Genomic DNA, 72,089 nt, shown 5'->3' with positions numbered 1-72,089 from the left:
GCCATTGACCTATGGACCTAAGATGTCCTCAATACATCTTAATGACAGGATGGACCTGAATAAAGTGAAGCATTGATGTAATTTATAAAAGGCAAAGTCAGTCATGGACATTGATTATGACCTAATGTGAAAATTAGTAATAGCAACCAAAAAAAGAAAATAGAAAAAAAAAAAAAAGGAAAAGAACATTGCAAATATTATTAAAAGGCTAGTAAATGAATGAAATGTTTGCATAACCAATATTTTAGAAGGTCTAATATGGGTCTCCTAATTCAAGATCCAAATGCTGGTCACCATATGCAAATTTTACATTTCACTCTTCCTGAATAAAAAAAGCTGTGTATGACTTAAGCGTCATAAATACTTTACAAGTTTTTCCAAGCAGCAGATTTCCTGGACTGGGAGTTAAAGGGCAAGTGTAAACTAGAGAACACATTTTACATCTGTCTGACAGATAGAAAAACACTCTGAACAAGCTTTACAAACCATCAGGCTGACCACCTTTATCCTGGAGACAAGAGACAAGACTGGATCTACATTATGATCAAGTCACTGCTTTAGGACCCGAGGCTCTGCACTTCCTATGGTGTCCTGTGTAGCAACACTGACAAGTTCTTCATGATTCCTGTGTTGCATCAACTAGGCAGCTTTCACTGTTTCTATCTTAACCCTGGCAGTTAGCTTATCCAGGTAGGACAACTTGCTTTCTAATTAGATTCTAATGGATTATATCCCTGTGGCTAATCCTGTAAATTTTGTATGCTCTTCAAATTGTAATTGCCAAAAGCATACAGGAAATTCTCTACCTTACAAGCATCTCTTGGAGGACTTGACCAAGTCCTGTCAGCTAACTACAACTGTAGGAAAAAGGGAAGAAATACATGAAAAGGAACATTTGGAGAACAAGTCCAGAGTAATAAACAGTGTTTTCTCCTTAGACTTGCAAATTCCTCTTTTCTTCTCCCGTTCCGTGTGCCACCCCAAAGAAACTCCTTACATGTTTAGCTCACCCACAATGTAAGAGACCGGTTCTCTATAAGCCATAAGCAAGACACGAAAGTTCAAACTAAAGGAAGAAATTTCATTTTCAAAATCAAATTGCAGCCTAAATGAATTCAGCGACAACATTTGCTTTATTCACTCAGAAAAATTAAAATTTATGGTGAATAAACTTTTGTAGCCTGTCATGGCATTTTTGATGTGATCTTGTGTGACTTTTTTTTTTTTTCTGCAACACTGCTTTGAGATTAGATTCAGAATGCAACAAAAACATACATAGCATAAAAACATGAACTGTGCACTCATAGAGAGGCCATTTGAAATATTGGGAAATCATATTTAATTTGAATACCTGATATTTCCAATGATCTTGTTGCCTTACACTAGCTCCAAAGGGCACAGGCAACATGCTAAAGAAATCCTAAAAGCTCTGTTCACTGGTTATGCATTCAGAAATCTATACCGTACAAGAATGTTTTCTTCTCTGCTTCAGACTGAATGCCTAAAGAATGCGACTCTTAAGCATGCCGGATCTTGAGAATTAAGTTGTTACATATCTGGATACTCAAGCTATTTATTTTTGTAAGAAACACTTTACAAGGCTCCTTTTTAATGCAAGCCAATAGTTCAGCTTTATGTACACTGAGAAGACATGGGCTTAAGAATCGCTCCAGCACACTAAATGAATTAAGATCATCAGACATGCCTTGAGACCACTGTGGAATCTAATACATAACATCGGGAGAGTTTATTTTTCCATGTATCTTCCAATTCCTGCCCAACCTAGCCCTGCCACTTCATGTAACAAGTTGTAAAGAATTCCCTTCTGCAGCCACACCAGTAAACTCTAGTGCTTCTGGTCCACTTTGCATGAGATAAACATGCACATGTGTTATTCATTTCAAGTGCATTTCATCTAGGGTTGCTGTCATTCCGTCTAGATACCCGACAGAACCACATAGACACTAATGGGGTGCAGGAAACATTATTAGAATCATTACTTTATCTGGGTGTTTTATCCAGCTTGCAAGATTGTCATGTCTGGATGAAAAGGGTGAGAAGGGCTGTCATCCCACCAATCTGTCAATCATAAACATTAAGGAAATGAAATTTCTCTGCTTTGATAAGTTATTGAGGGAATTTGGGAATCAACTTTGAAAATCAACTGTAAATCAAATGGAGAAAAATGTAAAAACAAAGGAATTTGTCATTGGATGGGGCAACATTTTTTGAGATTATTCATATAAGTTTTGAAATTATATTCCTCTAAATATGTAGATTAAATAGTAAGCTTACTATGTACTTACTACCATGTAGTAAGTACTGTGCATATAATGCCGAATACTATGTACTTTTAAAATCCTAATGGATTTTTTTTTGAGCTGAGGATCGAACCCAGGGCCTTGTGCTTGCCAGGCAAGTGCTCTACCACTGAACTAAATCCCCAACCCTAAAATCCTAATTTTTTTTCCACTTGGGACCAAATATTTATTTCATATTTTTTAATCTAGCCATAATTTTCTCTGTATTATTAGTGTGACATTCATGTGCATTTACTAGATTTGGCTATTGCTTGATTTTAAATATTTTATATTGATGTATTTAGTATCTGTTGCAGGTGGGCAGATGTGTGCTATGGCACACATGTTAAGGTTAGAAGACAATTGAGCAAGTTGGATCTATAATTTCCACCACGAAGGTACCAGAATCAAACGCATTTTTCTGGTTTGGCAGCAAGCAAACATACCATCTCATTGGCCCCTGCTCATGTGCGTTAACACTAGGCTTTGTTACACTTATCGGATCAGAACACCAAAAATGAGGTGCTACCTTAATACATTTTCCATAATGTCTAAGGTCATACTGGGTACAGAGAATCTCTAACACTACATATAATCTCTTGCTAATTTTCCACATTGGGATACACGTTTCTCTTTCCTTCTTGATTGCCAGCATTGACTGATATGTCATAGCCTCTAGGCTTAGGACATAGTACACACAGTCATATACACAGTCACTAAGTGTTCACTGAATTGAATTACTGCTCAGTTTGTACTTATTGAGTAGTACATCCCACAGTATAAGAAGATGAGAGGAGAGAATGCACTTTATTGTTTATCTAGTTGCTAAAATACTTAACCATCTATCACTGCTCTACAGTGAGTCACAATATTTGTTTCTCCATGTATTTGACAAATCACTATTCTAAGTGACAGTCTTTACTTTAAAAGAAAGAACTAAATAGTACTAATATCAAGTTATTTAAATCTAATGTTTGGGTAGTATCATTTTCAATGACACATATAATTTTTTAATGCTATGTTAATATGAATTAAATGTCCACAGAGATTATAGAGACATTGTTAGACATTAGATGGACTATTTTGCTCACACCGGCATCAATCACTGTATTCCCATTTCCTCTTTATTTTTCTAGAAATGGCATATTGATGCTAAGTAAACAACAAAACATGAAAATTGAGGTCAATTGTCAAATATGTTCTAATTTATAGAATATATATATATATATATATATATATATATATATATATATAGTGAACTAATAGTGTTAAATAAACTATATATTTAAATCCTTGTGTGATGAGATTTCAGGCTTCATCATAAAGAAAAAAGCATCTTTCTCTGGACAGACTAATATTCACAACAAGAGTTCTAGAAATAATTATCTAAACAGAAGGCAAAAGTATGATTTTCAGTGTATCTGTATAATGTGATCATAAAATAAACGCCATTGAATTTTTACGTCTTCAACTTCATATTGAATTGTGCTTCACTTAGGTCCTGGTTCCCCCTCACTCAGCATCTGGGAGCTGATTCTGAGACTGTGCCATGAAATGACACTTTATAAGTTTAACATAATGCATACAGTGAGCCTTAGGTGAACTGGGATTCAGCTAAGTTCATTATTTTTTCACTACTGCACTATAAAATGCATTTTAGTTCCTGTCCAGGTTATTTATGTCTCAAAATTGAATGTAATCATGTCAAAAAAGTAACGTGAGATATTGGGGAGAAAGAACCAGATGTAACATTTTCAGATTTCCATTTGTGAGTGGAGTTCTCAGAGCTCAGGGAACACAGGAACCCAATTAAGGAGGTATCGATCAGCTCCCATCATTTAACTGTAGACAGAAGGACGGGAGGCTGGCAGTTTACAAGTTTATGTGGTCTGTCTTGGTTTGGGGTTGTTTTTAAGTGAATTTCAACTTTCAAAATTCTATAAAGTTCACAGTTTGAGGTCCTTCAGGTTTTCATGAAATCACAACAAAGGCTGTGGATGGTGGAACTTCCACCCCACACAGACTTCTAAGACTGAAGGCAAGAATTTGGGAAAGCAAAGGAAAAGGCAGAGAAAGTGTGATGATGTGCCCCCCCCCCGCCACGCCCCCTGCCCTGAGACAGCAGCCCTCTGTCCATCTCCCTGCTGATGGAAATATCAGCTACTGTTTCTTTATTTCTTATGCTAAAGCCCATATGGCCATTCTTTGTTTGAACCCCTCCCTGTAAATCCAAAGACTGTGTAATATGATCTCATCTTGCAGATGAGAGATGGAGACGCAGACAAGTTAAATAACTTGTTTCCTATTATAAAGCTACCAGGGGACACAGCCAATACTCAAATCCAGCTTTGAGTCTGAAGCTATTGCTTTATCTACCATAGTCTTGTTTCACTAGTCCCCAGAGACAGCCTGCCTGTCTAGTATCTCAAGTTGTTTCATTCCTTTCTTAAATAAACCATTTTTCCCAACATAGTTTTTTTTTTTTTCTTCTTCTTCTGAGTTTGTTTGAGAGAAGCCATACTTTGGATGTGGTTAGACTCATGTGACAGAAGTGTGATCCCAGTACAACTCTATGAAGACAGGATAAAACCTTCAAGAGCTGAGTGCCTACAGGGAGGTCATTATGTGATGGATAACATCCCAAGAAAGCATTGTTACTCTCCTTGTGGAAATGTGTTCAATCTCCTGGGACAAGATTAGTTATTGCAATGTTAGATTCCTATAAAAGCAAGGTCATTCCACATGTCTTGCTTCTTCCGTACATAATGTTTAACAAACTTACACACATTTCTAGCTTAGAAACTTGTTTGTGTGCTATGCTGGATTTGACCACTAAAGTGTGGTCATTTTAGCTTCAAAATTGCAAGTGAAAATAAACCTATTATATTTTATCAATATCCTATTTCATATATTTTATTATAACAGCCCCAAGTGGACAAAAAAAAAAAAAAAGAGAGAGAGAATTCCTCTCAAAGGCTCAGCTCTTGCACTTTTAATTTTACTAAAGGCCGTTCCCCAATTAAAACAAATAAGCCAGTCCTTCTTGCACTGTAGACCACCGAATTTGACTTTCATCCTTTCAGAGTGTAAAAAAACAAAAGCCTTAATTTTGTGGTAGTTAAAATTTGTATATGATGTAAAGGATAGGTTGTGGGAGGATACTATAATACAAAGACATTTAGTGGGAAGTCCTTTACACATAGAGGTGCATGGGCACCTTACCACATGCCTTTTCTTAACCTTGCTGTCCTCATCTGTATACAGCCCCCTTTCCCTCTTCCCTTGTCTGTGTCTGGAAATAAAGGAGTTGCAGAGACTAGGCTATTCACTGCATTATCTGCCTCTAGGTTGATGTCAGCTACACGTTCAATCTAGACTACACACACAGATGCTCCTTGTATTTATGCAATCAACTTCATCTCTTTAAGCTTATGTTCCCTCATGTCTAACACAGGAATCATACTTAGACAGTCCTAGTCTTCCTTGACTCTCAGATTTTAGTTGCATCAGATATTAGGTCCTGACCCAGGAGACAGATGCTTCACTCTCAAACTACCAAAGACCCATCTACGTTGCTAATCATTGTTAAATAGGAAAAGGTGAGGAAGTCAGGATTCACTTAACAGAAAAGTTTCTGATTATTTCAAGTCTTGGTTGCTATTCCAATGTAGTAGAAAAAAAAAAGTGGATGCTAGATGTAGACATAGCTGAGAACTTAGAGGCTCCTTATAATATCAATATTCGCCATGTGAGCCACTTCTACTGGGGGCAACACAGACTAACAGTCATTACAGGTTGATTTTTTTTTTTACATGCCAATTGCCTTTATTAGATGATTTGAAACATTTGCTTTAAAGTCAGGTAACATTCACAAATGCATGAAGATTTTCTTCATTGATGTGAGGCAAATGATGTTTTCATATCTTTAAGCTGTTACAAATATAGACTTACAAACTGTGTTTATTAACCCCATATGGACATTTTGTATGGGATATGTGTTAAAACAAATTAAGTAGGAGCCTTCAGTAATTCCTTCTAAATGTATATGTAGAGGCAAAATTTATCCTTACAGTGAAAGGAATTCCAAATAAGAATGTTTTGAGATACTATATTCAATTCAGTTGAGCACCCTGGCAACCAGACACAGTATGGCTTTTAGATAACCTTGGTAACTAGCTCTCAGACATACCTATTACTAACAGCATTATATTTTCTCTTCACATTATTTTTACTGTCTACCACAAATCTTCATCTTTGAGGCTTTGCCTGTCTACGTCTTCCCACTCTGGAGTTTTGCCCAAACACTGGTCCTGGCCTTATCTCAGCTCCCATATCCTCACAATGAATGTTCAGACACAAATCCATATACTATCATAACCATTAATGAATAATCCAAGCATCATAAACAGATGCCCTAATGATAATTTTACCACCCAAAGTACTTTCCAACATAAAACCAATGATTAAATCAGAAGATTTTAGAAACCACCTTTAATTTGCATGTGCTATGCCAGAAGATATATGAGAAGACTGACCAATAAATATCCAGAGAAGAAAATACTTCTTAACTTCTTTTTCACTAAACACAATCTTTAAAATCTAGTTCCATTCATTTTGGTCTCCATTGTAATGAATTACTACACACTGGTTATCTGATACCAAATGGTCAGCACTGAAAGCATACCTACAAAAAATTATACAGAGTGAGAATATTATATTTACATATTTAGAAATATATACATATACATAGATGTATGCAACAACAATTAATAAAAACAGAGGCCTTCAATTTGAAAGATAGAAATGTACCCCTTATGGGAGGATTAGGTGGGGAGAAAGGAAAGGGAGAAGCAAAGCAATTATACTGTAATCTCAAAACAGAAATATGAAAGTGTTTATTTTTCTGGAGATCAGAAATTCTAGTCTCGCTGGGTGGTGGTGGTACATGCCTTTAATACCAGCACTTGGGAGGCAAGCCAGGGTGATCTCTGTAAGTTTGAGGCCAGTCTGGTTTACAGAGTGAGATCCAGGATAGGCACCAAAACTACACAGAGAAACCCTGTCTTGAAAAAAAAAAAAAAAACAAAGCAAACAAGAAAGCTGGTCTCTAGATGCTGGTAATATTTCTTCTATTTCTTCTAAGGGCTCAAGTTTCTTTCATTCTCCCATTTCTAGAGAATTCTGTGCTAGTATTTTGTTCTGGTATGCTAGATTGTTTTACATTAACTTGACACAAGCTAGAGTTATTGGAAAGGAAGGAACCTCAATTGAGAAAATGTCTCCATAAGATCCAGCTTTAAGGCATTTTGTTAATCAGTGATTGGTGGGGAAGGGCCCAACCCAAAGTGGGTGATGGCACCCCTGGACTGATGGTCCTCAGTTCTATAAGAAAGCAGGCTGAGCAAACCACGAGAGCAGCCAGTCAGCAGCACCACTCCATGGCATCCATATCCTGCTTCCATGTCTCTGCTGAGTTTGAGTTCCTGTCCTGACTTCCTTTGATGATGACCTATGCTGTAGAAGTGTAAGCCAAATCAATTCCTTCCTTCCTAACTTACTTTTGGTCATGGCATTTCATTGAAGCAAAGGTTACCCTAACAAGATAAAAGGAAACCAACATTTTAGAGTTAATCATTTTTAAAGCGAGGTGATGTTTATTTTTGGCTTACTGTCTCAGAGGCTTTGGTTCATGTTCCTTTAACTCTGTTGGTGTTAAGCTTGTGGTGAGGTAGAGCGTTATGGTGGAGAGCATGTGTACAAGAGGTTGGTTTATATCATGGTGGGCATTAAGCTACAAGAATGGAGAAAGAAGGATCCAAGCTTCCAGTATCACCTGCAAGGACACATCAGCAATGACTCAGTTCCTTTCAGGTTTCCCACTCATCCCTGTTCCATCATATATCTCCAAAATACCATTTACTGGAAAATGGGTCTTTGGCAATAGGGCCTTTAAGAAACGTTGAGGAGCCAAATGGCAGTTGTTTATATTGCTTGATTGCTGGTATGATTTTCATCTTCAAAACACCTCCTCAAACTTGTGCTGTCATCATATTCTTCTCTCTACCTCCAGCCTTGTTCTTGGGAGGTTTCATGGGATTGCATTGGTCTATTTGCTAACCAAATTCCATCTCAAGATCATTTACCTATTTATGCTTTTAGTTAATTTTGCCATGTAAGGTAACATTCACAATTTTTAAGAGCTAGTATTCAATGCCAGGCAGTGTTGGTACACGTCTTTAATTCCAGCACTGGGAGGCAGAGGCAAGTGGATCTCTGTGAGTTTCAGGCCAACCTGAGCTACAGAGTGAGTTCCAAGACAGGTGTGAAGCTACACAGAGAAACCCTGTCTCAACACTCCCCCCTCAAAAAAAAAAAAAAAAAAAAAGAGCTAGTATTCAGCCTCACACTTAATCAACTGATATCTAATTATTTACCAGTCTCTTACCCAATCCTTACTTAAATTTGATATTTGTTAGAATGTCTGGCTATCTATTTCTTTCTGCTATAGACTCAGAATAATCCTATGAGATAATTCTATCTCTCTTATTGCATTGCATGAATGAGGATTCGAAGTTACTGAGAAATTAAGTGATCTTTTTTTACCAGTTAGTAAGAGATATAATTAGGATCTGAGTAGCAACTTGTCCTGGAAACTGTCATCTAATCTTAGTATAGGAAACTCCCTTTGCAATTCAATAACTACTTCTTATCTGGCTATATCATTAAGATTTCAGCTAGCTTTAAGCATAGTTTCTGACGTGAGGTATGTAAAGTGTACATCCTAATAATGACAGTGTTGATGATAACAAAAGTTGTGGTAAGCCAGGCAGCAGTGGTGCACACCTTTGATCCCAGCACTTGGGAGGCAGAGCCAGGTGGATCTCTGTGAGTTCAAGGCCAGCCTGGTCTACAGAGTGAGATCCAGGACAGGCAAAAAAACTACACAGAGAAACCTTGTTTTGAAAAACAAACAACAACAACAAACCCAAAAGCTGTAGTAATGTCAATTTGCAAAACAAATATCTAGGGGATTATGGAAAGGCTGAAGTCTAAATTTACCCATTCTGCTGAGGTATTGCATTAGGACACAGAGTGATTGACTAAAGGGGTATTTGAGAAGTCTGGCTCCAATATGGAAGGAGAATAAGCCTCTCCTTGACTGCCATTTTTATCTCGTCTTTGCTGTCTGCTCTCAGAATGTGACAACATATTTATTCTGTGGCTCCCTAATTATCAACTACTTAAGAAAATGATGGATAACACTGTCTCTTCCCAGTAATATAACAAGATAGGTGGGCCAGTGCCCTAAGCAAATGGGTGTTGCAAATACACGAGCCTAACATTTGTGGTTAGCAATAACATCTCAGCTCCCAGCGCAGTAAACTAGCCAGTCTTTGTAACTATCCTGTGATTAGATTTTCTCTAAATTAGGTCTCTTCTCAGATTTCCAAATCCAGGAAAGTCTACATCATCTCACACTTGAGTGAAATACATGGAAAGTACACAAATTAACATCTGAGTTTATTAGCAGCCATAAAAGGAAGTGTCTACAGATTCAAACTCAATCATGGTAATTGAATTTCTATTAGCCATCCTGGGAAGTATAGGTTTTGCTCACAGGGAGGGAAAGTCATTTTTAGTGTCTGCCTTGATAAAGGGACTTCCTCAGAGGTTAATCTCCACAGTTTGCAGACTTCAGCCATTTAGTGGAGTTTCTCAGTCATATTCACCTGTACCTCTGTCCTTCCAGCTGTCCACAATTTGAATTTTGTCTTTTATTTAAATATCTACATACGTGATTCTCTTTACTGTACTCTTTGTCCTTATGTGTGAGTCAATTGTAACTCATAACATTTATATCTTCCCACAAAAGAGTTAAAGAAAGATGCTAACTACTAATCTGTACAGAGCAGAAGAAGCTGAAATATCACTTTTAATCAATTGAATCTTGCATGTCTTTTAAAGTCTCAAATGCTGAAACTTGAACATTGGCTGGTGATGCTATTGGGGAGTAGTGGAGAGTGATGAAGATGATGGAACCTTATTGGGGAAAGTAAGCCTCTGTGCATGTCACTCCCTCTTTCCCTCCATCTCCTTCTGTCCCTGATTCTCCATCTCCATCCTCCTCCCTCCCACTCTACCCACTTCCTCCACCTCCTAGTTCTTTCTCTTTTTCTATCCACTCTTTCTTCTGGTAGATGTGAGGTGCTACAACACATGCTACACACCACAAGGTTCTGTTTACTACTGCCCAGAAATAGTGCGACCAAATAGATTGAACGGAAAATTCAAAATCTAAAACAGACTTTTCCTATTTTTATGATATCAGGTATTTTGTCACATTAACAGAAAGACAGTTAACACAACCATCTTATAAGACTTCTAGCTTAGGTACAGGCTAGAGATATTCATGTATTATCATCATGATAGGGGTCACCAGGACCCATGAATCTGTGACACCAATAGATCTGGAAATCTTTCAAGCGGAGTCCACAAATAATCATTGAACACTTAATAGGTGATTATTTTAGAAATGCCTTTTGTTAAAACTAAAATCACATGACTATAGGTCTATATTCCTTCTTGGAAGCTTTCAGGCAGAGGACTTTCATGTGTGTTTTGACACTTCTACAGCACCCAGCTCTTTCCTTCATTGGAGGCCCAATTCCTTTTCCTTCCAAGTCAGCAATATCTAACTGAGGATTTCTCATTCTGCTATCTATCAGGTTCTCCTTTATCTCCATATTCTGTTGCTCATACTTCTCTGATTAATTACAATTAGTCCACCAAGATAATATAAAATAAACATTTTAAATGTAATATTTTTATTGATTATTTGGGAATTTCTCATCATGTACCTCGATTGCACTCACTTTCCAATCCTTGTAGGTGCCCCTCCACTTGTGACAACCTCCCCCAAAAGAAGGAGGAGGAGGAGAAGTCCAATTTGTGTTGCCCATATACTCACTGGAGCCTGGCCAGGCCGTTAATGAAAATTGAATCCTTCTCCACCCACACCCCAACTAGAAGCCATCAGTCGTGGAGAGCTACACTATAGTGGAATATTATGTACTCCAATAAAATTTGCCTGAAGATCAGAGAACAGAACAAGCCATTAGATTATACCTAGATGCCAGGAAGTGGTGGCCCAAACTTTAATCCTAGCAAGCAGGAGATAGAGATCCACTTGGATCTCTGTGAGTTCAAAGCCACCATGGATTCCATGAGATTGATTCAGTCTAGGAGAGAAACAGAGCCAGGCTTTAATCCCAGTACTTGGGACTCACACAACTTTAATCCCAACACTTGAGATTTCATGCCTCTGCTATCAGTATTTAGGAAGCACACATGTCTTTATTCTGTCGATTCAGAGAAATAAGGCAATAAACATTGAGCATTCCAATATTATAATACTGGCATAACATTATTAGGGAAAATCCATTTTTAAAAATCGTACTGAAAACATGAGACTTTTAGCTACTTATCAATGCAAAATGAGCCAAAATCTAATACATGCAGCATTTAGTTAGGAGTGACTGTGGTTATATTTCTGACAGTTTAACCACTCTGTGCTTCTAACATTCAGGTGATTATTTTTTCATAAATTATCATACTGAAAACTCACAAGGTGTGAGGGCTGGGGAGATGGCTCAGTAGTTAAGAGAATTTGCTGCTCTTGCAGGGGTATCATTTCAATTCTTAGCTCACAATTATCTGTAACCCCAGTTGCAAGGAACCTGATGACTCTTCCTAACTCTGTGGGCTCTAGATACACATTCTGAACATACACTTATCTGCACCACCACCACATACACATAAAATATAAGTAAACATTAAATAAAAAATCCATAAGACTGATACTTTCTATTTCATAGAAACAATAAAAATAATGTTAAACTAATATCAGTCAGGAGGAGGCCAAAGTAAAAAGCTATTTTTCTTTTTGGAAATTTGGAAAGTCAGAATTGCTACCAAGATGAACTTGACAAGATCACAGTGAATTTAATTTTTAAATGAAAATATATTTCTGTAAAATGTGCAGTTAACAAATATGACATAATTAGACATGCCAAACTGGACAGAAAAAGTCCTCAACCCTACTTAAAGAACTGTAGGCTACTAAGGAAAAGTGGGAACAGGATGGTATTGTCTTCCCCAGCAAAGAACACACCAGTAGATTGTGCAGTACCAAACTTTCAGCTCTGAAAACATACATATAAGTAACATTATATGGGGTGACATTATATAGTTATATTTGGGAACATATATGTATATACACATACATACATGCATGTAATAAAAATTGGCGAAAAAAGAGACTATGAATTTGAAGGAGATAGAAGAGGCATATTTGGAAGGCTTAGAGGGAGGGAAGGAAGGCAGTAATGTAATTAAATTATATTCTCAACAACTAAAAATAAACAGGTATAAAACCACTTTGGATGCATTAAGTTGATTTTCAACATGTTAGAATGCAGAATCATCTGGAGATAAGCTATGTAGATTAGGTACCCCTAGGGACATGTTTATTATTGATTAACCACATTAAGTAAATCATAATGGACAGAACTACATTAATGGTGGGCAGTACCTTCTCATGGTCTGGGGACCTGAACTAAATAATAAGCAGAATCTGAACTGAGCACCAGTATCCATCAATATTTGCTTCTGTAAAGTAAATATAGTGACTCAATCTCCTACTGGCATGTCTTTCCGACTCTGATGGATTACCCCCGGGAACGGGTAACCAAAATAAGCTCTCTACCCTTAAGTTTAATTCTTGTCTGCTGTTTTTTGTCATGTCTATAAGACAAAGTATCTAATACATGGCTTTCAGAAATATTACAATGAATTCATGTTTATTGAGGTATTTCTTCCGGCAAGCGATGGGTCATGTGGCAAGGACTGTTCTTTGTACTATTGCAGAAAAATTTCCCATTTAAGGGAGAATAAATTAATGGTTACATCCACCTGCCTTACATGTTTGTGTTACATTTCTTCTTACAATGGGGATGGACCTCTCTGGGACCTCTTCTTACACTTACGTGTTCCACTCTATTTGTAACTGCAAGCTCAAGAAAATTGTTATAACTATTTCCACAAGAAAATCTGAAGTACTAATTTTTCCTTCTTCATTCACTAGAATATTCCTATCAGCAATAATATGTGATAGATATTCTCCCTAACAAACATTGCCTCCTTTGATTCCATTATTTCTCAGCTATTTCTATCCTCACTGCAAGCATCCCAGAACCCCAACTAGATTTAGCCTCTACTATGCCACCCAAATGCTCTTTTGAGGTTCACCCATAAGTAGGGTGCTGCTCAAGCAGAGAGATGTATGGCAGTGGATAGATCCCTATTTTATCAGGATAATAAGCAGCAATAGAAGTTTAATGGCCAGCACTTTGCCTTAAAAAACAGATATTGAAACAAAGAATTCCATGCAGATTGATACAATTGGGGAGACTCTGGGAACATACCAGTCAGACCATGTAGAAAGAGTGACTGGGCAGAGGAGAAGCTAATTCTACCATGTGGGTCCTAGTGAGATTCAATCCCTCCTGTGGGAAATCTCCGTGGTTGATTTGCATTTTCATCATATTTCAGGTTCAGTCAAGAAGACTAGTCATCATGTTCTCATGGCAGTCACATTCCCTGCTGGAAAGCAGGGGCTTAAATTTGGTTGACATGTTCCATGGTTATAAGCATTTTCCAGACAGGGAAACAAGCAGAAGTAGATAACATTCACACTAGCTGATGGACACTGATGTCCATTCCAAAGAGAGGATCTATGTGGAGTGTGGCCATGTCATTTCTCAAATGCCATTGACCTCTTTCTTGAGATGATACCTCTCATTGACTTGGAACCTGCCAGTAGGCCAGGCTAGTTTGTCAGTGAGCCATAGGGATCCATCCATCTGTTTCTGTTTCTCCAGTACAGGATGACACATTGTGCTGATTTTTTTTTTTATTTTTTTTTTTTTTGCATGGATTCTGGGGATCAAACTTGGACCCTTCTGGTTGAAATACCGACATATTGTCATATACAATGTTTTCCCCATCCCCTACTTGATCTTTATTCAACACTGGTAACTTTCTTTTTTGTTAATCATCATATTGTCTCAGTTTCTGATTCTCTCATTGGCTCTCAAGTCTTATTATTTATCCAACATTTATTTGTTAGTGGCATTTTGTCTTTTGTATTGCTCTGTGTCTAAAGCAAGGGTCTACCAGTTACTATGGTTTGAATATTTCTAATCTAGAAACTCAAAAACCAAAATGTGTTGTAAGATATTTTGTTTGTGTTCTGAAAATAAAGCTTGCTTGGAATCAGAGGGCAGAGCTAGCCACTATTTGACCATAGAGGCCTGGAGGTCTGTACAGAGGGGAGACAGGAAGTGATTAGGTAGGACAGAAAGATGATCCATGCCCTTTTGGTTGGAGGAACAAGAGAGGTAGGAAGTGACTGTGGCTGTTCCCCTGTTTCTTTGATCTTTTAGGTTTTTACCCCAATATCTGATCCCTGGATTTTATTGATAAGATTAATTAGATTTACCTACCAAAAATGCTCTGAAATCTAAACCTTTTATCATTAATATTTTTTAACTTCTTTCAGGTGACAGACAACAGTCAAAGTACAAGCACACTAAAAATACCATGAGGGTGTGTGTATATAAAGTACACATGAAGCATGAATGAATCAGGACTTGAAAGACAATCAGCTTTACTTCACATCCAATAACTAATATATATTAATATCTTCCAAAATGATTCATAGAAACTTTGAAAATCGTGATTGATGATATCTTTACATAGTATCTCAGGTAAGTACTACTTAATCTAATGTTCAAATACATTATTGTCTCATTTTGGATGTAATTTAAGATAGAGCTTCATGGGATAGGGATTCTTGCATGTTTGGGTCACTGCCATATATTCAAAGTGCTTGGAATATTTATTCAGCATAGAGCTGGTGTTTAATGAATACATATAGAATGAATGACTTTTAACACCATATATGCAACTCTCAAGTTCATGTGTTTTTTTGGAGACTTTTCCTTGTACTCCAAATAAGTTTATAGAGCACTACCTTACACATATCTACATTCTCATCTTGGAATTGTAACACATCTTAATGCAGTGTGCCATTGGCAGCTCCTTGACATCACCCTACTTTAGAACTCCATCTCCTTTACTAAGCCCTTATGTGGTTGGTATGAAATGTCCTGTACCAGCTTATATTTTGAAGACTTGTTCTCCAGATTGTGACTTTACTTTTAGAGGTTCAGAGAAATTTAGAGGGTGGACCTAGCTGGAAGAAATAGGTCACTAGGTTAAGACCCTTGGCATATTTTGGCCTGGACCTTTTTTCTCTTTTCCTTTGCTTCCTGGAGACCAGAATATGAGGTGTTCTTCTTGGCCATGCCTTTCCTACCATGACAGGAACTCTGTAAGCCAGCAGAAATATTTCCTACCTTTAAGATGTTATATTAACAACTTAAACATAGCCCTTCAAGAGCTAGTACAATCTGTACTTGACTTAAATAACCCTTGACATTCTTTCTCTCTTTCCAGCTTTGTCTTATATACTGGGGCTGCATCTTATATACTATTTATTCATACTAACCTATTTATTATGGTGTTGAAATACCCTAACCTATTTATGTATGGCTAGCAAATCTCTTATGTATGTTACATTTCAGACTTTTTTCTTTTCCTTTTAGTTTTAAACTGTTTTACACTTTGTTGTTATATCTCAGTCACTAAATTAAATGCCTTGCACATTTTATGTAAATATGTAGCTTACATCTCAAAAGAAAAGAAAAGTGATAGTATATATTCCAATTAAAAAGAATCAATATGCTTGCAGACCATTCAATCACTCAGCTGCCCTAGAAGCATTCTTGCAAAACCCAGAAAGTTTTCAGACTTGCTAATCTGTAGACTTTTCTGATGTCCACCACTCATCAGATAAAATATTTTAAAATGTGCCACTTTCCCACACTAATCATACACTTTTACAGTAAGGTTTTTACTTTTATATTAATTGGCTAAGAGTAACTGTTAAACATTGATTTTTGCCTTCTAATTAATCTTTGTCCATTTTTATAAAAAATTTAAAAATGTGAATGTGTAACCTATAAACTTTTCAGGCATTATGATACAAAATACAATAGTTAATAAAGTTGAACAGTTTCTTGTAGAGTAAAAATTTAATGAAATACTGACTAATGTCAAGCCAGTGTTAAAATTTTTATATTTTTGAGCCAATAAATTCTTTATTAGTTACAGGCAAGAGTCCTTCCCAAGGACAATTTTTTAAACAATTTGGGCAGGGAGAGATTTGTGTGTTTAGACTAGTAAAAGTAAGTGTAAAACAGTATGTAGATGTATAGGTCCTTCACTGCCGCTGCCGTCATTCCCCTCCGAAAGAGACCTACTTCCTGTGTATCTGTCTATTTATTGACTTCCTGTTCTGCCTTTTCATTGGTTGTAAACCCAACCACATGACTCCCTCGTCACTGCCTGCCTATACAGACCTGCAGGTCTGTATGGTTGGTATTGAGATTAAAGGCGTGTGTCTCCAAGCTGTTGGTGTCCTTGAACACACAGAGATTTGTCTGTCATACGATCGGGACTAAGGGCGTGTGCTACCACTGCCAGAAATCACATTTCAGTACAAATAAAATATCACCATAACAGTATGCAAAGGCACTTTAATACTGCTCATGGTGACTAGACTTGCTTATAAAGGTGGATGGGGGCAGTAACAGCCCTGTGCACACGGGTTGCGTGGCTCCTTAATGCGATCTTCCCTGTATTTGTGACTAGGTGACAGCCGCTGGAGGGCATATACCTTCATAGTCTGTCTAGCACTAACGCTGAGGATATGCTCTACTGGGGCAGTTTTCAGACAGACTACTCATAGAGGAACTGCTGATTTAGATGGTTGTCAGGTGGGACTCTCAGAAGGGATACTGTGCCTAGCCCTTGTGAGAATGCCTGGGACCCTCAGAGGTGTGCTATAGTCAGAGGCTCATGATAATCATCTTTCTTTTTTTTCTTTCATCTGCCCCTCAATTCATTTCTTGTACTTTTCTGACTTGGCATCTGCTTCCTGCTAGAGTCAATTATGAGAGGAGCATGACCTTGGGCTCCTTGCTTGGCTTTTAAGTCATCATAAATTGGACCAACAGTGTCTGCTCAGACTACTTTTTCACTGGATTCTGCACAACATAGGCTGGCTTTGCAGGCATGATGACTCGTTCAGAGGATCTGCAACCTTTGATTCATTTATTTAAGGCTTGACTTATATGCTATTTTGGACCTCCACCATTCCCTGAATGCAAATCCTTGAACAACCACATCATCCAGTTTAATCCCAAAGCCTTTGAGCATCATTAAGAAAACAAAACAAAACAAAAAACAAACAAACAAAAAATCAAAGGTAATACAACAAAATCTTGAAATTTTATCACATTAGAAGAAAAACTGTTCCTTAAAAATTTTCAGTGGTTCTATCTATTTAATTTAAATATTCTCAGGCTAAACGAATGATTTTTTATTTCTCTTTCTTCACTTAGTAGATTTCTGGTTATGCATTGTGTTCTAAGAATTCTTTGTTATTAATTGATCTATGTGCCAAAGATCAAAATACTTAGGAAATAAATTGAAACTCACTAAGATCTAAGAGCAGCTTCTATCAGACATGAAAGTAAAGAGTTAGACCTCAGAACTCATAATAATGCAGTTGTGTTTCTAATTACGTTTCAGGCTTGTTAGAACATTGTACTGTGATTCAGTGATAATGTAAAGACTCTATGCCAGAAGGAAGTGTAATACAGAAGTGGCTTTATCATCCAAATCAAGTAAGATAAAAAACAAAAAAGTCACATACAACTTTGACTGCTATTAACTTTACTAATGGAAACCACTTTCTGGAGGAAGGGAGAAACAAAAATAATCTTTGTCTTATATTTTTTTTTCAAAGTCACAATTTATTTAATGAATTCAAAATGGGATCATTTTCAGGAAGTAATTTTGACCAACTTATGCTTATCTCCTTTTGACAGCAACAATAAACTGAGAGTCAAGACAGCAAAGGTCAGGAAGAAAAGACATTTTGTGAGTTAGGTGTGTGTGTATGTGTGTGGCATGTAAGTTGTGTCTCAGAGTCACCACCCATGAACTAGACCTAACTTAGCTGGGGAAGTTAGGATGTAACACCCTTAAAGAAAACGAAGGCTCTTTTGTGAAAGACAGCTTGCTTATGACTCAATAAGACAGCATTTGTTGGACTCGTGGGAAAGAAAACAGGCAATGTTTTAAAACCTGGCATCCACAACCACGAGAGTCAGTTATTTCCTGGAGGCTGGCTAGGCAAGGGTCAAGAAACTTCTAGTTCTGATCTCTCCCCTACCAAAACAGAGAGCTAGAACATAGAGAGAACACAAATAAATTCCAGGGCAGATGCTTTTTACTTCCTGATGTTTCTTTTGCCCTTTCCTTTTTGAATTAGAAACAACATATCAATGAAAACCTGTTAATGAAAGAGAAAGCTCTGCTCATTCTTATAATTATAATGGCCAGCTGATTCATAGAAGTTCAGGACATAATTTCTCTACTGTAATTTTTCTACATTACAAACCAATTCAGTGAATACAAGAATACATGGGATACCTGTATTTTCATATCATCTGTGGTCCTTCTTTTACTTATTTTTTCCCCAAACCTATTCAGGGCAGGATACATCTTTACATACATGATACATTATTTTAAGAGTAATTTTTTTTTATAAGTGGACAAGACCATTAGGATTAAATACCTTTCAGCATGACCTTATTAACAGACTTATGCATAAACATTTCATCATCCTAATGTCCTATTTTTGTCTTCCCCAAAGGTAATTTGCATTCTTGACTATAATCTCTTGGTGAACAAAATTCACAACAACAACCACAAAAGCTTGGTTTAAGCCTCCTTCCTTTGTACATGTAACATTCTTAATTCTGAGATTAAGTTTAGGATAGGACAGATGACAATTTATTGAGTAAGTTCAAACTCAGAATATCTCTTCATGAGCTATGACCTCTGCTCTGACAGATGCTGTTTATTTTGCAATCCTTGTTACTGCTTTTTATGAAATATGTTGGTGAGGATTAGAATCTTCTTAATTCTCTGCAAACTTCCAAAGTCAGCTTCAGCAAATACAGGTTCACAACCTCTTGTTTGTAGAAAAAGGCAAGAAAGGTGTTCACATTGTTTGTAAAGAATTTCTTTTAGTGATTCTTCTATCAAAGTTGTTAAACATTAGGTCAAACCTATTTGTTATACCTTCTAAATGAAGCTAGTGATGTCTGCTGTTTTGCCTTTCAGAATTTATGTGCGGTTAAATTTGTAAGTTTTTTGTCACTGATGTGGGTCACGAACAGTTGATGCTTTATGTATCTTCTTTAATTTATGGGGCCCCATTAGGTGTCGAAGAACCTAAAATATAAATTTGAACCAATATCTGCAACTCTACTTAGCTTGAATTAATCTTCTATGATAATCAACTCTGTATCAGATGATTCAGAGATAGAGAAAAATAATAGTGTTTAATTTTGCAAAAGCTTTTGTGTAAAATACCTTGTTTAGGGAATAATGATAATTCAAACACTTTGTAATGTTTAAGAAATGTATCCTAGGCTATAACAAGGAAACACTGCAGTTTTATTGTAGTAGTTGAAGAATAGATTGTGTCTCTTTTACAAGCTTTGACTATAATATAAAACAAATGCACAAGTCACTGAATAAATGACATTTTTCAAAACACGAGCCTTGTGGGAAATTTAACACACAAAGTTAAGATGTCTTCCTGAATAAATATTATGCCTGTGATAATAAAAAGGCAGCACAATTTTAAATTGAAGTCAGCATGAAAAGGAATTGAGGTTTTTAGAACCATCAGGTCCTAAAATTAAGGACAGCTCTTGGCATCTAGATACAAAAGAGAAAACTTAGCAGTAAGTGTGCAGTGTGCTCCATGGGAGTCTGGCATCCTTCTACTCTGGGTATGTCATGTAGCTCTCAAGTAGTGAGGCAGAATCTCAACCACACTACAACCTGATTGAAATAGCACTTCCCCAAATGTTTATATATTCCATTCATACATGAAATGATGAAGTTTACGAAAATGGCAGGAATGTTATAGCTCTGTCCTCTATATCCCCCAAATGGAATTTATCCATTCAAACTATCCGACAGTACTTTCTTGTAGGTGATATAGATCTTTCCTTTCTAAATGATGCATCAACCTCTGTTCATAATTTTAATTTAATAGGCATAGCTGACTTACCCACTATTTCTGTTACAGCTCTATAAAACATTGCCCTAAGTGTGGCCATTGGTGTTTCCACCTCCTTGTTCCAGCACCTAGTCAGGGCAGTGAAGTCCTAGGAGAGTGTAGGCAGGAAAAATGAGGTGAGACAAAGACTTAGTCTGGTGATTGTCACAGCTTCACAATAAACCACTGATTCAGAATTGGATACCATACTGAATCAGTCTTCCAGGGGTGATTCATAAGGTCAAGCATAGAGTTACATTTAGGAATCTGAGTGTCGAAAAAGGATTGCTTCTGATGCCAGGAGATCTCTGGCGTCTTTGGAAGAAGTCTATTTAAGTAAATGAAGCTTCTGATCTCTTCCCTAACTCCAAGTTCCTTTTAAAATAACCTTTGAGTTAGGGAAGCTGTAAAGCCATCACCATGTTCTTGAAGACAGTAGGTAGCTGACTCATCTTCTGTCCCATGGGCACTAATTGACATTTATCCTCAGCACCGTCACTTCCAAAGCCCACACATTTAATGATGGTGCAACCCTGTGGTTAGAAGCCTCATAAATGGAAATATACACAGCAGTGGTGGCCTTTTATTTATATACTCATTTCAAAGAGAAGTCAGGGCAGTTAGCTGTGTGTAGTCTGTTTACTAAACAGAGTTTAAGCAATGGGCATAGACAGGGATCCTTTCAGCTTAATGTCTACCAGATGATTAAACAAGTTTCCAGTCGGCTTCCTCTTCTCAACCTAGCCAGCAGAGCGGCAATACCTGTAAAATAATTAGGGTAGAGCATGTGCTTAATTTATTCCAAACATCGCAAGATTTTCACATTAGCATTAATGGCTTGCTTATAGTGGGACCCTAGAGGCCACATAAAATAATAGGAGGCTCAAAAGTTACAGCTAAAAAAGGAAGTTTTTTTTTTTTTTTTTTTTTTTTTTTTTTTTTTTTTTTTTTTTTTTTTAATTGCTCATACTGTTCTGGGGTGTGCGACACCAAAAAGATCCCTGGTTCAATGTTCACATTGTTCTCTCCAGACAGCACTAATTTGTTTCCAATTAAAAGAAAATGGATTGCAAATGACTTCACAGAGAAGCCTGGTCAAAGGCTTAGGCTTAGCTTATATAATGTTGCCTCAGGAGTAGCATTTTTGCTGCAGGGCACACATCTAGCCCTGCGTTGTACAGAATAATGGTGTCTGAGGAGAATAAAGTTGCTCTGCTGATGAATTATGCGTTTGCAGCCAGTTATTACCCTGTATTTGGGTAATTTTCAGAAGCTTGTGGATTCCATGGATGGAGATTAATAAATTTATAACGAAATTTATATTGCATAATTGTTCAGACTTACCCTTATTTTTAATAGTATAAAGCTTTCCACTCAACCCCTCATCACAGGAGAGTAATTGTTTCCTCATGATTCTCATCTCTTTGATATCTAGGCATTGAGCTAAGAGGCAGGCATCTGATGAAGTAAGAGAAGACAGGGAGAAGAGAAGTATTTTCACTGATAAGATTAAGACACTCAAGATATTTGACCTCTTCGAACTCCTGGAAGATTGGAAGAGCTTCTCATTCTTTTAGGATGTGTTAACATCCAGGAAGCATCAAAACTGGAAATTTCACCAGCTGGAAAGGGAAATTTCCTTGTCTTAAAATGAAATTTGAGAAACACAAAACTTTAGTTTACTGATATTCTCTGTCTCTTTTGCTCAGTTAGAGAAACTGGGATTTTAACAATTCTTGGCTAGAAACACACTAGCCCTATACTTGTTCTCTAGGAGGGCTGGATTGTAAGGAATGTGTGGGTCTATGTAGAATTAATTAATCCAATACATTAAAAAAATCCTTGCCAAAGTCTTGTCTTTAGGAACTGTTTCTCCTAAAATCTTGCTCAAATTCTGGAATGTCTTGAACTCAAGTGTCTGGTCCCCTGTGTTCTGATTTGTAGCAACTGAAGTGTAAGCTTATAGCAAAGCAGGGGAATTGCAATTCAAACCTCTTTAAGAGACACAAAAGGGATTATGGAACAAAAAGATTTCCGGGGGATGAGGGGTACTGCATTTCTGTTTTTTTAGCATGCAAATTTAACTTCACAGATGCTGAGAGATGGCAGACACAATACAGGCTAACCCACCACACATCTTTGACATGTGCTATTACTGTTTTAAAGACATTTCTCTGTAAGTTTAATTGTGTTAGGAAAACCTTTTACCTGACTTGGAAATCAGGCCCAAAGCAAGTGATCCATTAGTTCAATGTTATATAGAAGGATGGGGTCACCTTAATCCCTTTTTACTATTGATTAAAATTCTCCTTATATGTTAATGTGCATCTTGTAGGACATTTTTTTCCCCTGTATGCTTTGAATATAATCCCACATTTCCAGCTTTTTATTCTCTAGGACAATAACTAGCCTTATGTCCACCCCAGCAATCTTATCCTTATTCACTTTAATTAAATTAGCTATATTTCTGGATCAACAAGTATACTTTAAACTGATCTTAATATCTCACTGAGCCTTTTATTAACTAAAGAATTAGAGTCTCTGACAAGGACTCATTTTAGAGTTACTTAGATGTTGAGATATTTAATTTTTTGAAAAATTATACTTTAGCAATAACCAAAATGCATTTGTTCTAAGTCACTGATGAAATGAAACATAATCTTAGTCTGGAAATTCCTTTAAGAAATTAGTTTTGCTCTCCAATATTTCCCTAAGTAGATTATTTCTCTTTGCAGAAAAATGAGGTTGTGATTGTCTGATGCTCCCAGCTCCCTGTGCCTCTAAGGTCTTTGAGTTTCCTGTTTCTTGTGCCCCTCTCCAGTGCATGTAAGACTCAGGTCTTCATTTACTCTGGTGGACTGAAATATCAACTTCTTGGAGAAGCAATCCCAACTCTGTCTGAAGAAAGACCCTTTCTGTCACTTAAGATAATTTGTCTTCATAGATCTGTCACATTACATATACCTGTTTGTTTTTTAACTGTCTTCCTTCATCAGAATATAAACATTATAGATCTGCTGCAGATTTACCTTTCTGTGTGGGTCTGCATTGGTCTAGAGGTCAAGTTTATATTATCTGACACAGTGCTTATATGATTGCAGATAGAAGATAATATGAGCAATATGAGGCTACAGAGTGTATGGGTTTAAAATAAAATGAACAATAAGAACAAGTGGTATTTCTCATTCAGTACAGACCAGATCACATTTTAAATATCATAGCTTTATGTGAGTTATTCATATATAAAACACTCATTAATAATTTGTTACATCACCATTAATTATTAATTTAAAAAATGGATGGAGAGTGTTAAGAAAGAGAAAAATTCAAAATCTTGTTGACAAACAATGGGTGCTGATAATCCCCACTGGATTTTGTTATTATTATTATTATTATTATTATTATTAATTATTATTATTGTTGTTGTTTTGTGTGTGTCCTTGTGCAGAGGTCACAGGGCAACTTTACGGAGTTGGTTTCCTCTTTATTTTGCTTCTAGAGTTTGATATTAGGCTGTCAGGTTTGTGCTGAGTTATCTCTGACCTCAAAATAGACATGAATGTTTACCCTTTAACTCTTGGTAACTGGAATGCTTATATATCTTGTTTTTCTTTTTCTTTTTCTTTTTTTCTGTTACTCTTTACCAAGGCCTAGGAAAGTATTTGCTGCATATTAAGTATTTAATAGTATGAATTAAGGATACCTTTATGGTCTACTGTTCTTCAGAAACATTCCTGTTATTAAAGATGTGACTGAGGATGTCTCTGAAGACTGGACATATTGGCTCATACTTGCCATCTCAATTTTCAGGAGCCTAAGACTGGCAGGAGGGTATTCCGCTGGTTATTTGGAATATAGAGTGTGATGCTGTCTCCAGAAATGAAAATAAAGCAAACAGCCTCTGAAAGGGAGAGAGGGAGAGTTTTGGCCTTAGAGAATGACAAATTTTACCTGACTCTGGAAATCTATCTTCAGCCACGGCAAAACAGGGGGCGTGTGTAGCAGCACCAGGATCCCACTTCAGGACATAGGTATATATTCAGCTGCCCTCACCTGTATCCCCTCTGCAGGCTGAAGAAACTTGCCAGTCTTTGTGGGAAAGTAAGACTGCAATCTAAAATGAGTGTTACGACTTTGTGTATTTTCCTGGTTCTGAGTGGGTTTCTAAGGGAGTTGATTTATTTAGTAATTTTAGGCTGTGAAGGAGGTAGATATAAGAATTGTGCTTTTAAACTTAGGAATAGAATCACTTCCCCCAAGGCTGTCAGTTCTTCAGGAACAGCCAAATAGTTACAAGGAGACCTCACATTTTCGCTGTTTATAGGGAAGTTGTCGTGAAATTGTTTCAAACTCAGAAGACTGTCAACATGCTGGCAAATACTTCAACATTCTTGTAGATGTTAACTTAAAACATTGAGCAGGGAACACAAAGTTCTGGATCCTTTGAAAGTAGCACTTCTTGCAGCAGGTACTCTAAGAACAGATGCACAGACCCAAACTGAAAGAAAAGAGTTGAAGGCATATTCAAGCATGGTTTTAAAATATGGTGCTGTACCAGTGACATTTATAAGCCACTCTTTGCTCCCTCCTTGTCCTTAGGCAACCTGTAAGAATACGAGAAGGGTAAATGGCACTGGACCTAAGTTAAAGGAAGGGAAATAAAGACAGAAAGGAAGGAAGGAAGGAAGGAAGGAAGGAAGGAAGGGAGGGAGGGAGGGAGGGAGGGAGGGAGGGAGGGAGGGAGGGAGGGAGGGAGGGAGGGAGGGAGGAAGGAAGGGAGGGAGGGAGGAAGAACAGGAGGGAGGGAGGGAGGAAGAGAGGAAAAAAGGAAGGAAAGAAGGGAGGAAAGAAGGAAGGAAGGGAGAAAGGAAGGAAGAAAGAAAGAGAAAAACAGACAAAAACCTCACCCAAGTCATGTGATTGGTCATATGGCTTATTGCTCTTCTCATGGGGGCTTCTTCATCCCTATAGTGTACAACAGGGGATCATTATGAAGCTGATTGAAAACATCTCAGAGTCTCTATCTTTGAGGTTTTACAAGAGCTAACACAATTTAGGAACACTAGTCTCAACAGGGAAGTGCTTTCTTGTTAGTTTTTTTTTTTTTAAATATAAACTTCAGCACAATTTAATATTTTGAACTTTTATAAAAACATCTTTATTGAGGGAAGCATGCTCTCTGATCTTGAGAAACAATGTGCAAGCCATGGTTGATAAGGAATAAAAGCTTTCTATTTGAGAGGTAGACAATTTATTCTTTATTTAATAGAGCTGGGGATGGCTGTCCAGAAAGAAAGGCTCATAGTTGAACTCTTCCCCTTCCCTTCCTTTGGGATAGCGGGTTGCTAACCAAGCAAGGTCTAATCTTTTAACCATCTAAACAAAATGAGGGAGTAAGATAGGCACAGGAGGACAAAGGTACAGACATTCCGGTATATTGCTTCTTTATCCTGATGAACTATTTAAATTTATTCTTGATAAAATTTGTATTCTGAAACAGATCCAGGATTCAACCAAATTAGGATTTATTTCAAAACATTAAACTTTCTCAAACAGAAAATGAATATATGCCACTTTTCAGAGATAATATTATAAGCCAACATAGAGTCCCTGAAATCTGACATTTTTAACGTTATAAGTTACTTAATGAAATATTATTTTTCTAGGTTCTGTCTTCCCAGAGGATTATAGAATTTAATTGAGTACTTTTATATTGTCAGGGCAAAATCATTTTGGACTGAACAAATAAAAATTAATATATCATCACTGAGATATGTGGAAGGATTTATTAGCTTTGAAAAAATCAAATATGAAATCTCTACAGGCATTTGAACTCCTGAGCAAACACTGACGAAAGTGAAAGCCATGATGGACAAGGCCAGAAGGAAGACAAGCCTTTAACGCTGCTACCTGTCCCCAAACAGAGAGAACGGTGAACGCGAGCACAAATTAAGGTTCTAATCTCAGCAACCTGTGACTTTTACCTTATATGACCAAAGATATAAAGCTAAGGATTTTTACTAGAATGAGCTCATCCTGGATTATGTTTACTAGCTTTAAAAGTAGTCATCTGTAACCCTGTAAGATGTACAGATCTATTGCATGGCATCCTGACTAGTCATAACATATTTTGTGCTTGAGAATAACTCACAGTGTAAACTTTGTTCCTACTACATAAACACTATCACAGGAAGTGATGTATTGCTTCAATTTGCCTCAAATCATCCCTATTGTTGAACAGTGAACAGATCTTGGGAAACAAAAATATCTTTGCACAACTACAGGGAACCATTGTCATGGACATTGCTGACTGAGGGAGAGGATGGGGTGGTGAAAGGATTAAGGTAAAGAAAACATGGAGGGCTTCACTAAAAAGCTGTGTGTGGAATCAGAAATATAGCACGAGGAAAGGAAGTGGAAAGGGGAACTGGTCCACTGTATGTCTAGCCTCTTCTCAGACACAGGGCAGTTCAGATTGCAGTGAGGTACCAAGGCCACAAAGCCGAGAACAGAGGGTAGAGAAGAAGTAGATAAAATGGAGAATATTTAGTTCCCTATGTTGAATCTGCAATAAACCTCCCAGACATTGTCCTTGTAGTCCTTACAAGCAGTAAATGCCCAATTATGTGCCATCATATTTAACATACTTAGGTGAAAAATTAAGTTTGCAGATGACTTATCAATGGGATTTGATCTCATGGGCATTCCTTACTCCATCTCCTAAGGCACATCCTTCTCCTCACTGCTTCTCATAGAGAAGCCCCTATCCTCAGTACAACAGCACGTGCTGTCAGCTCTGCCTGGCACATCATTCCCTCAGAGCCCACTGTGTGGTTCCTTCCCAGAAACCTCCCACACTGCTCCCTTACTCTGCTTTGCTTTTGCTTAGGTGACATTATAACCTGAATGTCACGGAGCCAAGCTGCCACAGCCATGACTTTTCATAGCCTGACACATACCGGGTATTCCGTAACTGTGACTGAATATTTGATAGTAGGAAGGTCTCTCTGTCTGAACCTTTGCATATGTAATTACAAAGCTGCTTGGCTTTCCATAAACAATGGCAAAGGATTCCATGGAAGTTGAACATACATGTTATTTATGCTCAAAGCAAATTCTGAGTTGAAATAATCAGAACAACAACAAAAAAATCATAGTATGAAAGCCATAGGTAACCCTCACGTGGGTATTATAGCATGAAAGAGAAAGAATATTTAGCTACAACTGAAAATGTCAGAAATTTGGCTAGAATTTTGCTACATCAACACACACACACACACACACACACACACACACACACACACACAATCTTCATCATCTTTCATCACTAGTTGTTCTTCTTGTGAAAAAGAAAAAGATGACAAGAGTATTCCAAATTCACACTTTCACATCCAGAATGGGGGAACAAGCAGGAACAGAGAAGGGAACTGCATTGTCTAACCAGATGGGGATTTTGACACTGCTGTAAGCAGTTTATACAGCAATCTGAGCCAGTTATAAAGTGTCTGTGAACCTGTTCATGAAGCCCTGTCCCTACCAGCTTCACAGAAAAAGAAGCAGCCTGAGGGATATCCAAAAAAAATGTTGCTGTAAGGGACAAACAGGGACAGAGAGGGATGGTGTGACACCAGGATGGACATTTTTTCCCTTTCCTCTTTTTTGAATACTAGTCTTATAATGCAAGATGTCACATGAGAGTAACATCACAAAATTTGCAGGCAAATGGATGGAACTAGAAAAAGCCATCCTGAGTGAGGTAACCCAGGCCCCAAAAGACAAACAGGATATGTACTCACTCATAAGTGGATATTAGATATAAAGCAAAGGATAATCAGGCTACAATCCACAACCGCAGAGAAGCTAGATAATAAGGAGGACCCTAAGAGAGACAAGCATGGATCCCCTGGGAATGGGGAATAGATATGATTTCCTGATTAAATTGGGAGATTGGTGGGAAGGGGGAGAAGGTAAGGGGAGGTGGCAAGAGAACATGAGGGAACAGGATGGTAAGGTGGGGGAGGAACAGAGAGGGAGAGTAAGGAAAGAGATCTCTTGATAGAGGGAGCCATTATGGGGTTAGGGAGAAACCTCGTGCTAGGAAAATTCCCAGGAACCCACAAAAGCATGAACCCAGCTAAGACTCCAAGCAATAGTGGAGAGGGTCCCTGAACTGGCTTTCCCCTGTAATCAGATCAATAACTACCCTAATTGTCATCGTAGAATCTTCATCCAGTAACTGATGGAAGCAGAGGGTGGAGCTCGTGGAGTCCAGTCCAAGAGAAGGAGGAGGGATCATATGAGCAAAGGGGTCAAAGATCATGATGGGGAAACCCACAGAGACAGCTGACATAAGGTAGTTAGAGCTCACAGACTCTGGTCTGACAGCTGAAGCTGCATGGTACAGAACTAAGTCCTTGGAACGTGGGTGACAGTTGTTTGGCTTGGGCAGTTTGTGGGGCCACTGACAGTGGGGCCAGGATATATCCCTAGGCCCTCTGCATACAGTAGATAGTTGTGTATCTTGGTCTGTTTGAGAGGCCCCTGGCAGTGGGATCAGGACATATCCTTGGTACACGAACTGGCTTTTTGGAGCCCATTCCCTATAGAGAGCTACCTTGCTCAGCCTTGATATAGGTGGGGAGGGGCTTGGTCCTGCCTCAACTTGATATGCCAGACTTAGCTGACTCCCCATGGGAGGCCTTATCCTCCTTAAGGAGTGAATGGGGGGGCTGAGGTGGGGAGAAGGTAGGGTATGAGCAGGAGGAGTGGAGGCAGGGGGTACAGTGGTTGATATATAAAAGGGAAAAACACTTTTAAATTTAAAAAAGGGGGTAGAGTAATATCACATCACATAACAGAATCAAAACCACTTGTCAATGAAGCTATACTTTAAAGAGGAATGGAGTCACTTTTGCTTATTCTAAGTGGTGATCAGTCAGTCAGCATTTGAGATGCTAGGCAAGTCCTCTATGGACAACTGTGGCCAGCTGTCTTAGACATATGGGGCTACCAAAACAGAACGGCACACATAGGTGTTTTAAACAATAAATTGCTGCTCCTACCACTTTTGGAGCCTGGCTGACCCAAGGTTAAAGTGTTATCAGATCCTGCATCTGACAGGGGACTGGTTCCCAAGTTTGCAGATGATTGTCTTTTTTTATTTCCCCATTTGTTCCTACTAGAAAGAAAGTGGTCTCCTGTCTCTTTCTATAAAGGCACACATTTAACCTTACGGGCAATATCTTCCTGACCTATTTACTCCCCAACGGCTACGCCTACAAACAGTATCATAATACAGAGTTCACTGTATAAATGGTGATGGGGTGGGTGTCAAGCAAACAGTTCACAGTGACAGCTAACCATTCTAAATGTGTGGGGAAGTGTTTTACAAGTGGAATGTTAGTGCTTTCAAATTTCTATAATCATTTCTCAGTTATCCTGAGTGGTACAATAATTACCTTTTATACTTATTGAATTATAAAGCACACCACTGTATGAGCCTCAGTAGGAGGCTGAAGGCTATGCTTTTTTTCAGCCTCTGTTATGTGACATCATTTGCTGGCCCTGAGGGCATGTGCTCAGACAGTTTCCCTGCTGCAACTGCTTCCAGAAGAAATCCCCTTTCTTTGCATAGCTTAGTTTCCTACTGCAAGAATGAATACCTTTTCCTAGTATAGACAAGAATGTTACTTTGCTTCCCAGGCTTCAAAGTTGCTTGTGGCAAAGTGACACACCATGGTAGCATTGCTTAACAAACCAGATCACCTCACAGCCAGCATAACAATGGAGAAGAGAAGGGGCTTTGGGCCACACAGTCCTCTCCATGGTACAGTTCCAACAGCTAGAAGATTTTCCACTAGATATCACTCTTAAGGGATTTACCAGCTCCCAGTGGCTTTACTCTGGGAAGTAAGCCTTTAACACATAGAACACTGTAGAACTTTCTAAATTCTAACAATCTCATTTTGTCTGAAGATTCTTTGATTATTTTCTCTTCAAAAAATCTCTTCTGTAGACGAATTTCTAAATGGTCTTTTTAAATAAAAAGCATGGATCCAAATATGGGGTGAAAGCCTTAGATCAGGAAATAGGGAAAGTCACCAGCCAACCTTACCTCATCAACTCTGCAGCTTCCAAATGCAAGTTACTTCCTGTCTACCCACGCCTTTATTGCCTTGCTGTTCTTCTCATTGGCTAACTTAGCCCAGCTACCTCACTTTCTCTTCCCACACAGCTCTGTCACTTTCTGTCTGTCTGTACAGACCTCCAGGTCTCTATGTTTGATACTGGGATTGAAGGCATGTGTCACCATGCTTGGCTCTGTTCCCTAGTGTGTCCTTGAATGCACAGAGACCCTGCCTACTAAGTGATAGAATTAAGTGTGTGTGCTGCTTGACTTCTTGTTTATTTAAAATGGCTGGCCTTTTCCCGCTGATCTCCAGGCAAGTTTTATTAAAGCACAAATAAAATATCACCACATTTCAGCACAAATAAAATATCACCACACTCTTCCTTCCTAAAAGATAGCTTTGGTCCTACCCATGGCTTAGAGCAGTGCAGGGTGGCGGGGGGAGGACTCACCTCAACTGATACCAAGTTTGCACTTGATGAAGACCTTGAAACTCATTATCCTCATTTCAAAAAATAGTAAACCTTCTCAGTCCATTGACTCTCTACCTACTAATCCAATCAGCAGTAGAATAAAATAATTTGAAAAATATTCTTTTAGTGCTGAACATACATAGCTTTGATTATTATTCCCTAAACAATACATACTACAGCTATGTACAGAGTGTTTTCTATTATATGACGTATTGTAAGTAGTTTGGAGGTAACTTGAATATATGAAAGAATGCAGATAGGTGACATATACTACACTATTTCATGGGATTTGAGTAATCGTCAATTATGGCACCTGTGACATTATCCTGGAACTCCTCAGATACTCAGGACTGAATGAACAGAACATAGAACTCAGACAGAGGTAACCATGTCCAGTTCCAAACATGAAATAGTCTGTCTCCTTGAACATTACTGTGGGTGTGGCAGGGCCTGTCTCAGTGTTGGTGAGTGGGCATGCTAGCTCATTCTTCTGCACTTTGCAGCCAAGTTTCCTCTTGCCCTCTCTTGTGCAATGTGCCTTACTACATACTTTTTGTTCTGTGTATGTTCTGGGCTTGGCTTGTCGTGTTGGCTTGAGATGTAGAATCTACAATTCTGACATGATATTTTTAGGTCTGTATGAATGATGTTAAGTAGCAAGTGTTGTTCTGTTACCATTCCTTGCTGACTCTATCCTTCCCATGACCCTCATTTCTTCCAATTGTAACGCTCAGCTTTGTTCCTTTATGTTTATACATTCAGGAGTTAAACATTTGCTTTAATTTATATGGCTATAAAGTAAAAATAAAGATGTCCTTATAGGAAAAAGCACAAGGACTCAGAAAAAGGTAATGTAAAAATATGTGGGTTTTTGTTTAGGGAAAAGAAGTGCTATTCAAATAGAATAATTTTGTTTATATTGTAGAGACCAAGTAACTCTGGAATCTTAATTAAATTTTTCAATTGAGAGGGTATTGGTGTTCACAGGAGTCTCTACAAGTGTGTACTCTATACTCACATTGCTATGTGCCCAGGGTTGCCATTTAATATTTGATTTTTGAATTTAGGTCTCTAAGATTTTAAATCTCCTTGAGAAAGCTTAGTACCAGTGTGAGTACCATTTGTAGGCTTTGTAGCATAACATTATAGGCAGGAAATGCCCAAACCTTTACCTCATTCATGCAGAGACTTGCACACATTAAACATTCAAATTCTGTCAACAACAATAATTAATAACTTCTAGTTAACATCACAATCCCTTCAAAGTAAAAACTTACAGTCATTTCTCCAAGTTTAGAAATGCTGATGTTGAGAACAAGTCCCATTACTTTACTTTGAATATGAAAGTCATATTTTATGTTCAAAATTCTACCCCTCGCTTTGTGAGTTCTTTACGTCTAAAACACAAACCTGTTGAGAGTATGCACATCATTTCAAGATGTGCATCATACTCAGCATCTGATACAAGCTTTGCTCACACTCCTGTAGTTGGAAGTTTCCCTATGTTCCATCCAGTCCACAGCTTCTCAGACTCAAGTAAACACACAGAGGCTTATATTAATTAAAATTGCTTGGCCACTAACTCAGGATTACTACTGACTAGCTCTTACATTTATACTCAACCCATTTCTGTTAATCTGTGTGTCAACATGTGTTCCATGGCTTTACCTGCATGCCATTACATGCTGCTCCCTGGAAGGTAGGCTTGCATCTCCTAACTCAGTCTTCCTCTTCCCAGAATTCTCCTTGTTTGCTTATACTGCCTATACTTCCTGCCTGGCTACAGCCAATCAGCATTTTATTTATCGACCAATCAGAGCAACACACATTCACAGCCCACAGAATGATATTCCACAGCATACTGCTCAATGACTCCATGCCCACACTGAGGCTGTGGTTCATGGAACTGTATTTAAACAGATTCTTTTAGCACAAATAGAAATAAGGTACAATTTTCCAAATCCTATATTTATCCTAAAAGCATCAAAGAGAATTGTATGTTATATGAAGAATGTAAATGTGGATGATAGTTTCAGTATATTATCCTATACTCTATGTCCCCTTGTGATATTTCATTCTTTTAAAATATTTCTGTAAGCACAGGGCAGTTGTTTCATCTTTGTTCAATAAAAGGAGGCTTGAATACCTGAAGCTGTGTTATGTGTCACTCAGCCTCTGCTCATCACTCTATCTGCCCTGTCAGTCATAAGAAGATGGCAGTGAAGCAATACCAGTTTTCAAATATCTCCTATATTGCATTTTAGCTTTGTCTCATCTCTATCAAATTGTTCCTTCATATCATATGTGCACACACAACCATTTGCACATGCATGCCCACACATATGCACACAAAGACACATGATTTTTAATGTCACAGAGTTCTCAGAGAGTGGGAACAATGTAACCCTGCACATGGAAAGCATCACAAGCTATGGTCTTGAAAGACAAGTCTGAATTGGTAATGCTGACTCTGCCCTGAATCTACAGTATTAGCTTCAGTATGAATCATGGGGCTGAAATACTAAGCATAATATTGATTTTTATTTTTTTTACCCCTCTGGGCTGTGTCACAGTTCCTGGCTTTGTTTTCAAAAGTAAGATAGATGTTGGGTTTTATTATCTAGCAGAAGGAGTGAAAACATCTATTTTCTTTCCTGGCACTTCATTCCCATTTCCTAACATATCTAGGTAGCATCACTATGAGAATGTACACCAAAACTTACTTATTAAAAGATGTCAGGTTGGTCTGGGGATCCACTAGACTTTATTTTAACTGATATCTATTTTAGATAATAAATGTAGAGTAAGCATATGAACTTGTGTTTACCATATCAATAAACCATCTCTATCAGGCATATTTTAAAATATTACTTTGAAACAATTTTTGCTCTTTAGAAGAGTTGCAGGATTAAGCAAAAAGTCTCATATGCATCACATCAGCATTCCTTGGACTATGAAGAGGGCACAGAACTACTGTATATTTCTTAGAATCAAAGAGTTAACTTCAACACTGTAACACCCAATATGCAGGCTTTATTCAGAGTGCTGCAGTATTTTAATTGATAACATTTTGCTATTGTAAAGTAGTTTTCTTGCAAGCACAAAAACCTTAGTTCAGTCTGCAGAATCCACATAAAATATGGCAGGCATGGAAGCATGGAGCTTACATTCCCAGTGCTGGGAAGTGGAGATGGATGGATCCCTGGAGAATCACCTGTTAACCGGCATAGCCCACTTGGTGAGTTCCAGGCCAAAAAGAGGCCTGGTCTCAAAAAAATAGGCAGACAGTATGTGACAACATGGCAAATGACACCTGGGATTGCTCTGTCATACACATAAATGCATGTGTACCTCTCACCACATGCACATCCCTCTACTGCACACACAAGAATAAACACACATATAGTATATAAATGTATAGGAAACTTAGTCATGAAAATCCATGTGATTACCTAACTTCTAGAGGCTTGTCAATAAGGTGACACTGCTATGTGAAACAATCAATACTCCAGTGGATTGGCTTCCAAATTTATGGTCAAGACCCACATGCTTTTCAATCAGCAGAGGGAAAGCTCAGAGAAATTGCTATCAATAATAAAGTATTGACATTTGGAAATGATTTATTTATTCATAAAGCTGATGTAGTGAAGTATCATTTGAAGCAATCACTCTGCCACTGAACTACCTCCCCAGTAGCCAGTAAAAATCCAAGCAGCAGCCCTGCTTTTGCTTGCATTTAGAAATGTCTTGTGGACAGAGATAGAAAAGGGGTAGCTTAAAATTTGTCATAAAACATCTATTATTACTAATTGCTATTCCTCATTTTCTTCATCTTCTCCATGGGCTAGATCTTTAAAGCTGCATATTGATGGCTTATTACTTTGAGGAGATGGGAAAAACTTGAAGATGCTAAGCTTGGTGATGGTAAATAGGTCATAAAGGTTATGCTCTTGAACCCCATGTCAATTTGATCTTTCTCAGTTTCCATACACCATGGATGGAAATATTTGCTCTACTACTTGCATCCACTCCAATGAACAGCCACACAGAAGCTCAAAAGGCCAGGAATAAAAAACTCAGAAACTATAAGTCAAAATATTCTTCCTGTGGGATATTTTATCATAGTGATGCAAAAGTGGGTGGAACCAGCAGTAATTTTCATTTCTTGCCTAATTTAATAGAAACCAAGATCCTCATTGTAAGATGTACTGCAAGAAAAATGACTGTGTCAGTGTTTAATATCAAAAGAAATAATTTGAAAAGTATTGATTTAGCTTTTTAAACCATTGTGGTACTAAGGGTTGAAGGATAGTAGGATGCTCAGGCTCTGGCATACATAAATTATGTTCTTTCATAGTTCTGAATAAAATCCTGTTTTATTTAATTACTTTTTACATTAATGAGCATACTGATTGTTGCCATTGCTTTTGGAAAGTGAGTTTGCATATTATTTTCTGAAATTTAAATCTCTTCCACTGTCTTTCTCTGTTCTCACTCTCTGTTTGAGATCTAATCTAAGGCCTCAGAGATAATGCACAAACATTCTAACATCGAGTTACATCTCCAGTGTAGGAAATAATACTTTAATTAATCATTGAAGGAAATGCAAAAATGTCTCAGAGGACCAGTTCTTATGTATAGCATGTGTAAGGGAATTTTGATTCCAGGAAGATGGAACCACATACTACTACATAGGAGAAGGCACATGGGAATGAGAAATTCCATTAATTCAGAAGGAATGCACCCTATAACACTTTAAAAAAGGAGTAGAGGATTATAAATCTGTCTATGAAAACTATGGCTATTAAGTCTGTTTAATCTGAAGAAGGAACAAGACAGGACAAGGCTTGGATAAAAACATAGACAGACATTTGAGAAGATGAAGTGAATGCCAGAAAAATACAAGCAACTTGATTTGAATTTGAGGCAGAAACAAAAAGTTAAGGGGTTTTATGAGACTTCTGATACATGAGACTTGCTCTGAATAAGATATGAAAAGAAGAAGAAAAACAATTTGGGATCTTAACTTATATTATTGTAACAAGGGGAAAGTAAATGCAGTCCATTTGTCTATGAAATCCATGTTAAGGCAACCGTATTAGGAAAGAAATGAAGCTGAAGGCTTACAACAGATCATCAACTCAGAGGAAATTTCAAAGAATGGAGCAAGTGGTTTGGCAACATTATACACACACACACACACACACACACACACACACACACACACACACACATACACACACAAAGAAAGAGGACAGACTAGGATGCATACAAACTAGGTTGATCAAAGCATGACAGTAAAGAAGGTGGGAGGGATTTAATAATGGATCATTGTTCCTCTTGATATCTATGTAGCAGACAATTTAGAGGAGATAAGGACTAGAAAAGATAGACGTTGAGAATTAGAAATTTATTTTTTTATATCCACAAGAAAAGTTTCATTGACTGGAAATGGCTATTCACTACTGAATGGTGAAGCCCATAAAACTTGGTGTCCATCTTTTTGTTTGTTTGTTTGTTTTTGAGACAGGGTTTCTCTGTAGCTTTGGAGCCTATCCTGAACTAGCTCTGTAGACCAGGCTGACCTCGAACTCACAGAAATCCACCTGCCTCTGCCTCCCGAGTGCTGGGATTACAGGCGTGCGCCACCCCTCCCGGCCCTTGTGTCCATCTTTTATTATGTTTTATATTTTTTATTTTGTTTTATTTGCTGTGTTCTGTTTATCAAGGTGGTGTGTGTGTGTGTGTGTGTGTGTGTGTGTGTGTGTGTGTGTGTGTGATTTAAAATGAAGACTTATGGTTATTTGTAATGTAAAGGAGACCTTCATAGGTAAAGGAAATTTGGAGTCTAGAGGGAATAATCAATGAAAGGTATTACCTGAAACATCTGAAAAGCTTGCAAATCTAGCCCCAAGTGAAGGGACTGGCACTGGAGAGGATCATTCTCATTCTCAAATGCCCAATACAACAGCCCAATGGAGTTAAAGCAAAAGCTTTCTGGAAATCTGGAACAGACGGATTACACATCTCTGTGACTCGGGAGCCATGTTTACAGGCTTAGTATGTAACAGGAAGCTTCATCATAGGTGTGTTGGGCAAGAATATGTACTGAGGAGAATGTGAAAGAGAAAGTGGGAGGCATTCTCACAAAAGACTGTCCAGCAAATATTGAAGCTCATAACTAGAGAAATCATTTTATATATGGCTTTATGTTTATATGTATGAAAATTTTATATCTACATCTGATCATATTTATATATATATATTGTTCCATATGCATCTATATCTATGTATGCTAATTTCTCCTCATCCCATCTATTTTTCTATCCATCATCTATCTATTACCTATCATACATTTATGTATTTTTATCCTTCATCTATCTATTTGCATACCTACCTATTAGTATATATGTCTATAAATTTATACCGGGAAGGAAATACCGGGAATGAAGGGAGGCTGAAACAAAACTGAGATATTTCTAAGGCATGAATGGTGAAAAGTGTACAACAAATTTTAGTGCATTGTGTAGTAACGTTTAAGTAGAGGTGGATAGTGAGATTTAGATGAGATAGAAAAGACCATAAATACAGGCAAATCCATACAGATTGAAATAAAAGGAAAGTGTTTGTAGAGTGGTCCACCATGTCTGATTTTCATGATGGGGTTGATTGTGCCATTGAGAGTTAACTGGAGTTGATTGATTTTGCACATTCTCTCTCCTTTTACCTTGCCAAGTTATCAAGCTTTTACCTACATGATAGAATATGAAGTATGGCTGTACACAAGAAAATATGCTTTAGTTTCATATGAGAAAAAAAGCCAGATTAATAAAGTCTTCTATTATCCTGCTTCTGAAAGAGTGTAGGAATGAGGTCAACTAGAATAATCTGCTGAAAATGAACATGCTAATGTTTGTTGTTTCCTTGGATGAAAATCCAATTTCATCTTCTATCAAAGATCAAACTGCTGCTATTTTATGTTAAACACAGAAACTGCCTTACAGAGAACTGCTATTTTAACAGGTGCATTCTTACATTCAACAGTGATTAGAAAATTGGCATCATGAGTACTTTGCTGCTCCTTTCACCAATTTAAATAATATCCTTGGATATATTTGTACACAAAAATATCATTAGATGGTATGCTTACATTATGTTTAATCACAAGGTATTTATGAAAACATCTCGGTGCAGATGAACTTTAGCCGCTTAATGTATTTATCTTGTTTGCTTTTATTACTGTAGAGGGTATCACACAGAAAACTAATTTCAAATATTTTATAAAGAGAAGGAAAATGAACCACAACAAGGTTTTATGAAAATTTAATTTTATTACCAATATGAAATATATAGCAGTCCTTTATTTGTGCAAGAAATACTTATCCAACATCTTCTAGATATGGAGTTATTTGCTATGACATATGCCTCACATCTGTTTACAATATTAAAGATAGTTCTGATGCAATCAGTCCTACAATGGCATATAGAACAGGGGTTCATCTATTCCACATAATATATATTTTTCTAGAAGGTATGCATATAAGAGCAGAGGATATCTAGTTACTTTAATACTCTTTCCCCACGTGGCCAGATGTGAGACATATGTGAAATATATAGAGCTGGGTACAGGATGTATATCCAAGCAACACTTGTTGGTTTGGGATTGAATAGGCCGAGGCTGGCTCTTCCTCATGGAATAATTAGTTATATGTCCTAATGTACTAAAAATATTTGTGGAAAGAACACACAGACATAAGACAACACATTACCTAACACATTGTATTCCACATGGGTCTTTAGCTATCAGAGGGTCTTAGAATGAGAAGAAGAAAAACCTGTTATTATAAGAAAGCTTTTTTTTCCAACCTCTAAATGAAAATCAGTGTTTTTTGTAATTATAAATAAAGGAAACAGATGACACAAATATTCATGAGAAAAGTTTTTTTTTGTTTTCAATATAAATATAAACTAAACCCATATTCTAGTCATTACAGATTTCTCAAAATACTGTAACATTCTAATCTAAAATTGTAACTATTAAGCATATGCCTACACATTGTCTAAATGGTGAAAAAATGAATTTGTTTCACTGTGTCAGGCACTTAATTATTTTGAGGACTAAGTTACTTCCATAGTTATCTTCCTCTGTAATTGTAGTCTTTTTTTAAAAAAATATTATTCTCATAGTTGGGATTGTCACTAAACCTTAGTAGTGATACCAGAACACTTCCCATCCTTGTAGGGGCATTCCTTTGCAACGCTCCCTGTCACATCTCCATGCAGAAAAACTTCTTGCTCCACTTGGTTCTGCTCTGGCCTTATAATTTGCTTTGATGAATATTAGCATGATGTGGCTTCTGAGCCTCCACCTGGGGAAACTTTGTAGTTCCCATTGTTACTCTATTGCAACCAGAGTCTTGTCATGTGCAGGAAATGCATTAGTCTTCTTGAGGATGGCACCTGATGATGGGCTAACCCCAACACCAGATGTATGAGCATGACTATTTTGAACACGTCACACCAATTAAAGTTCTTAATGAAAGCAAGCCAAGAGTGTCAACATTCATCATCTTGAGTAACTGAGTGTATCTGGTCTGATGCCCTTGTACTTTGAGATAGTTTATTATGCAGCACTATACAACTGAAGTAATACAAACTCTGTCTAATGACCAAATGTGCCTGTGGTCCTTGAAATGTTGACCATAGGTACTAAGCAGCAACTATTTTCTGAACATCTAGCTTTATGTTTTACGTATCAAAATCCAAAGCATATATCTATTAATATATTATTAGTTGATTGAAATAATCTAATGTAAGAAGATGGTTAAAACAAATTCTCACAGCTAATTATAAAAGCTTGACTACAAATAATAATTAAAAAACTATTTACTGAGACCTGGTCTGCTATGTGTACTACTGTAGATAACGTCTACTGCATTCCTATAAAACAGAAAGCACATCTTTGCTAAGTCACAAGTGAGAAAGTGAAGCTCAGAGAAATTAAGCAACATGCTGAAGGCCAATCACCTAGTCAAGGGTATAATCAGAGTTAGGACCCCTTAGTCCTAGATCTTGTTCTTTTAGCATGGTTTTGAACCAAATTGTGAAGGGAGAAATAGGAAATGTGGTAGAGGAAGAAAAGCTCAGATGTTGAGGGTCAAGGAAATAGGGTGGATTTTCCCACTTAACGAAAAAAAAAAAAAGAAGAAGAAGAAGGATTTGCTTATGTCTCACTGTTGAGAAGGAGTTGTAGACATTAAGGAAAAGTAACTGTGATGTTGTCACTGGAAGTAGGCTGAGATATGGTGTGGTGTTACTTGATGAATTTTGTATTTGCCTCTTTTTTTTTCTGATTCACTATGCAGCTGATCATGGCTTGACCAAACTCAAGTCTTCCTGCTTCATCCTGATACATAAAGAGGAAGTAAACAAAATTCTATTCTTCTTCCTCTTTGTCCTTTTCCTCCTCCTCTTCTTTTCCTCTTTCTATTTCTCCTTCTTCTTCTTGAATAGATTGAACTGTTGAGAATCTTTCCTGTATAAGGGTACTAGGAAGTGGCCTATAACTGGAGAAGGAGCTATAACCACAGAGAATATGTGCTTGACACATTCTAGATTTTCAAACCTGTATTGGTTGTTTGTGATATATCTGATCCCGAAGTTATTTTTATTATTATTTTACATACCAACCACAGATCCCCATCATCCTTCATCCTGCTCTCCCCCCCCAAGCCCTCCCACCAGCCTTCTCCCACTCGCCTGCCTGCCATCCCCTCCTCCAAAAGGGCAAGGGCTCCTATGGGGAGTCAGCAGAACCTGGTACATTCAGTTGACCAAGCCCCTCCCCTCACCTACATCAAGGCTGAGCAAGATGTCCCACCATAGGTAAAGCTCCAGAAAGACAACCCATGCACCAGGGATAATAGATCCTGATCCCAATTCCATGGCCCCCTCAAATAGACCAAGCTACATAACTGTCTCCCGTATGCAGAGTGCCTATTCTGGTTGTATGCAGGTTCCACAGCTGTTGGGCTAAATTTTGTGAGTTCCCACAAGCTTGGTTCAGTTGCCTCTGTAGATGTCTTGGCGTAGTATGATCAGGTCCAAATAAAATATATGAGATTTTTTTCTTTTTAAGTATTGCTTATTTTAATGATATAAACATATGTTCTATTACATTTCAAGTACTTTGATGTCAATTATTTTAAAGTCTCCCTACAACCTATTTTTTAAAATATGACTCCAAAGGTTAGTTGAAAATTATACTGGTTCACTTCCAAGGTTTTATGTTTGTTTAGATATTTGTCTTTATTTATGTATTTATTGTTTTTATACGATCTTCCATTCTAATTATTCTTTTGGAATGTAGGTGTACTATTTAATGTAAGTGATTCCAAGAATGTTTGTTTAAGATGAATCACATATCCCCTTCAAGTGCTCACTAATGTGTCAACCACTAACAAGACACCACATGAAATTCTTCCTTCAAATCTGTATAATATTTTATGAACAGCAGATAATTACTGAATGAATACAACCACATTTCCTAAAATGGTAGGTCTGGGTCCCTTTATCCCTTTGTTAAATCATTTTCCCAACAGGTCTTATTCTCTGCAGGTCACTTAGCAAATTATTGTCTTGGGATTTGTAGATTTCTTCTGGTTGATCTGCTTGCTACACTAAAAGCCACTTCAGCAAACCGACTGGGTACTCAACTGGATGTTGTAGATAGGGTGTTAAGATTTTCCCCCTGGAGTTCACATTTTAACTAGAGTGTCAAATGAATGAGAGAAAAACAAACCTTTAGAGAAAAATAGATGCTGGAATAGTTACCATGAATCAGGAATGTACAAGTTTTGTTCTACTCTTAGTGAGGAAGATACATGTAATACATTAGTTTTGAACAAAATAAGTTCTGTTTTGTGTTTGATATTTGTTGTTATTGTTGTCTTTTGTTTCTTTCTTTTCTTTTTTTCTACTTCTTTTGCTTAGAGAAACAGTCTCACTCTAGAGCTTTGACTGTTCTCCTGGAACTACACATGTAGACCATGCTTTCCTTGAACTCACAGAGATCTGCCTGCCTACATCTCTAGGGTGCTGGGATTAAAGGTGTGTGCTACCACACCTTGCCTTCTTTTGTTTTTTATATATTTTTACATAGGAATTTCAGGTCTCTGCAGATCTATGTCTCAAGATGATACACAAAACCCTCTGTGGATATATCTTTAGAGGAATGCATATTTACCCACATCATTTTCTTCATGTCCCAGGATTCTTTGACCAAATGTCTTTGCAAGAGATGAGGATACCTAGTTTCTTTATATGTACTTCAGATGAGAAAAGAGGCTTAAGAAATGAATATTGAAAGAAACAACAAAATACTTAGGTGAAAGGATGATTGGATAGTCACTGGGGGAAGTGCGCTTGAAGAAATACAGTCTGATATCATGACAGTACACTGACAGGGATTTAAAGAGGCTATCTTCTAAATCTTTTGGTCCCAGTATCTTCAGGCTCTTCAGGCATAAAAACAGCTCCTTTCCTCCAAGAATCAAAAGAGGACTACTATAATGATGAACTTACAATTTTCTTCAAGAGAGGAGAATGAGGGTAAAAAAGAGAGAGATTGCTATAGTTTAAAGAGTGAATATTCCCTAAAGGCTCATATATTAAATGTGCAATTTCTACTCTATGGTGCTTTCTGGGAGATAATGGAATTTTTCAGCGGTGGAACCATCATAAGGTTTTATGTCAATGAAGGCGTGTCCACATTAGGATCTCTCTCTCTGTGTTTTTCCGAATACTATAACCTTGAAAGGATTCTGTTGCACAAATATAAGTGCTGTGGGATGTCTTTCTGTATGCTGTGAATATGCATGGCTCCCACTGGATAACACACAAAGCTGTTTGGCCTATGGCAAGAAAGCTTATAGCCAGGCGAGAAATCCAAGCGGAGATATAGAGAGAAGAAGGATGAAGTCGAGAGATGAGAGCTTCTGCCAAAGGAGCAACAAGACGCCAGCGAACAGGTAATGCCATGGTCACATGGCAACATAGAGATGAATAGGAATGTGTTAATTTAAGATGAAAGAGCTAGCTAGAAAGGCTGAAGCCATAGGCCATACAGTTTATAATTAATATAAGCCTCTGAGTAATTATTTTATAAGCGGCTGTGGTTGTGCATAGCCCCCAGTTCTTTGTTTCTATGAGGTAGTTGTCCCATGTATTTTCTTACAGTGACAAAGAAAATAATAGGCAGCATAGAGACTGTGAGTGTCTGCAATATCAATGTCTCATTTATGGAGCATCATGTCCAACATGATATCAATATCCAACACAAGGAGTCTCACCTTTGGCTTTGTGTGAAAAGCCTATGCAGCTTCTTTTCATTTCTCCTTTTTCTTTTCTTCCAAATACTTTTCTTTCTACCCAAGTTTTCTCCATGCCTCAATGTTCTCTTGCCATATCTCTGTCTAAGTCGTTTTGATTCCTGGTATGCATGGTATGTAATAATGTGTAGAGTATCCTTGGCATTCTATTTTTCTTTTTGTTTCTTATTAATATTGGTCCTTTCTACAGGGGTCATCCCTGACAAGGTGATTTTAGTCTACTGACTCACTCTTCTGAATGATATCTTGTACCTTATTTTCAAAAGTCCCATTTTATGTTTTTATAATAAATTGTTAGAAATATTGAACAGCCACTTGGTAATACCTTGGCAGTATTAATGAGACATGGGAAGATAAGTTTTGATGAATAGAGACTAGGTATAAATACATTCCAAAACTGTGCACAGTATATTAGTGTGTGTGTGTGTGTGTGTGTGTGTGTGTGTGTAGCCATGGAGGATATGAGTTGCTGAGAAAGAAGATGGGCTGATCAAGACCTGTGAATGAGCCTTTTTTCAATCTAAAATTTTAGACTTCAGAAAGGACCAGTAGCTGAGCTTGTGGATTGCTTGAGTTTGAAGATTTGCAATGGTATGGGAAGAAACAAATGCTCTCTAACTAGCAGTAACAAGTCCCTTTGCCTCATCTTCACCAGAATGGAAAGAGGAAACCAACTCACTGATATATTCAATTGTTCAATTAAATACTCTTCATTTTTTTTTTTTTGTATTTGTATTGTAAAATAGATATTTCAGAGCTACAATGTTGATGTGGTAACAGGTAAAGTATCCAGCAGCACTGCCTTGGAGTGCAATCAAAATGACATAATGAAAGAGGAAATATTCTTGTTGTGAAAGAATAAATGCCTTCCATGAATTAAGTTGTACATATTAGCATTTTCTGGATCTAAAATAAAATACCTGCTTCCTTAGAAAACCTTCATCCAAATGCTTTGGTAAGCCAATCTTTGCTAAAAATACATTCATTTCTTAAATGTGTCATTCAAATCCTTCAGAATGAAACAATCCTGTGCAGCTTCATGACCATTATTTGCTTCCGTAGCGAGCTGAGAATTTTACATAGGCTTGATGAAGCAACAACCAATATTTCCTACAGTTGTATGATAAAGCCAGAACACATGGTTCATTCAAGAAAAATAAATAAATGTAGCTTTTGTGCATGTGTCCTTGTTTTGAAGGAACCCCTGTAACAGGGTTGTAACCTGCACTCTAATGGGCCAAAACACACCATGGACTCTCTCAACTTAATGCTCTGTTTTGTTGTTGTTGTTTTGTTTTATTTTTTTTCCCCTCTGATACAATATATCCTGACCCAAGCCTCCCTCTCCTCCCCCAAGGATGCCCTCACCTTCTCTCTCCCCCAGATCCACTCCTTCTCCATTTCCCTTCAGAAAAGAGCAGGCCCCCAGTGATATCAACTAAACATGGCATATCAAGATTCAATAAGACTAGGCATAAAATTGCATATGAAGGCTGGATGATGTTGCATGTAGGAAGCACAAAGAGGTAGGCAAAAGAGTCCAATAGATACCTTGACTTTCATTGTTAGGAGTCCAACAAAAACCCTAAGCTAAACAACTACAGCATGTACTCAGATAGCAAAGGGCAGACCCATGATGGCTCCCTGATTGCTGCTTTAGGCTCTGTGAGCCCCTTTGAGCCCTGCTTAGTTGAATCTATGGGGCATATTCTCCTGATCTCCTTTATCCCTCGGACTCCTACCATCTTTACTCCCCTTCTTCCCTGAGGTTCCAAGTGCTGTGCTTACTGTTCGGATGTGAGTCTCTGTGTCTGCTCCCATACGCTGCTGGAGGAAACCTCCCTCATGATGATTGTGCTATTGTAGGCACCTATCTTATGAGTGTGGCAGAATATTATTAGGAATCATTTCACTGAGTGTGTTGGGCATATACTCCCTCTCTATGAGTGGGCTTCAAGTTAGACCAGTCATTGTTTGGACACTCCCACTTGCTCTGAGCTACCATTGCCCCAGGGCACCTTGTAGGTGGGACAGGCTGTAGGTAGTATGTTTTGCAGCCTGGTTACAGAAGATGGCCAGTTCAGGCTCCATATCCCCCATTACCAGAAGTCCTCACTAGGGTCCCCCTCATAGATCCCAGGAATTCCCCACTGCAGTATGTTTCCATATCACCTCCTTCATACTCACCTATTCCATTTGTGTTTAACAGTACTCTTGCCCTCTGTTTTATCCCTCCTTTTCCCATCCCCATCTGCCTCCACTCCACCTACAAAATATATTTTATTTTCCCTTCCCAGGGAGATCCACATGTCCCCCCACCCTTGACCTCTCCTTTCTATCTAACTTTTCTGTGTCCATGAATTGTAGTGTGGTTATACTTTACTTAACAGCTAATATCCATTTATAAGTGCAGATATATTATATTTGACTTATGGGGTCCATTTTACCTCAGTCAGGATGATATTTTCCAGTTCTATCCATTTGCCTGAAAATTTCATGATGTTAGTTTTCTTTAACAGCTCAGCAATAATCCACCGGGTAAATGTACCACATTTTCTTTATCTGTTCTTCAGGTGGTAGACATATAGTTTGTTTCCAGTTTCTAACTATTAGGAATAAAGCTGCTATAAACACAATTGAGCAAGTGTCCTTGTGATAGGATGAACCATCCTTTGAGTATATGCCCAGGAGTAGTATAGCTGGGGTTTGATGTAGATCAATTCCCAATTTTCTGAGAATCTGCCATATTGATTTTCAAATTGGTTGTGCAAGTTTGCACTCCCACCATCAAATCAGTGGAGTGTTCACTCCGTTCCACTTCCTTGCCAACATGAGGTGTCATTTGTGTTATTGATCTTAGCCATTCGGATTCAACAAAAACTAGACACACTGAACCTGATAGAAGAGAATAGCCTTGAATGCATCAGCACAAGAGAAAATTTCCTAAACAGAACATTGATAAATAGTGTAGATTGACACTAATTAAGATTGACAATTAATAAGTGGGACCTCGTGAAGCTGAAAAGCTTCTGTAAGGCAAAGGACACCATCAACAGGGCAAAATGGCAGCCTATAGAATGGAAGAAGGTTTTCACCAGCTCCACATTCAAGAAAGGGATAGTATCCAAAATATATAAAGAACTCAAGAAACCAGACATCAACAAACCAAACATTTCAATTTAAAAAATGGGGTACAGATCTAAACAGAGAATTTTCAACAGTGGTATCTCAAATGGTTGGGAAACACTTAAAGAAATGTCCAATATCTTTAGCCATCAGGAAAATGCAAATCAAAATGACTCTGAATTCCATCTTATACCTGTCAGAATGCTGTCATGATTGATGCATGTTGGATGTTGTTTATGTTGTTTTGCTTTTAACAAAAAGGGATCTGCTAATTTCAATTTCAACATGGTATATATGTTAAAAGTTAATTTTCAAAATAACTAACATGAATAGTATTAAAACAGATATTAATAGCCAAAATCTATGTGTATGACAGTATACTATGCACACTTATGATTTCTGCTTAACACCTGCAATAACTTCACTAGGTATGTATTATCATGCGTCTGTGATACATAAGTTAATTTGGAAGAGAAAAGATAAGCAACAATTATGAAACTATTCAACCCCATCTTTGTAGAAAATAGTAATTATTTTAAAGGTGTCATTCACAGTGCATTTTATACCACAGTGCCATTGAAAGTGGTAGTGAGCATAATTTAACTTGTTTTTGATGACTCAAACCATCATTTCAAAGAGCAGTTATGAGGCTGTTTACAATATGCTCATGCATGAAGAGGGAAGGGGTATGGATGGATAATTGCTCTTAACTCAAGTCACCACAGCTTATTCTAACAGTTGACGTTAATGGCTTTCTTCTTTGCTTCTCTGTCAGATCATTAGCTGTCATTTTGCTTTGCTCTCAAAATATGGAGCACTAAAAATAAAACTTCATCCTGCATGAAAATTCTTCTTCTAATCTTTGTGTAGTAGGCAACTAGATACGTGAATGCTTTCCCTTCAGTTCTATATCTGAATGAAGGATAATTGATCCTGAGGGAAAGGAAGAAGACAAATATTCCACTTTTGCTATAAGTACATCAAAGCTTGCATTGCTTCTTAGACATTATATCCTTATTATAACTTCCTGGTTATATTTTGTCCAGACATGACTATTGGTCAAAAGCAGTTGTTTTTTTGTTTGTTTGTTTGTTTTTTGTTTTTTGTTTTTTGTTTCCAGAGCTGAGGACCGAACCCAGGGCCTTGTGCTTGCTAGGCAAGTGCTCTACCACTGAGCTAAATCCTCATTCCTGGTCAAAAGCAATTTTACAGACCAGCTCAAGTGCTCATTTTTTACTCTCCAACTTGCACTTGCCTCCCTCCCTCCAATTCCCTTGTTTAACTATTACTTCCTCTTCTTATGTTTTCCATTTGTATTTTACCTTATGCCTTTCAATGAATATCCCAGTTAGCTTTTTCCAAAAACCCCACTGTAGTGGGTTTATTGCTTTTTTCATTTTATAAACTACCATATCAATAAATCATGTTGTATTAATTATTTAATGCCCATCTTTATATCATTGTGCTTTGGTACAAAACATCTTCCACACAAAAGTAGCTAACTGCATCAGCAACAAAATAACAGTGGCTAGTGTCTATTGCATCTATGCATAGTTAGCAATGTGCCATCTCATATGATTCATGTAATAAGGTGACAAAGTAGACACCATATTATTACTTTATAAATAAAGGGTATAGGTCAGAAATTAATTAGTTTGTCAAGTATTTTATGGCTTATATAATTGGAATTCACATATGGAGTTGTTACACTCCAAAGCTGTGATTGTTCTTCTGACTCAAAGTAGAAAGGCATTCATATTTAGCATGTAGACAAACATATTTAAGTATAATGAGATGTGATATATATTTTAATTGTATTTTTAATATATATTGATTATCTAGATGCATGTTTTTCTGTAGGTACAGGTACAGATATACATAAACATATATGTGCATAAATGCATGTATATGTGATAATATAGGCATACCTAACAAATATGGGAGGTTCATATCTAGACAATATAAATATGACAATACATTTCATTGTAAGTAACTCTAGTGAAATTATTGGTTTCTCTGTATGTATGAAAATTCGATCTATAATGCATCATAATCTACTGATGTATAATAAAGTATTTCCTGACATATATTTCCAGAACTTCATTCAAAATACTTTTACTAAAGAATGTTGAGGATAACGTGAGCCTCTGGTGAGCCTTTGGTGAAATGAAAAGCTTTAGCCAATGGAGGGTATTGCTCAAAATTTGTGACTATTAACTGACCAGGTCGTCGTTGCTAGAATTGAGACCTGTTAAAGTGAAATTTTAAAATATTGAAGCAACTTTTATACATCAAATGACTTTTACTATCATGAACTATTTTTCTGAAGCATTTCATGTTTTTTGATAGCATTTTATCTAGAGTTAAATTTTTTTCCAAATGGGTCAGCCATCTCAAACACTGTTATTGCATCATCAATTAATTTAGGACAATGTTTTAAAACCTTTGCTGTCATTTCAGCAATAACCACAGTCTCTCACAGGGATGAAATGCTTTGTAAAGAAACCTTTTTCTTTGCTTATGCATAAGAAGCAACTCTGTTATTAAGTATTTATGAAGAGATTAAAATAATTTAGCTATATATTTAGTATCTAAGTAACATATCTGCAGTTACTTTCTCAACTGAAATCTTAAACCCCACAAAGTCATCAATGAGGATTGAAATCCATGCCTTCCAAATTCCTGTTTATGTGGAAAACTGACCAGCTTCTATGAATCATAAGTTTTCTAAGTATATCCAGAATGATCAAATTTTTCTGGAACAGTTTCCATTTCTTTTTCTCACATCCATCAGTAGACTCCTATGTTGCAGCTATGTCTTCCTAAAATGTAGTTTTTAAGAAAATTATATGAAGGATCATATATTACTCTATGATCCATGAGGGTGCAAAATGGATAATTTGTTTGTAGGCACAAAAGCTAATTTATACATTTCTATTGAAGTGTCTGAACAGTAAGGTACACTGTCAATGAACAGTAGTAATTTGAAATGAATTTTTAAATTATTTTGAGGAATATGTCAATATATTCAAATATAGTCAACTTAAGTATGTAGGCAATCATGGTTGAAGGCTCTACCTATATCTTAATTTGTCTAATTTCAGGTGACCTTTTATTATGAAGAAAACACCTTAAAAATTAAATATGGATTTATAGTATATTTGATTGTTTGTGAATTTTATATATATATATATATATGTATATATATATACATATATATATAATCTATTTTGTCTAAATCAATTCCCATTTCTTTATCTCTAATTTCTCTTTGCTGTTGTGTAGCAGTTTCCTCTGTAATTGAACTATCCTATCCTATCCTTAAGTAAAGTTCATTAAGGCAGGGAATAAACAACTGAAATAGCTTTAGGAAATCCCTGAAACTAATTAGATTCACTGGGCTCTTCCTTTCCCATGAGTATAGAATCAGTAAAGATTGCTGAGACATTTAGACAAAGCCAGCCACCTGAAATAGGCAGATAAGCCAAATTGCCTAGAACAACAACAACAACAACAACAACAACAACAACAAAACAACAGAATTGCTTGTAAGAGGCCCAGACCAATTGAACCACCTTGAGAGGAGACTTATCCACTTTGTTTAGCTGCTTGTAGACTGTTATGTGTACTCTAGATTCCCAGCTTCTGGGAGTTGCCACCTATGCTTTGATGGGCTTTAGTGATGCAGCTATCTTGGGTCTTTCTTATCTGTAAATAGCCCCTCACCCATATTCTTTGTAAGCAAATAAATAATTTTTTTATTCCAATAAAAATAGTTCCAATAAAATACTTGTTTCACCCACTAAATTAGACTTTCATAGTATCTGTAGTTTGGTGTGTTGTCAGTTACTTATCAGGGGTGATCAGAGATTTGTTCAATTACCCCAGGAATTGTGTCTCACAACAGGAACCTATACCCCTAGTCCCTTTTTCTCCCCAAATTCATGTGCTCACACACACACACACACACGCACACACACAACTGTATTCATTTAGTGCTACTTAACAAGTTCATGGCTGTAGAACTATTTACTAGAGCATCTCCAGGCCCGTGTCCCTAAGGAAGACTGAATTTCCTTTGTCTAACAGCCTCAATGCCCTGCTCCTCATACTCTCTGGGTTTTTACATGGAGTTCTGAGGATGGAAACACTATTTTTCATACTTGCAGAACAATGCTTGAACCAATGACATTTCTTCCTAGCCCCAATTTCCTGTTTTTTATGTGACTATTGTACTAGTAAGCCTTCTGTTAATATAATGAAACAGAGTCTGTACTCTGTCCAGAGGATGTGAGGAAGAAGCCCATCTATGTCATTTAGTTCAACCAGGCCTTAATTTCTAGATGCATAAAATGAGCTTCCTACCTCATACTGTTATCCTGAAGATAACAAACACCAAATCTTTTAGAACACTGTTCAAACATATGTCATTAGTGAGCATGTGCTAAGGTTAAGCTTCCTTTTGGAACAGTCTTCACATGAGATATAACAGGATCAGGAAGACAAACGAATAAAGGCAACCTATGTTTCCTATCTCCACAAATTTGAGTGAATACTATTCATGTTAAAAGAGAACTTACAATAAAATTTAACCATAATCCCTACATGCATCCATGCATTCAGTAAATATACAGATGCTCACTCTACCTTGTGATGAAGTACATAGTAAAAATAAGCTGATATTATCCTTTATCAAAAAATCTCTGAAAATTTCATTTCATAAGTAGTTATTGAGTGTAATCTATGTACATAGCTGAGGGTTGGAGATGGATCTTTGATCAAGACTTGAGGCATGCACACACATGGCCTTTGGTATAGCATTGAAGAAGTTGAAAGTCAGTTCAAAGGCTCCTATGTACACTATTTGGAGTTCAGTAGTTCCAAGGGAAACAAATTCAATATGAACAGTGGAAGATGAGCTCAAAATTCTGTGAAAATGCATGACATGATTGCAATTTAAACACTGATTATGAGAGTCAGGAATAAGTAGTGATTCTAATGTTGAGAAAGGGTAGAAATGAAGTATGGGGCAATATTGAAATTGAAGGTCATACTTAAGAAGGACACATACATGCCCATGTGACAAGAGAGTAGAGCAAACTTATGAACCAGAGATCCTGATAAAAATAGACAGCAAAATTATGAGAAACATGGAAAAGTGAATCTAAGAAGAAGCAGATTGTACAAAAGCCAGAGTCTTTACTCAACAATAAGAATTTTCAATTTGGTATGGAAGATCATGGAAAACCCAATGGACTGTATTCTGCAATGGAACAATGTGATCATATTTGTGGTTATTCTTCATTCTATCTTTCCACCTCTAAGTTTGACAAAGGAAGAAATTAAAAGGCAACAACACAACAAAAAATAATATAAGCAGGAGAAAGGAAAACATAAAAAGACAACTTATGGATCATTTATTTCTCAGAATTTTTTTACAATTATCTTTATGTTTTGGTTAGTCACATATGTGATTTTTAAATAAACATGATTTGTAAATATATGTGATTATTTTCTGACGTTCTTATAAGTGAATGTCTCCTGGATCAGCATTATAATTCCAGTGCCAAGGGCAATGTGCAGCATACAGTTTTTGAATAACTGAGCACAAAGATTAAAAACAGCACTGGTGGTAACTCTTTAAGTTATATACAAAACACTGTTAGAAAAAGAAAATCATGTAGTTAAGAAAATCTCAAAATATGTAATATCTTTTGTCTAAAAGTTATGAAAATCCTAATCTAATCAGAAATTTGGCACTTCTGAATTTTGCTTCCAGTAGACCTGAGAGCTTAAATTTCATAACTTTTTGTGAATGTAATAACAATTAATGAAGGCAATATTTTTAAAAGTCTTTCTTTCATTCTTTTTGTTCCAGTAGGCTATACAACCTAACTCTATTTTCAATTATTTGAAATCACACAGCATGTTACAATATTTTTCATGATTTTCATTAAAAACCAATCTCAACTGTGTCTTACGCTCAAAGGTCTCAGAACACCCATGGTTTTGGTTATTAATACTCATGCATGGAATGCAGCATATCTCAATAGTTGTCACCATTAATACCATGAAACCAACCAGTAATTGAAACACTAGTGTTTTCCTTAAATGCAAGAAAAATAAGCATAATTATCTGAAGTATGTTTCATTGGGGATATGCCCAAAGTAGCAAACTCCTTTGTAGAAATTCATTCACATCAGCCTCATTTAAGCGCACCAGAATCTAATTTTTGACAAAGAATATCGAAACAATTAAAAAGAATGTGGTTTATTGTTAAATGCATCTAAATTCAGCATCTAGTTTATTCCATTTCAAAACAATGCTTTTTTTCTTCAACTCAACCTTTGAGATTATTAATTTTAAACTTTTTTTTTTTCTACATGAAGAAGTGACTCTGAGTCTGTAGGAGAAAGAATGTGAGATTGTTAGTGTAGTGTCTTGAATTATAAGTTGCCAATATCTTTAACTTAATCAACAGCATCTCAGACAAATCAAATACATTCTCTTCATCCTTTTTCATATAAAAAGAAGAAACATTTAAAAGACCAGAACTAGACAACTGTAAAGTATTTTGTCCCTTAATGTAAGAATTTGAAGGTACTAGAATTGTGTCACCTCCTGCTTTTTGCACATCTGCAGGGTATATACCTTCATCAAGATTATTGTTAACTCTTTTCTTTATCTCCTATTCACAGCTTTTGTGGACTTTTGCTTCTAAAATACCCAGGAATGCAATATATGGATATTGTTTCATTTTTGAATTGAGGAAACGCAATGAGTTTATTGGTTATATTCTAACAAAAAATGATTTATTAAAAACAAAACAAAATAAATTTTGACAAGCAACAGAATGGTTGAATTAAAAGTAAATTTTGCTTGGAAAACTATGTACAGAAAGTGACTAACATAGCATTCTATGCCATTCTTTATCATAACTTTGTTTCAATTTGTCCTCAGTATAATGATGTTTTAAAAGTCAATTTCTTTGAAAATAAAATTCCTATTTTTAATTTTTTCACAAAGTAGTAGCTGTAAAACTATTTAAAATTCTTTTTAATATTGCTTTAATAGAATAAAAATACATTTTTCTAGCTGAGTGATGCATAAAAAGGCAGGATTCTGTTATTACAGTAGGAAAAATCAATTATTTTTTAAGAATGTGATGTTTTTAAAAGAAAAGCCACCGAAAACTCAGAAGAACCAGTTTCTCTAGCATTTTGGATCATACAAGAGGACGATCAGAACCTGTTACCAGTAAAGGCATAACTGTTTATCTGAATCATGCCTGCCATCTGAATGATCTCACTAATTATGTTAAGACGTGATTTGCTAGTGTTGTGAAAATTACGCCTAGACTCCTAAACACTGATTTCATTTTATATTTCTGTGACATTCTGTTACTCTAATACTTGAATTGTTCTATTTTTGTGGCTTTGTAATGTTTTAGAACTAGACACAATTTCCTCATGCTGTTTTATATTTCCAAAGACAGAAGAAGATACAAAAAGCCTGTCAAGAACCAAGAAAGAGTGAGCTCAATTCTACTTCCAGGGTTACCAATGGAGGTCTGAGATCCTAGAGAGTCATCCACCTTTAAAAAAAAGTGTATACGCCAAGTATCAAATGTCAGTTTTGGAGGATTGGATTTTCAGAATGAACGGAAGCCATACTTTCTGCATGATAATGTCATTTTTTTTTAAATGTAGACAAATGACTTCCTGGCAACACTTGCAACTGTATCCCTTTTCTCTTTCTACACTCTGAATCACTTAACAGATATGCTCAGTGGACCACTCTGATACTGAAAATCTGACAAAACTGTGTATACCTCACCTTTCTTAGAGTTATACAGACAGAAGAGCCTTGATAATAATTACCAAATTTACCTTTAATCCCAGCATTCAGGAGGCAGAGGCAACTGTTTCTCAGAGTTTGAGGGCAACTTTGTCTACAGAGAGAGTTTCAGGGCAGCCAGGGCTACACAGAGAAACCCTGTGTTGAAAATCAAAACAAAAGATTCATTTACTTTTATTTCATGTGTATGCATGTTTTTTTTCTGTATGTTTTTCTGTGTATTACATGTATGAAGTCCCCATGGAGGCAAACAACAACAACAAGAAAAACGGTATTATATACCTGAGAACTAGAATTACTGAGAGTTGTGAACTGCCAAATGCATGTTGGGAAATGAACTAAGATCTCAAAATATTGACCACTGAGTAAGTTTTTTTTCTTTCTCCAGCTAGTGAATTCTTAAAGGATCTTCTCACATCCCATATCTAACTAAATTTTAACTTTCTAATATAAAACTACAGTATTTTATAGTTATATTGATATTTGAAACCCCTTTAGGGCTTTATTATATAACTCAGTGATAGAATACTTACCTAGCAAGCCCAGCAATGAAAAGTAATAATGAAATAATATTAAAGAAAATAGAGAATTTTTCTAATAGTTTTATACTCCCAATACTACACTTTCATAAATCACAATTTGAATGTTATTTTTCCAATATCAAGATAACCAGAGGTTTAAAATCATTGAGTTACAGCTTAAGACTTCATACTTTACACAGTATTATAAGTAATCTTTTTATCTGTACTGTCACCATGAATGCCTCAGCGCTGGCTGTTTTTCCAGGCCCAGCCTCTTTTGTGCTTCCACCCTGTCTTCCTCTCTAACCTCTGTTCCTCTTTCTTATCTTTGATCCTCACCCCAGTGTCTGTGCTTGTAAAAGTCTTTTAAAGCCTCTCTCTTGTTTAGCCATCGGATTCCAGAACATTCCCTGGGGATTTCATCAGCTACTGCAGCCATGGTATATAAAAGACTTTAAAATAAACATAGATCTCTCTCTAAGTGGGGACACACACACACACACACACACACACACACACACACACACTTATTATGCATTTATTGTGTATGTGTATATTATATAAGTATATATTATGTGCTTCCATCAAACACACTGACAGCAGCTTTTGATATTATCATAGTCGTTTTCAATGACTGTTTTCAGATGTAGGAGCTGAAGTGTCAAAAGTTTAAATCAACAATGTCCATTTTCTTGTGGGTTGATGAGGAACAGTTAGTCTCGCATCTAATCATAAGTTTGCTCCAAAACTGTACCTTAGCTTCTGGCTCCCACTTAGACTTTGGTCTTTGTGTCTTTGCTTATATCTGATTGGCATTTACTGTAGAACCTCCTCCTGTTAGCTTTTCCTTTCTTCGCATCTGAATTCAGCTTCATACTTTATTTTCAGCTTCTCTATTGAAAGAAATTACATGTGCACTTAATGTAGAAACTGTGACAAAATAAGTTAATTCACACAGAACTATTTCATAATAGAAATAGTAGAAACTGTCATACACATATGGCAGTACTGATGGTAAAGTACCTTTTTAAATAAGTAAATAGCATGCTGGAGAGTTATTTTTGATGTATGTATAATGGTAATTTATAATGGAGATCTCTAGTGGAAACATTTGTGTGATGAAACATAGATACTAATTCTAATTTATCACAACTATCTAGTTATATCTATGTGAACCCTGAAGAGTGGTCAGAAGCAATAATTTTATACTGTATGCAGTGTATGTGATAATCAGAGTTTATACAGTGACTGGTTTCATTATGCACAAGTGTTAGACATTTTTAGCAATTAAAAACGCTTGAAAGAAAATTTATATATTACCTTTACCTAAACTAATCCAGAAAAAGTAGAAATCCACGATTCCTGAGTTCCACACAAAGTTCCAGAAAAACTGTATGAATCTTATATCTCAGGTGTGTAGATTATGGGAGAGTGTGCCCTTCTGCATTCAACAGGCAGTGGGTTCAATCCACACTATTACCTGTGTATTTCCTAAAGCTGAACATTTGCTGTGGACATGTTCAACCTGATTTATGAGGTTATATTAGACTTTGGTACATCAAAAAAAACTCAACAGAGACTTATAACTTTAAATGAGTTTCATATTTTAAAAGTCAGTGATCAATAAATAAATTTATAGTGTTTTCAACACAAATGGATTAATAGATTTTAAGAATAAAGATGGTTTCACGTCTAAAGCACTGTTCCATTGAGTTTTTTATGCTGGATGTCCCAGAACATATCTATGCTGACATGTTAGTAAATGCTAAGATCAACTTAAATCTCTAGATTTAATATTTTGGTTCATAAATAACATAATACTTGAGGAATACTTTCTTTTCCAGTAGTTTGCAAAGCACACTTCTAACATCATGAACATTAGCTGCTAGGGCCAGATGAGTAATTGCTTGAATTCTTCATGGTCTGTGACTCAAATACATAGTGTCTTCAGCATCAAATTTTTACTATCAAGTTTTGAAGGGCAGCCAAGATTTGTACCGATAGCTTCTAATACTTTGAGGCCTATGTGACCCCAATGGTCAACAATTGAAAATGAACAGTAATTCTCAATCTCATCCAGCTGTGAACCCTGCAAGCTACATCAACAGCTAGCATGATAACTATGTTCACTCCTGCCATCCTGGTACAAATTTTATTGGAATAACCAACCATTTTTTGATTGGATAAGAAGCCTAATGTATGAAATGGTATCTGTAACTTGAGCTACTAAAGGGTAAAGAACCCATCCCTAGGTAGGGCATAGGTCCTAGGGGACAACTCAATATTTTTATTCTGTTAAATTGACATAATGTTAAAATGATTCTTAGTGGTTTATAGCTACATCCATAGTTAAGAACATTTCTCAGGAGGATGGGAAGGCTGGCGGGGCTGGAGGAACGAAGAGGAGGAACTGTGATTGGTATGTAAAAATGAATAAAATATTCTTAATTAGAAAAAAGAATATTTCTCAATTCTCATCAGTGTAGTTTCACCTTGCAGGAACTGATATTAACACAGAGGCCTCAAACTTGTTAGGTGTGGAGAATAAAAGGACTTCCTTCCGTGTGCTCAGTCCTAAATGAGGCATTCATATTACACCCCTCACTCAAATTTACTATTTGAACTAGTAATCAAAGTACATCCAGAGCCAGGCGGTGGTGGCACATGCCTTTAATCCCAGCACTCAGGAGGCAGAGGCAGGTGGATCTCTGTGAGTACGAGGCCAGCCTGGTCTCCAAAGTGAGTTCCAGGAAAGTTGCAAATCTACACAGAGAAACCCTGTCTTGGAAAAAAACAAACAAACAAACAAACAAACAAACAAACCAAAAAAAAGTACATCCAGATTTGCCAGATTTGTGTCTTTGCAAATAATATCCAGGATCTCAACCAACTGTAATAATTGTGTTGGAATAGTGAAGAAGGATGCAATGTATTGTTGTATCTGTTAGTACAAGAAAGCCAACTCCTCATTGACACTGGTAGGAATTGCCTGGGTATTGTCCCTAATTGATACAATAAGAGCAGGAGTGAAGAAGAGGCAGTGACAGAAAGGCTCACAAAGGAGGATGGGAGAGATACGGGCAGAGTGCAGAGCTAAAATGTGGTCCATGTTCAGCAGTAGATATACAGCCTTTTCAGTGCATGGGAATATCTCATTTGTGTCTTTTTTTTTTTTTTTTTTTTGAACCCTTCAGGATCTTACAATACATTCCTATGGGATGGGTAGCTTATAAACAGAATAGGCTCGCTTGTCATAGTCCTGATATCTGGAAAGACCACGATCCAACTGTCATTGTAATTTGTGTCTCTGGATTGCATAAAAGTTTCAGTCCATAGTCTATTGGCCATATTGTTTTTGTCATGTCACAGAGTATATCCTAGCAGAACATGAGAGAGTGAGACTACTTACTTGATGTCAAGTACAAAAGATAAGAAGACAAGGGACTGAGGTAAAACAATCTACTTCAAACTCTTATCAGCAATAATTAGAGGGCCTTCCACTAAGTGCCACTTCTTAAAGGTTCTAACACTCATCAGTAAGACTTCACTAGAGGCCATGTCTTTAACACATAGGACTTAAGAGTACATTCCAGATACAAACTACTGTGGCTTGCTTTCTTATGGACAGCCATATTCTTACAGTGGTCTTACAGTCTAGATATTGGGAGAGACATCCCTGAGGCCTCTTTTACAAAGTCCTTAGTTTCATTTATGAGGACTATACTTTCATTCACTTTTTTTATTCACTTTTTATTCTCATTGATACTTAGATTTCAGCATGTCAATTTGCAGAGGAAGACACCATATGTATCATCATGCTAAACTCTGCCTCAGCCAAATTCACATTCTTGTTACACACAGACAACATTCTGTGGTAACCTCAAAAGTCTTGACTTTTTCAGGTATAAAAGCCAAAGTCTGAAGTTGAAGCATCTCATGTAAGTGTCACCTACCTCAAAAGTTACAGGGAAACTCCAGATGGGTCTATCCTGAGCCCAGTTCACCTCCATCTTCAGAGCCTATGCAATCAGGTAAGTTACATTCTTCAAAAATGCAGTAATGTGACAGGCAAGAAACAAGTGTTCCCATTTTAAGGGGAGAAAAATTGAGGAGAAAGTAGTGACAGACCTTGAACAATTCTAAATCGTGAAGGATTTAGAATATATTCTGTTGGCTCTGTACTTTAATTCTCCAATCATAGGGAAGGAAGTCCTACTATTGAGCTGAAGTTAATACCTACAAGATTTGTTAAGTAGAGTTGAGCACCCAAGGATCAACTTTATTTCTTCTTGTTCTTTTTTCATTTGTTGTCTTCAACAGAGTTTCATGTAGACCTGATTGTCCTTGAGCTATCTAGGGAGCCAAAGCTGACTATGAATTTATGATTCTCTTGTTCTGGACTTGAAGTTGGTGCCACCACCCTCAGTTTCTAATCTGATGCTGGGGATTGAACACAAATCCTTATGCATGCTATCTAAGCACTTTACCAACTAAGCTCCATTTCTAGCCTGCTGTTTGAGTAGTTCTGAATAATACACACATAGCTAATTAGTCCCTTTTCATTGGTGAGTACAATTCTTTGCTGTCATTGATCTATCAATCTCCCCATGAAAAAAAATAAGATTGTGTTTGTAATTAGAGAGACTAGAAAACCAAGGACTTTGGAATGGTTTCACATGACCTGAATAGTAAGGCATCATCAGTTCAATAGGAACTGTTGTGGTGGGTATTGTGTCCCCTGAAATATTGTGTGTTCCCCAAAGTAAACATATCTGGGGTCAGAGAACAGACAGCCACTAAAACAAAGCCAAAAATGGTGGCTAGAAAATGGGTCAGAGCAAGCCATAGCAGAAGTTGGGCAGTTGTGGTGCATGCCTTTAATCCCAGCACTGGGGAGGCAGAGCTAGCCGGGTCTCTGAGTTCAAGGCCACTTTAGAAACACCTAAGCATGGTGACGCATGCCTTTAATCCCAGAAACCCAAGCTTTAATCCCAGGGAGTGGGAGCAGAAAGAGAAAGGTATATAAGGCTTGAGGACCAGGAACTAAAGCATGTAGTTAGTGAAGCATTTGGTTGGTTAAGTGTTCAGGCTTTGGAGCAACACAATTCAGCTGAGATTCATGTGGAGGAGGACTCAGAAGCTTCCAGCCTGAGGAAACAGGATCACCTGAGGAACTAGCAAGGTGAGATAGCCGTGGCTTGTTCTGCTTCTCTGATCTTCCAGCATTCACCCCAATAACTGGTCTCAGGTTTGTTTTTATTAACAAGTACCTTTAAGATTCATGCTACAAACTGTCACTGAATAATCTTTGAAGCAGCTCCATCACATATTTTCCACTCTATATGGAACAACATAAATCTTCATGTATGAAGAAATGCCTCAGTAAACTTATGTTTATCATTACACTTACAAAATTAATCATCAAGATTTATAACTGATTTTAAACAGGGCATACTTTGAAATGCTTGATTCTGATCCACCAATCTTTCATTAATAATACTGCTGTGGTGTGTGTGTGTGGGGGGGTATACAGAAATTTGTAAAAATTAAATAAATAAAACCACCCTCCTTGAATATAGGATTCAAAATGTACTCATATTCAGACCTCTAGGCTATTGTTTAATAAACTTTTAAAGTCCAAAACAATTTCAGAAATCAAATTTTTGACAGAAGTTATTCTCCAAAGCTCTATCATATAGGTATGTGTTCTTATTATTGGCTTCTTCTTCAGGAATTGAAAAACTGGCAGCTGAGTGATTTTATTAAGACATAGTGGTAGGGCAGATAGTATGATGATCCGACATTTCTTGCACCAGGCAGGCTGCATTTTTATCTCCATGTATGTTTTCCATACTGTGTTTTAAAATTAGTAGTTCTAAACAGATAATCTAAGACAAGAATTTGTTTTGTTTTAAACAAAAATACAGCTAGTCCATACACCTTGTATCTGTAGATGTTTTAATGATTTTACCAGATTAAAAAAATAAAACAAACAAACAAACAAAAAACCCAACAACTGCAATTTAAAAAGCAGTTCCAGTCTCATGTCTCACAAAGACCTATTTAGAGTGAAAATGAAGGTCCTTTGACATTTTGAAAATTTCTAACTCCCTAGCCTAACAAGAGCTCTAGGTGCATTAATATTTGTTTTAGGGCCTTGAAAGGCATTGAACATCAATTGATATATCTAAATGGATGCATTATAACCAGAGACTATAAAATTGTGGAGCAATGAAATAACCTTATGATACTCCACCCAAGTTGTGGTGAAAGTATGCAGGATTTGAACACTGTAAAGTTATCAATGAGCTCCTCTGCATGATTTAGTGGCCCATAAATTGGAGGATTAAATTAGAAATGACCTCTAGCCTGAAAAGTCCAAAGGCCTCTCTCCTGCAAGATTTGGCCTGGACCTTGGAATGGATGGAATTACAGGGTTAGACATGAGAACAAAACAAAAATGATTCAGCCAAACACAGACTTTTTCATTTATTCTCCACTCAATGTAAGAGAAGCAATACCTGAAGAAAGAATAGAACAAATTCTTTGTTCCAATATTCTATCAGCAAGAGATCATTTTTTTCTTTAAGAAAAAAAAAATGAGTAGTGGACTTCTTTGCATAGTAAAAGTCCTGGGACTCAAACTAAGTCACTGAACACCGTGGTCTCTAGAGACTGGATGTTGAAGGAAAGTGGGGATAGAACTGTGTCCCTCAAAGTAGTGTTGTAACAAAATGGAACCACCTTTTTGGAAGCCTGCCCACAAAACAAGGACTTTAAACATTTTTTATAATAACAGGAACACTGACATTTGGGCCAGCCTCATGTACTCCAGGCTTCTCTGTATCTCAGCTTGTAAAATATGACAACAGGATTTGGAAGGATTCTTTTCCTCCCTTCTGGATCCTCTCTTGAAGGTTTTCAGACATATTTAAGCTGAGTGGATATTTTTAATATTAGTCTTTTCTTTTAAAAATAACCATGCAAAGATTTTAAATCTAGATGAATCACATGGGTCCACAACAGCATGTAGAAAACATTTCCTGCAAAATAAACAATACAAATAAGATGAAGGGATGTCAATGTCTATTTTACAATTTACAAAGGATCAGATTTGATTCGCAATGCTTAAAAAAATATTCTAGCCACCAGCCATCTGACATACTCTCCCACGTTCCTCTCTGCTAATTCAAAATTTCCTTCGATTGGCACAAACCTTGGAATTGACTGCTTGGCATGAATTTCTGTGAATGATTTGGATGGATTTGAATGGTGTCCCTTGAATAAGAAAGCTATATAAGGAGCTGTACCTGTGATGCACTTGCTTTAAAATATACCATCACACAGTATAAAAAGACTACTAACTGAGTAGGAATGAGGATTGATAAATGGTGACATTTGAATTAAAAAAAATCCTGAAGTAAGCAGGCAGTAAAGCACTATGTGGAATTTATTCAAAAGCTTACAGCCACATGTGATCTAGAAGTGTATATTTCAGACTGAAGGAGCTACGAACAATTACGGAGTCCATTTGGATTTTAAAGCTTATTTTTCTGCAATATTCTGACAAGTTATGCTGACAGCACCTATGGATATGTGAGAAATTTTAGTTTGGGGTTTTAACCATGGATAGATGGGTTGATAAGCTTCAGTAAGTGAGGATGTTATTATGACTCAACCTCCAAACTACGCCACACAAGGTTTGCTTTAGGACATTCTATGTCAAAACTATGATGAAGATATTTTTATTAAGGCTTAAAACCTTTTTATAGGACAGCATTTGTCACTTACAAATTTGAAAAAAGAAACAGTTATAAAGGGGAAAGAATGACTTGCAGAAGGTCCACTAGCCGTGGTGGGTACTATTTTCTGAATACAGTTCTCTTTATTTGTTCTCATGTTATTAATTAAAGCTTCCTACAGTTCCAAACGAATTAACACCAATGGCTCTGGGGCTGCCAAAGTACTCATTTTAATATCAACTAGTAATTTTCCCTTCAGTTTCATTATTTAATAGTTCCTCAAATGCACAGAAGTAATCTCAACTTTATTTTTTTGATTTGAACCATTCCTCTTGTGTCCGTTACCAATACCCCTGTAAGTTTCTGCACTTAAGTCCTCAGAATATGTTGAGTCCTCAGAAAAAATATGTTGTATTAAAGGCAGTAAACTTCTAATGCCATTAAGTCAATAATCTTGAAATGGGTCAAGTATGGTGGCTATGGCCTGTAATCACAATTGAGAAGCAGATGAAGAGAAATCAGTGTTGAAGGGTATAGTGGGCTACTTAGTAAGTGTGCAGACAGCCTCAGATGCTACACAGGATCCTGTTACAAAATAATAATAATAATAATCAAGAGACGACAACATTATTGCAAGTTTGCTGTGTAATAGAGGGGATCTTTAGAAAGAAGTGAGATTAGAAGGATTAAAACATGCTAATGTGACTCTGATTTGAAGTGATGCACCCTGAACTTGACGACACAGACAAAAAGCCAGGGAACGGGAGTGACTTCTAGTAGGTAGAAAGGATAAAGGAGTGAACTCCTTCCCAAATCATCTAGAGGCTTGTAGCCTTGTGTAGAGCTCTACTTTAGGCTTTTCACCTCTGTAACCACAGGGAAAGAAAGTCTCTTGTTTGAAGCTATTAATTTTGCTGCAGCTTCCATAGAAAATGAACACAACTTTTGGAAACTGGCACAAAGAAAGTGCTCAATAAGTATTTGATATATGAATTAATAATAAAGTAAAAGAAGTACATTCATATCCATGAAATTGGCTTCTTTTTTTCTTTCCCAGTACCCATGGGTGTATTTCCCAGTAGTGTCTAAAAATGATATTGCATTAATGTGCCCCTCCACTCCACAATTTAAATATCGATGCAGTCTTATTTACTCACTAATAGATGAGAAATAGACAAACCCAGTGTTGTGGCTAAGAATGTACTCTCTGTCAGCTGCCTTGGATTCAAATGATGACTATACTACATTTAATGAACTTGTGCAAGTTGTCTCAATAACTAATTCTAATATAAAAATTACCATGGAGATTAAATCAAATGTAAAAATAATAGAGATGTTACCTCACTTTCATTATGTGTTCAATAACTTTATCTCCTATTACAACTCTTATTGTATTTTAGGTTCTTTTCTATGAGACTCCATCACAGCTATAAATATACCAAAACATTTTAGACATTCTAAGTATTATCAGTCAGTTAAGCATATTTAGCAAATGTTTATATTGGAGGGGAGCTTTTACTGAATGTTCTGCAAGTGACTTCTATGTTAACATATAATGAAGCAAGAATTTCAATGATAAAAGCTTTATCATTTGGGCTTTTACAACTTACCAGTTACTTGCAATATAACAGAAATACTTTTTCCATTAATTTACTTGTGGTTTTTGTGGTCTTAATCATTCAAAGAAGAAAAATGCTGAACAAAAAACTGACATTGATAACATTTTGTGTTCTGGACCAAATATCTGACATAGAACAAGGATATTAAATGAGAGATTGAGTTTTAAAAGCAAAATAGAACCATGGATAGGCACACAGATTTCAGACAAGGAATTTTCTATGGGCAGATTTTTCTCTTATGCATACAATGAGACATTATTTTTATTGCTGTTTTGACTCAGTATTTGTGAATTTTTGCTTGGCCATGGCCATATTCCTGACTGCTGTTCTTTTTGTGATTGAAAACCCACAAGTGACCTGCTTTCCGCAAAGGGTTCCCCACAGACAGAAAGGGCTCTGTAATACCTGTCTTTACAGGCTTAGGTCATTCACACTGTGGCTGCTGGCACTACATATGCTGACATAAAATGAACACACTATTAACTTTTACTGAGTTAAAGACATCCACAGGGAAATAAATAGAAATCACACTACACATTTCTCAGGTTCACTCCTGTGAAGAAGACCCTACTAAAATCATTTGAGAATGTCTCTTCTGCTTTGTTTTGTTTGGCTTTTCTGTCATGAAAAAACAATATTTTCAAGAAATGTCATGAAACCCCAGATATCTGTAAATATATTTATGTCTATGTATTTGCCTTTGGGTAAAAATTACTATGCTCTTCAACTTATTGTTAAAAAATTCTAAAGTTTGTAAACAATATATAAAATCATTTTGCAAGCATCAGATATGTAAACTTGCATTAAAGTCTGATATTTTCTATACTATGCTTGAGTTGCCTTTCATATCTTCGAGTACCCTTGTAGCTTATTACAAAATACTCCTTTATGAACATAATATTTTATTCTGTGTTCCTTTATTCAGTCAGTCACTCATTGGTTCATTGATTGACCAAATAGGACATACTTTTTTCATTTCGCACTACATGTTATATTTGTGTTCATAGACAAGGCATGAATCATAACAGGTCTTATTAATAAAAATAAACCTGGAGCCAGGTACTGGGGTCAACTCTGAAAGGTTAGAGAAGCAGAACAAGCCACAGCCACCTCACCTTGCCAATTCCTCAGCTGATCATGTTTCCTCTGACTGGAGGACTCTCAGCTGAACTGTGTTGCTCAAAAGCCTAAAAGCTTAACCAGCTCTAGTTCCTGGTCTTCATGCCCTACATACCTTTCTGCCATTATTTCCTGGGATTAAAGGTTCACTTCCTGGGATTAAAGGTGTTAGTTACTATGCCTGGCTGTTTCCAGTGTGGCCTTGAACTCACAGAGATCCAGATGGATTAAAGGTGTGTGTGCCACCATCTGGCCTCTATATCTAGTGGCTGTTCTGTTCTCTGACCCCAGAAAAATTTATTAGGGTGCACAATATTTTGGGGAATACAATATCACCACATTTCCCTTTTTTGTCTAAAATTTTAAAAAGCTTATAACTAATACAAGAATAACTATATCCAATAAGTATATACAATTTATACAGTCAATAATTACATTAACAATGTCTAGTACATTAACATTTGACAGATTCAAACCAAAATCTCCATTATATATATTTAAAATGTCCAGTCCAGTAACATTTGATAAACTAAGACAAAAAGTTTTCATTACTTATTCTATTTAAAACAAGTAGTTCCTTTTTAAAAGTAGATTCCCTTTTTATCTTATTATATCCACATTCTCTTTTCTTTTTTCATAATAGATTCAATAATCTACCTTTTGTCATTTCTATACCTTTCACTTTTTCTTTTTATGGTAGATTCAATAATCTACCCATTTATCCTATTATTTCTTTATCTTTATTCTTAGAGTAGATTCAGTGATCTACCTCATATCTATATTTTTTTCTTTTTTAAACATGTGGTAATATTGTGTTTCCCCAAATATTGTGCACCCTAATAAACTTATCTGGGGTCAGGGAACAGAACAGCCACTAGATATAGAGGCCAGATGGTGGCACACATACCTTTAATCCTATCACTTGGCGAGCAGAGATCCATCCAGATCTCTGTGAGTTTTAAAGCCACACTGGAAACAGCCAGGTATGATGACTCACACCTTTAATCCGAGGAAGTGAGCCTTTAATCCCAGGAAGTGATGGCAGAAAAGTATATAAGGCATGAGGACCAGGAACTAGAGCTGGTTAAGCTTTTAGACTTTTGAGCAACACAGTTCAGCTGAGAGTCCTCCAGTCAGAGGAAACAGGATCAGCTGAGGAATTGGCAAGGTGAGGTGCCTGTGGCTTGTTCTGCTTTTCTGATCTTTCAGTGTTGACCCCAGTACATGGCTGCAGGTTTGTTTTTATTAATAAGACTCTTTAGAGATTCATGCTACAGTGGAGCACAAGAATAAACTCAGGAGACCCTGATGTAATGTAGAGTGCCATTTAAGTGTATACAATCAGCACAATTGTCAAGCCAGGTAAGCCTTGTGTTTTATAGCATCCAATCAGTGTAGTTTGAGGAGAAACCATTTGAATTACAGTCATGTTTGTTGCTCCATCTGCTGGGTCCAAGGCAAAGGAAGATGACAAACTGTCCCTGCTTATGTATCAAATGGCATTTGCACATGAGGAAACGAAGCCAACACAAAATTGAAAGCAATTTTTCACTTTTCCTTAGTATAATAATATTTAATTCCCCCCTTTTTGTCTCACAAGGTAAAGTCAGCTTAATTTGGTGAATACTTATTATCCAATGTCGTACCGACCATACACCCTCAGTATTGGATTCCATAGTCATTAGGTCTCAGCAGAACTCACAATCCATATGAAGAGGAGAGTCAGACAAGAAAAGCTATGAGAAACAACGCTAAGACACGTGTCTGGTAAAATCTTTGGGTTCTGAAAGTGGCTTGGTCCAGGAAAATCAAAAAAGCATCTAAGAGACACCAGACTTCCTGAGTCATGGGCACTTTTATGATGGATACAGACAGGTACAGTAGATGATATTAGAGTAAAAATGTCCACTAATTCACCTGGCTGGGTCAGTATATGGGGAGGAATTAGGTTTCCTATGCTAACTATATCAGCTTGCATCAAATGACTGGATTTGGCTAATAAAATGTTCTCTATTTCCAAGAAAAAGCTTTCAGAGCCATCACATCACCCCAGTGTTCTCTGTTCCTTCTGCTTGAGGAATGCTGTGTTCTCAAAAGCTGCTCCATTAGCTGGTTCTGAAAATGAGAAGGACAAAGCAAAGTCACATAATGAGGAGAATGTGGGCAGAAAACACACCTCTGTCCAATTAACCCACTAAGATTTGAGAGCTACTTGTTTCTGGAGCCAAACACAGTTAACTTAATTGATAATAGAAAGGGAAAGAACATTCTTGAAGACTGTACCTGTTTTCTCTCTTTCTTCCCCTTCTCTCTTTCACACACACACACACACACACACACACACACACACACACACACACACACACCACAGACACATGTTGATAATTAAGCATCCATTGTATGATGTTACAAAGAAGTGAAAGTAGTGTGCTTCACAACAAGGGGAAATAGGCATGGGCATAGTCTGTGTCCCAGTTGTGGAGGACCTCATGAACTTGGGTACTCAGAGTAATCATCTTCAATGGCCATCTTACTGAGAAGCATGTAAATGTTACATAAACATGACCTATTAGAAGTGCATCTAAAGAATATTAAAACTAAGAGATAAAAGATAAAGCTGATATCAATGTGAATATCAGTAGGCTCTATGCTTTTTGAGAATGTATCAGATTCATTAGCAGAATTCACTAAATTATGGAAGAATTGCTAAGATGAACATTGATTATTGTATAAATACTCTGATAACCCAAGATGTAACTAAAATAGATGTTTGTAGATGTCCATTGAACAAATGAGGTTTAGTACTGGGAAGAGACCCTGTGAGGAGAAATCCTGGCTTGGAATTTGTAATCCTAGTTAAGCATATGACATCTGAGGAAGATCAGGGATTTGAGTTGCAAATTTGATGGTATGGGACGAGGAAGAAGTGCATATGAAAAATTGTTTAAAAAGGTGAGGAAATAGAACTCATTTTGGCTAGTCCATTGTTTGGAAAGCCAGGGGATATAAATGCACATTTTCCCCAATTTTGGTTAAGGCTCTTTGTGATTCGGAACAATACATTTGTTCCTATTTCTGTTTGGTCATCTATAAAATGGGGCTAGAAGTTGCACCATGACTGTTGGTTGGTGTTTCCTTAAACTTTAAGTATAAAACATTCCTCTTTTGGTTGACAATATTAGGAGATAGCACCTTTTGGGGAATGTGTATGTGTTAGCTATCCAATATATGACATTTCCTTATAGCAATATGAAGGACAAGACACTTAGAAATTTAGGGGAGTATTAAATGATAGAGTTTGCTAAAATACTTCTCACCATGATTAGTCCAAAGTAGAGGAATCAATGTTCCACCTTCTCTTCCCAGTGTCCTTTCATCACACCAACAAGGATCTCGTGATTTTGCAAACTTCTTACTAAAATTCTTCTTCTGTAGCTCACTTTCAATCTTACCTTCATTTCTTCAAGGTGTTCCTGACCAGTGTTCAGTGTTCCACAAGAGAAATAACTAACAAAGGTGTTTGTATGAGTTAGTGATCTCTTTCCATAACAATTCTCTTCTCTGATCCAAGAAGGACCTATGGAGAATTCAAAAAGCTTACAGGTAAAAGTTAATAAAATGGGAAGTGTGTGCCTTAGAAAGGTTATGGCCAATTTAAACAACATAAGAGCTGCAGGAATACAGTACTCAGAATAATAAATCCTAGTGTGAATACTGTTTATCTACACATGCAGAATAGAAAACACTCACATCTCCCATGTCACTTAAGCTCAATCCTTCAGGATGATTGCTGACTACTCTTGTTTGGTCCCTTATCCAGGTTGATTATCACACACTATTTTCTACTTCAGCATCTATTCATCCTCATACAGACACTTTAAGTACCTAGCTCAGAGAGCTTGCCTCTGACAAGTGAATAGTCCCCTCTTTCCATATCTGCCTTCCATAATTTATTCTCTACAGTGAGGTTTTTCAGATTTGAAGTATTAGAGTCAATACAACTTCCTGGATTTCATTATTTTCTTTGCTTTGGTATAAGACCCTGACATATTGATATGTCTGTGCTATGTCTTTGGATTTCAAACCAGTGACAGACTCCTGATTGAAACCTGAGACTATAACACAACCTCTACTGGTGCTTAACTCTAGGCAAAGACATGTTTGTTTTAAAACTTTGTGGTTGTCTGTTTGTGGTTACATAAAAAGATGAGCTAGTTTTTACCCATTATCAGGCTTAACTGTCAAACATTTAACTTTTTCTTACATAAATCAGATGTGCTAGCCTACCTGAAGCACAAAGGGCACTAAACATTTGTCATGCTGCACAATATAAACATAGTATAAATGCAAGTATAATTGTGCTGTTCCCATTAAAGACATCCAATTAATTTGCAGTTATCTATTTTGAAACTTTTCACAGTCTTGGATCTACAATTGAGATATTTTGTTTTATTTAAGACTTGAGTTTTGGTCTTATTATCTTTTTTCTTTTTCACACATTTCCTTTAATTATGTCCATATATCCATATATTGCTTGAAGATGACAATAGAGAGGCAATGTTAGCAATGTGAACCTTGGAGTCATAGTTCATAAACCTAAATTCTTATTTTCTAGCATATTAGATGACTGACCTTGGCAATCCATTTACATTTTTTGAACATCATATTCTTTTTTCTTTTCTTTTTTTTTTTTTTTTTTTTTGGTTTTTTTGAGACAGGGTTTCTAGCTTTGACACCTGTCCTGGAACTCACTCTGTAGCCCAGGCTGGCCTTGAACTCACAGAGATCCACCTGTCTCTGCATCCCGAGTGCTGGGATTAAAGGCATGCACCACCACCGCCCACTGTGCACCATGTTCTTAAACCCTAAGCAATAGATAACTTCTACTCATACTAAACTGATGAGGATCAAATACCTTCTGACAGAAGGGTCAGATGATCTTAGACTAAAGTTCAAGAGCTTGTTAATGTGACTACTATTTGCATTTCTGAATTATATTTTGTATCTTCTTCCATCTGAATGTCTTCCTCTGACGCTATGACAAAATCTACAAATTTTGTAGTATCTATCATTCAAACCCAGATCCAATATAGCCTTTTCTAGGCAGTCTTCCAAAATTGCCCCACACACTTAGTCTTTTGTCTATGTATGGAACTGTCATTGCTATCAATGGACATCATCCATTCTCTCAATAGAACAGTACTCTCACTCTGCTTTAATCATTGTACATACACATTCCCCTTTTGTTAATAGTCTCTAAAACCAATGAGGAATATGTCTATGCAACATCTGTCTTGAGTCCTTACATATGGCAGAATGTTTCAAACATCACAAGATCAAAAAGTGTGTATATTGAAGGAATATCTGGAAATAAATATTTCATGTTTTGCCCTTATTGTTTTCTGTATAGAGGAATAACTATGCATATTAACTTTTAGTAACATGATAGAAGTAGGAAATACTCCAAATGACTTATTTACTTGTTAGAGATTGTTGACCTGACACTGAGCTTTCTGTCTTTCTCCCTATGATGCATTCATTTCTGAGCTTGGGCCTTAGGACATTTAAGAAGACATCTAGGCATGATGACAATCAAGAACACAAGAATTATCAGGATTAGTTATCAGCCTCAAGCATAAATTTGCAGTTTCAATCATATAGAGGTATGTACTCTCTACAACTCTTACAGTAAGCTGCATTGTTAACATTCCTGTTTCCCTCGTGCTTACTTATGAGTACAAGGACCTTTGTGCTTCTGGAAGGAAAGGAGGAAGGAAGAAATAAAAGGAAGAGGGGAAGAAAGGAAAGAAAATCATAAGCAGAAACAGCAGAAGTAGCAGCAACACCAGCAGAAGAGGAGGAAGAGGAAGATAAAATGTAGTAGTTGTTATAAAAAGATAGAATTTAAAAAAATTGCTTTCTGTCATGAGAAAAGTCCACTTGGTGATTCCTCTATTCTTACCATTCACTGTGACTCAGTTTGGAGTTGTAATGAAAGAGGTTGTCAAATCCAGGAAAAATCACAAAGAGCTATGTCTGTTAGGATCCATGAACACAGCTAGTCAGTGACATTTGTAGGAAAAGATTTATAGGTCAAATCTGAAACCCCAAAGCAGAATAATCAGAAGCAGAGGCTGAGAGCTGGAGAGATTGTTCAGTAGTTAAGAACAATTGTTGCTACTGTAGATGAGACATAGTCAGTTCCCAGAATCCACAGAACCCACATGATAGTCCATGACTACCTAGAGCTCCAACCCCAGAGAAATCAATTCTATTTTCCAATTGCAATATGCACTGGGAAAACACATGGTCTAAATATATATGCAAGCAACCATACACTTATAAAAATAAATAAACTATTTAAAAATGTATAAGCTTTACAAGTATATATTAAAATCAGTGAAAACACTTTTCTTTACCTCAAAAATCAATCCAAATTGTAAGAAATCAGTTATTAAATGTGAAGTGTCTGGCCCTTCAGCTAA

This window comes from Onychomys torridus, chromosome 14 (genome assembly GCF_903995425.1).
Source record: "Onychomys torridus chromosome 14, mOncTor1.1, whole genome shotgun sequence".
NCBI lineage: Eukaryota > Metazoa > Chordata > Mammalia > Rodentia > Cricetidae > Onychomys > Onychomys torridus.
Note: the sequence above shows the minus strand (reverse complement) of the source record.